Below are 72,089 nucleotides of genomic sequence, written 5' to 3'. Positions count from 1 at the left end.
GGTCTGCGACTGTCCTCCTCGGTGGTGCGTCGGCCATAATCCTATCCCTAACGATGGGTTCAGATAAAGTAGGAGAAGAGAATGTATTACCGACGGATGTAGATGAACTGGAAGACGGTTTTGTACGACGTCTCTCAAGAAGCTCTCTCTCTCTGGTTCGGGAAATCGTTCGACTTCTGGTGGTCCTAGAGATCGAGTACGTCGCATACAACTATTAAAAAAAATAGAAGAAATATTAATTAACTAAACTATTTTAAACTAACAAACAAAACAATCAAGAAAGACAAGTAGTAACAAAGCAAGTCCTAACTTGAGTCGTTCTTAAAACGCTTAAAACCGTGTCCCCGGCAACGGCGCCAAAAACTTGATGTGTGAAAATGTATAATATAAATAAAGAACGAATCACAATTAAGCTTTAAATTTATAAAAACAAAAATCCTATAGAAACCACACAAAACCGGCAAGTGTACCGATCATAAATAGTATAGCATCAAGGAAGTCCGGATGTCGAACTCAAAGACACGTGAAAACGTATAAGATTAAGAAAACTCTAACCAAGACTTACCAAAATAATATTTATTTAATTTTTAAGATTTTATTTAACTACTTAACCTAATTAAAAGAAAACTGTTAACAAAACTCTTTAAGAAAACTTTGATTTAAATTCAATGAATAAAAACGTCTACCTAGGAATGAATCATGTTGAAAGAAATAACAAGATAACGGATTGAAAATATTCAAGACACCGGTTATAAAAGATAACACAACTAAAACTTGTTTAAGAAAGTCAAATTACCTCTCAGTCTCTCTAACAAACTCTAACTTATTTTAGTTGATTTTAAAGAATAAACCGGAAAAACAATCATTAACGTGTTCAAATACCGACTCACCTCTCGGTCTCCTCGACACACTATCCTAATGGAGACGAATACTACGCAACCAAGGATAGAGGAACAATTTAACTTAACCCAAATTAAACCAACTAATTGCACATAAACACTCAAACTTGACAAGACAAAAACCCGCTCTCGCGCGGTCTAAATTCTAACAAGTAAAAGCAATGAGACAATATTACTTCTTATCACCTCTCGGTCTCAAAGAAGGTATATTTTAACTTATTTTAGAAGATATATTACCCACTTATCCCTACGGTTGCACTTCCCACAAATAAACCCAAAACACCAAGTAAAGAGCTTAACAAGCAATCAATTAATCAAAACCGATTCAATTAACTAATGCAAGAGGATTATAAGTAATTACAAATAAAACACAGCCATCACACACAATCTAATGTATGGTTTAGTTAAACTTTACATCAATAATTTAAGTCTTGAACATTAACAATCCATTAAACAAGTTAAAACTACTTAACAATCATCTATCCTAGGTAGAACAAACAAGTTTAGCTACACATAACTTTTGGACAGCCATAAACAATCAAAGTGAACATCAATAACATCATCATAAACATGATAAAACTCATTCAAGATCCAAACTCAATCAATAACAAGTCAATCTATCAAAAAATTGCAAAACAATGTAAAACAAAAGACCAAATTAATCAAAGTTAGGGTTCTTGAAAGATAAATAAAGTTTAAGGATGTATACTAAGTAATATGGCTGAGATTTGTGATGTTTTGAAGCCCCTAGCAGCTGCCCAAAGGTTCCTTCTTCTTCCTCCAGCCGTCCAAGACCCTGGCCGCCTTGCTTTCTTCTTTTTTTCCTTCTTTTTTTCCGCCGGCGGCTGAGTCCGATCGCAACCCTTTAGGGTTTTAAGGTTCTTGGCTGATTTCGGGTTTAGCAGCTGGATAATGGCTGATTACTCTTGATATTAATTAAATATAATAACATAAAAGGCTTTTAAGAAGTGGGCTTAGGTCGGGCCTTGATTAAACTTTGAAACTTTGACACTTAAACCCTCCAAGTTCTCTTTTTCTTGCCTTTTTTTTCCACATCTTTCCATAACCTACACAAAACATTTCAACTTTGTAAAACTTTGCACTTAACCCCCTAAACTTACATAAATTTGATATTAAATCATTAAAACATTATAAAATTGTAAGGAAATATAAGTGTGTTATTCAACACATCATTCGAATATTGATATTTGATTATACTGAATTTTTTTAAAGTTAACATTATTTAATAAACTTATACTTATATTAATGTTAATAAGTTATAAATGTTGGTGCATAATGTTAGTAGTTCAGTATCTCGTGTTTTGTATGTGTCTGTAATCGTGTTTGATAGTTTGTTTTGGTTTGAATATTGTATTACACAAGTTCTCCTGGGATGTAGGCGAACTTGGTGACAAGCGAAGTTATCGAGGTTATTTAAACCTCACTTCGGCTTGGTTTTGGTTAAGTTTTTCAGAACATGTATTGTGATAATTGAGATCACGTGTTGAAGTGTTGCAATACAAACGTGTTTATAAGTATTGTAACGTGTGTTTGTGTATCGTCTCAACGTATTATATATCTTACGCTCGTATCGTATTACGTGGGGATTCCGCACCCTCGTGTTACGAGATACTCCTGTGTATCCGACTGGGAACCTACAATTGGTATCAGAGCTTTTGCTCGTGATTGTGTGGTTCGGGATTATCACACGGGTGTTAAGATCGTTCCGTTCGACTATTCGCGGAATGAGTTTACGTTGAAATACCTAGTTTGTGTGTCTTGCCCATCTCCCACTATCAAATATAACCCATTACACTTTCGCATACCTCGCAATACGTCCAATTAAAACCTGCAAAAACCTTGTGTTCATCAGGCGAAGTTGTCGTCATCGTTTGTAGGGTTTAAGCGAACTTATAAGGGTTAAGCGAAGTTATAGTGCAAGCGAAGTTGAGTATAAGCGAAGTTAGGAAGATCAAGCGAAGTTAAGATCAAGCGAAGGTAAGATCAAGCGAAGTTAATACAACTTCGCTACCTGAGAACTGTTTACAAAAAAAATAAAAAAAATAAAAAAATTAAATACTTTCTTTGTATTTTGAGTCGTGTTTCTTTCAACTATGACTTCTATAAACATTACAGAACTGGTAAAAATGGAGGTTGAAGCCGGTTCAGCAACTAAAGCTCCGAAAATGCTTAAGGGCACCGATTTCGTTGCATGGAAAGATCGGTTTGAACAGTATGTAAAGTATCAAGATGCTAAGATGTGGGTTTGCATTCAAGACGGATACATTCCACCAACATCCCTGTTTGAAGGTCGTGATCAAATTAAGAAGTACAGTAAGATGGAATAGGAGGAAAAGAAAATGTATCAGGCAGAAAGTAAAGCTCATGCAACAATAACAATGGCTCTTCCACAAGAGATTCTTCATACCTTCAAGAAGTACAAAACTACTAGAGAGCTATGGGAAGCACTAGAAAATAGATATGAAGGTAATGTGGGGATACGTGCTTCCAAGACAAAGCTGCTAAAAACTCAATTCTCTGTATTCAAGTATTTGAAAAAAGAATCACTTGACGATATCATCACAAGATATTATCACTTGATGACCGAACTTAGTAATTACTCCATTGAATACAAAGAAGAAGAGATAGTAGAGAAACTTCTTGATGCTCTTCCACCGAAATGGGAAATGTACACAGTTTTGATGAGAGAGGATAAAGACTTTGCCAATATTGATTTGGAAACAGCAGTCAATAAGTTACGAAATTTTGAACTTAACATGGTTCGGAAGGAGACACCAACTGATCAGGTTCAGGATCCGAGAATGTATGGTGCGAAAGTCACTCCAAGTTCAAGTTCAAAATCAGAATCCTCTGCCTACTACTCAAAGGGAGAATCAAACTCAAACTCAACTCGTGATGGTCATGTGATTCTCAATATGGATGGCGACGTATGTTTCGTAGCTGGAGGTAGTAATCCTTCAAAACCTCAAGCCACAGCTGGAAATTTCTCGTCAAATGTTCCGAGCTACAACTACTCACAGATGCCCATGAGTGTTAAATCAGCTGAACAGCAGTTTGCTCTCTATGCATCCTTCATTGCATCTTATGAGAACTACATCAAAGGTAAAATAGTCGACCCTGCAACATTGGATGAAGACTATGATCAGATTGATGCTGATGATTTGGAAGAGATGGACCTACAGTGGCAGATGGCTATGATAGTAAGAAGGGTAAAGAGATTCATGAAGAAAACAGGTAGAAAGTTCGTTGGAGAAAGACCAGGGTTTGATAAATCAAAGGTTCGATGTTACAACTGTCAACAAAATGGTCACTTTGCTAAGGAATTTACAAATGAGAGAGTCGAACGAAGTCAGAACAGGCCTGCACAACAGAATGGGGGTGGTAGTGAGAATAGGGCTATGGTATCTAGACAGAATGGTGGATACAACTGGAATATACACGTTGAGGAAGTTTTCGAACAGGCTAATTTGGTAAACATCGAAATTGGAGGAAGTGAGAGGGAGACGGGAGAAAATCAAGCATATATGGCAGAAGTGAACGATCAGCTCTCTGAGGTAAGTTCTGAACTTCATTGTATACAATGTGAAAATCTGTCTGAACAATTGAAAACTATAACTAATCAGTTTGTTAGTTTGGACGCACAATTTAAAACGTTAAAAGAAGATCATCACTATACTAAAACTAGAGAAAACAGTTACTCGGTAAAAATAAAAGCTAGTGAAAAGGATATCAGAAGTCTTAAAGCCAGTCTAGCTGAAAAATACAAGTAATTGATCTTAGTTATGAAGTGTTAGAAGAAAAAACCAAACTAATTGCTGAAAAAGATAAACAAATAGCTGATTACCAGGTAAAAGTGGTGGAACTAAACAGAAAAATTGAACAATTTAGAAATTCTTCAGCTGTGCTAGATCACATCATAAGTGTTCAAAGTTCCCCAGTTAACAAAGGGGGAATTGGATTTTCTGAAGTTCCACCACCGTATAACAATAACTATACTTATAATCCTAGTAATCAGCAATCTGCGAATGTTGAGATTAGTCAGACAGTTCCTATCAAAATTTCTACTAAAGAACCTGAAGTTATTAAGAGCGAAACGAGTAAGCCAATTTCTATTGTTGAGATTTCTGTTCCTAGCTCTGTCTCATCAAATTCGGACAAGGCATCCGAATCGGGTGAGATAAAAGAAGAGGTAGTGTTACTAAAACGTGGGGAGGAATATAAGCCCAATGAAAAGAATTCTTCCCTAAACCCGTTGTTGGTGCATGTTTTGTGACCGTCGCTATGCAATTCTGTTCAGCGTTGTGGAAGTACGAAGTTAGAGCAACTTCGCCATAGGCGAAGTTATAACAACTTCGCCATAGGCGAAGTTGTAACAACTTCTGCCATAGGCGAAGTTAGAACAACTTCGCCTACAGGCCCAAGCCCGCGAAGTTTATATATATATATGTGTGTCGTGTTTAGGGTTAGTAATCCAGAAAAAGTTAGAGTTTTGTGTTCAGTTTATTTGTCTAGAGAGAAACCGAGAGAGTGAGCCGTGTGGGACGGCCCGAGGTAGAGCTCACCTCGAGTCGGCCGTGTCGTTTGTTTTCATGTTTGGTATGTAAGTGTTATGGTTATTATATAAAGATCTGCAGATGTGTTTATCCATTCGTGTGTTTGTTCGTGTATGTGTTTGTGTGTAATCGTGTTCTTCGTCTACTACACCATAAACGAGTCTAGGAGGATTCCGCACTCCTAGACCTCGTGCGGATCTCGTGTCGATCGGCGACGCCCCGGGGCGGGGGACTTACACCCGTTCGTCCCACCATATGTTAGACAAACGGGTATTAATGCAACCTCAACATCTGCAACAACTGTTGAGACGAAAGTTGAAAACAGAAGTTGTTTCAGATGCAATCAAGTAGGACATATTATTGCTGATTGTCCTCTAAAACAGAGAAAATTTAGAGGTATGAGGCCTCCGAAAACTAAGAATAAAATGAATAGTAATTATGATACTGGTAAGAATGCGAACACACCAAATTTCAGACATTGGACTAATCCAAGATTTCAAAGAAATCGGTCTCATTTTTTCCCAGTTAACCACCAAAATTATAATTCAGTTAATTCACTAAGGTTTGGAATGCCTCATAGCCAATCCTCTAGAAGGTTTCCTTTCAGAACTTACAGAAATTATCCTCAAACTGACTTTAGGCAACCAAAGTACCGGATGCCGGTCAACAGATTTAATTGACCCAAGACCAGCAGGTCTTGGGTCCCCAGATTTTAATCTATTTCTTTAATTGTGCAGGAACAGTCAAACAGAGCTGTAAACAATCTGTGGGTTGTTGACAGTGGTTGTTCACGGAACATGACTGGTAACAAGAAATTGTTACGTGACTGGAAATCTGTTCAAGGAGAAAGGGTTAGTTTCGCTGGAGAGAGTGGAGGTAGAATCAGTGGTATTGGAACTGTGACTAATGGAAGAATGAAGTTAGAGAAGGTGAATTTTTAGGAAGAGTTGAAGCATAACTTGCTGAGTGTGTCTCAGATTTGTGATAAATAATACACGGTGCATTTCACTAAAAACGAGGCAATCGTTCTTTATCCTGGTTTCAAGATACCAAAGGCCTGGGTGGTGATGAAAGCTCCAAGAGAAAAGAACACGTATGTAATAGATATGAGGTCAACTGAGATGACAATAGAAGAGTCATGTCTTCTGTCAAAGGCAACTGAGTCGGAGTCAGAGTTATGGCATCGAAGAATGGGACATATACATCTTCGCAAAATGAATTACATTGTCAAGAATGGGCTGGTGCTTGGAGTTCCCTTGAAGAATTTTAACTTTGAAGATCAATGCTTGTCGTGCAAGAAAGGAAAGCAACACAAAAAACCTCATCACTCGAAGAAGGTTAACTCAATTGTCAGTACCCTAGACCTACTTCACATGGATCTCTTTGGTCCCGTGAATGTAAAGAGTCTAGGTGGAACGTCATACTGCTTGGCTGTAACCGATGATTACTCTCGATACTCTTGGGTATACTTTCTGAAGGCAAAAGATGAGACAGTTCAGTTGGTAATTAACTTGATTACCAAGGTTGAAAATATTGTTGGGAGAAAAGTTAAGTACATCAGGAGTGATAATGGTACAGAATTCAAAAACTACCAGATGGAGATGTTCTGTTTACAGAAAGGAATAGAACATCAGTACAGCGCCCCGTATACTCCGCAACAAAATGGGGTAGCTGAGAGGAAGAATAGAACGCTAATAGAAGGAGCCAGAACCATGCTGGCAGATGCTAAACTTCCCGTGGTGTTCTGGGCTGAAGCTGTTGCCACAGCCTGTTATATCCTTAATCGTGTTTTAACTGTTAAAATATTAAATAAAACCTGTTATGAACTTATGCATGGTAGAAAGCCAAACTTGAATGGTCTTGAACCTTTCGGGTCCCCATGTTCGATACTAAAGACAAACTCAAAATTTGGTGAGAAAGCCGACGAAAGTATCTTAGTCGGATATGTTGTTGGGACACCCAACAGAAGAGTCTTTAATTTATCAAACAGCAAGGTTGAGGTGGTATGTAACACTGACATTACTAGTTACAAATCACCAAAGCCTAGCATGGGACCCGCTGAAGCTTTCGACTATGATAAACTGTTCAAATCTGTTAATATGCCTTACTTGGATTTTGCAGAAGTTGATGAGAAAATTGCTTTACAGATTCTGTATGACGAGGAGGAAAATATTGTGCAACATCCGCGATATGATGAAAGTCAACCTTCCTCGTCAAGTGCAGTTGATACTCCTGCTACCTCTACTGAAGAAGAATTCTACAATCCATTTCACTCTCAACATCAATCACCCATTGATGAACTCTCTTCGAATCTAGAAAATAATCTGGAAGTCGGTCCGGTTCAGACTACTGGAATTCACAAAAATCACCCTTTGTAGAACGTGATAGGTAATCTGTCTGACGGTGTTCAAACAAGAAGGAGTTTGGATGAACAAACATGTGTTTACGCAAGCATTAAAGACACGGGGATCATAAATGAATGCTTGTACACCTGCTTCATCAGCCAGATTGAACCGAAGAATTATCAAATGGCTCTAAAGGATAGCTCGTGGGTCGAAGCCATGCAAGAAGAGTTAGCACAGTTCAAGAAGATGGAAGTATGGAAATTAGTTGAAAAACCAAAGAATGTAAATGCTATTGGTACAAAGTGGGTTTTTAAATGTAAGAGAGATGCGAAAGGGATAATCATACGGAACAAGGCAAGGCTGGTAGTAAAAGGGTTCAATCAGCAAGAAGGAATCGACTACAACGAAGTGTTTGCTCCTGTGGCAAGATTGGAAGCAATTCGACTATTTTTGGCATTTGCTGCACACAAAGAGATGAAAGTGTTCCAGTTAGATGTGAAAAGTGCCTTTCTTAATGGTAAAGTCGATGAGGTGGTGTATGTTGAACAACCTCCAGGATTTCCTGACCCTGATTTTCCTGATCATGTGTACAAACTGAGTAAAGCTTTATATGGGCTACATCAGGCACCTCGTGCCTGGTACACAACCTGTCCGATTACTTGATTGAGAATGGGTTCGAAAGAGGAAAGATCGACAGCACGCTGTTTGTCAAGAGAAAAGGGGGAGATTTTCTACTAGTGCAAGTCTATGTGGACGACATCATTTTTGCTGCATCAAAAGTCGCCATGTGTCAGGAATTTGAAGCAGTCATGAAAAAGAGATTTGAAATGAGCGCCATGGGCGAATTAACTTTCTTTTTGGGATTGCAGGTAGATCAGAAGAAAGATGGGATGTTTATTCATCAAACAAAATATGTCCATGATGTGCTCAAGCGCTTCAAGATGGAAGATAGCACCCCATTTGATACTCCAGTTTGCGTCAACCACAAAATGGGTGCTGATTCGGACAATGATGAAGAAGTGGATCCCACCCAATATCGAGCAATCATAGGTTCTTTAATGTATTTAACTGCATCTAGACCTGATATTATGTTTGCAGTTTGTCTTTGTGCTCGTTTTCAGGCAAGCCCGAAGGAATCTCACATGAAGGGAGTGAAGAGAATATTGCGGTATCTCAAAGGCAAGCCTAAGTTGGGATTGTGGTACACGAAAGGGGGAGAACTGGATTTGGTAGCTTACACAGATTCTGACTATGGAGGTTGCAATCAGAACAGGAAGTCAACAACCGGTGGATGTCAGTTTCTGGGAGGAAGATTGGTGTCGTGGCAGTGCAAGAAGCAGACCTCAGTAGCCATTTCCACCTACGAAGCAGAGTACATGGCAGCATCAAACTGCTGCTCCCAGGTTCTATGGATACAACAGCAATTACGCGACTACGGTCTGAATTTCACTCAAACTCCTATTTGCATAGATAACACTGCTGCAATCTCAGTAACTAACAATCCCGTCAAACACAGCAAAACTAAACATATTGATATTCGTCATCATTTTATACGGGATTGTGCTGAGAAGAAATTGATTGTGCTTGAAAAGGTTGATTCTTTGGATAATTTCGCCGATCTTTTTACTAAAGCGTTTGACCGATCCCATTTTCAAAATCTTGTTGAGCTTAATGGGATGATCAATCCCGAGTAACCTTGTTTTTCTTTATGATTTAAAAAAAAACATCACTATCGCTTAGAATTATGTCGGTTGCTTCAGTTTGATGGACACATCTTCGGATATGTTTGGTCCTTACTTCTACTAGTAGATTATGAGGATAGCCATTAACCAGATGACTGAAAGTGACTGGGGCGGTTTATGATGGGTTTTTATTCTTTCGCTGAAAATCAGTCGTTCATACTTAGTTATAAGGACACATACTCGTATGTGGTCGGTCTAGCTGATCCAGTGGATCTTCAGGATAGCCGTTTACCTGAAGACTTTGACTTGATCGTGGAGATAGAATTTAAAAAAATTTTTTAGGGAGATGATATAATTTTTCAAGTCTATCACTTCATAAGAAGTTTCAATACAATGTATAAAAGAAAATTGATCCAACCTTAGAAAGTGATAGAAAAACTAAATCTGTGTGCTTAACTAGTGAAGTTATTAGGCCTAAAAGACTCTAGAACAGCCATTGTAAGTTATGGTAGCTTTATATGATGCGTAAAAGTAGAAGTGATACAAACTAAATCTCCTCGATTTAATGTGGAGAATCATTCTGAGTTGTGCATGTCTCCATATACATCTTTCCGAATGATAGGCAGAAAAGTGATTACCCAGTCATACACGAGCCCGTGAGTATCCTGATTCCCGAGAAGATGGTGTGTCAAGTACCTGCAGTGATCCAGATTCGGGACTTGCAGTCATCTATTATTTGAAGTTGTATTAATATCTTTATTATTAAAAAAAATATATATGTTGTTAAGCTTTCTGAAGCTTATGTTGTTACAAATATCAATCAAGGGCGACGAGTTGAGAACAAAGAAGAGTCAAGATAGAGACGATGATCCCAATGCATCGAAAGGTGCAGGTGGTGAGTTTCCAAGAACTGACCAAACTCTTGGGACTTCCACATCTCAGGGGGAGTCAACTGGTACAGCAGGTGGATCAGGTGGTGAAGATGTTGTGGTTGTGGATGATGAGGAAATGGTGGATGATGATGATGTGGGTGATGATGATGTGTTACCTATTGAGGAGATTAAAAAGATAGGAGAACAGATTGTGATTGATAGTGAGATAGAAGAATGTGAGATTGTGGATGACAGTGTAGAACATGATATTCCAGATGTTGACAAGGTGAATGTGAGTCAAGATATGGATGTGTCAGATGAGTCTGAGTGGGAAGAACAGCCGAGATGGAAAGAAGGCTACGCTCAGTGGTTTGTTAAGACAAAGAAGCCAACGGTTCCAACGATGTTCAAAAAGAGTTATAATATCAAAGGGTATGCTGAGTCGAAGAAAGGTATTATTTGCTGGCTGTATGATGAGCAGTTGAAGTTATTTGTGATTAAACGCTTTGATGTGATTCAGTATTTTAAGAGGACGTTGAGATCTCTAAATACCTTGCCTGAGTGTGAGGTGAAGGATTTGGCTAAAATGGGATTGATTAATAGGAGTGATGACAATATGGCCAGAATAATTGGGAAGATTGTGTGGAAAGAAAGTGTGAAAGAGAAGAAGTTTGAATTGTTAAAGCCGCAGAAAGGGAAGCTAGTTGAAGATAAGGAAAAGGAAATGCAAGCTGATGGCAAACCTTGGATGGTGATGAAATATAAGCCGATTCGGTGTTTGAAAGAAGTGCCGATGAAGCTAATGCCCAAGGATGTTTTAAAGAGTCTCAAGTGGTGGTACGTTGATAGCCAAACAGCTGAAGCGGTTATGGAAGATGAAGACGAGCAGGAAGTTCTGAGAGTGTATGATCCCATGCACTTGGTAAATTTGTCTCAAGCTGACTTGCAGGTGCTAAACGATAAGAAGATATTCTATATTCCTGCATGGAAAGATGAAGCCAAGAAATACCAGAGGGTGGTCTCTGTCTGTGTAAGACAGGGCGTTCATGCTTGAAGACGGGTGACACGAGATTTTTGGGATTACTAGACACGAGAATGAAGATAGAGATATGAAGCTACTGCCAAGGGGGAGTCTGTTGGTGCATAATGTCAGTAGTTCAGTATCTCGTGTTTTGTATGTGTCTGTAATCGTGTTAGATAGTTTGTTTTGGTTTGAATATTGTATTACACAAGTTCTCCTGGGATGTAGGCGAACTTGGTGACAAGCGAAGTTGTGACAACTTCGCCTAGTATGTTAGGCGAAGTTGTCGAGGTTATTTAAACCTCACTTCGGCTTGGTTTTGGTTAAGTTTTTCAGAATGTGTATTGTGATAATTGAGATCACGTGTTGAAGTGTTGCAATACAAACGTTTTTATTAGTATTGTAACGTGTGTTTGTGTATCGTCTCAACGTATTATATATCTACGCTCGTATCGTATTACGTGGGGATTCCGCACCCTCGTGTTACGAGATACTCCTGTGTAGATCCGGCTGGGAACCTACAATAAAATAAATAAATAAATAAATAAATAAATAAATAAAATAGTAGTATCTTGTACTTATAGGTTCGTGTTGCGTATAAGTATTGTAATAAATATTCTTTGATTTAGTTTCATTTCCTTTCTTGTTATTTGGTAACTAATACATAGTGGTATGGGAAATATATCATTTCCTTTGTATTTTATTGTAACATGTAAACTATACTATTAAAATTTTTTAATAAGGAAAATAATCAACTCAAGAGATTTGTGATGATGATTGTCAGAGATGTAGATGTCCAATATAGGTGTATGATTATTAAAATTGCATGCTGGTAGTACCAATGTATGTAGTAATGCTAGTAGGATCACATTGACAAAGATTCCCTAATTTGAAGTTTAATAAAAATAAGTTATTTTTAAACCAACTTTATAAAGGATGAACATATTAGTTGGTGAAAACTACAATCCAAGTAGAATATAGAATACAAAGGAAAACACAAAATCATTTGTACCCATTTGAAAATAATTGATAAAACAACACATAACATAAGGAAAACACAAATTCATTGATACCCATATAAAGTTCAAATATGACAAATAAAACCAAACTAACAATGTCAAATAAAGGAAAATAAACTCAAAAAAACATCCAAACTAAAAACCAAAAGAAAATAGAATCCAAACATGCATGCAAAATGTTTAATTTATTACGAAAATTCCAAATCCTTCCCTTTTATATCTTTTGCACTCCAACGATATCTCCCTCACCAACATTAGCATCAACAATTTGTTCTTCGTCAACCTTCGTCTTGGTTGCAGATATACCAGTGTCATCATGACCGTCGTAACTGTCATCCAACTTGCGCTTGAGTTTTACATCAGCGATAGGATTAGAATTAACCTTTTCGTCAAGCGATGCAAGACGATCAGGAATCACATCTTCGGAAATTGAATTAGGAGTAAACTGGTTGGATGAAGGCGTACACGTATCCTACATAAAAGTTTAGAAAAATTTTGAGTGTACACATTTATATTTACTAAAATATTTTACTAAATTGAAACGGAAACTTTTTCAATTATTATTTTTATTGTCTTACCTTTTCGGTTGACTTAAGGCCAGAGGTTGAGCCAATTGTTAAAGACTGATTGTCGTTAGGCTGCACGTGAAGTTAAAATTTAATAGATAATAATGTGTTAAATAAACAAATGGATTATGTAGATTTTCACAATATTAGAAATTGAATCAGTTCATAATATCTGTCCCTGACCACGCTGCTTATTAAGGTCATTAAGAACGTCCTCGTCGTCCGTTAACTTGATGACAACGTACACATCATATGAGTTTCTTATATTGTAGTCACTAACCTCTACAACGAAAGCAAACCTTTTTTCTAGTATAATATTGAGTTCTTCCGGAAATGTGTGCATGAGATCAAGCTTCAAGAAAACAGTAGGAAATAAATGTAAGTTAACATAATCAGAAATCATTGAAGGAAGTTAAGATATTATATTTAAAGTAAGTTTATGTTTACTGAAAGAATTGAGAATCATGTGAAAATGTCTATGATGTTTTTTAAAAATGAAACACAAAAGCAATAAAATTAACACAAAAGCAAAATATTAAATGTTGAACAATTTGTATATTACATAAACAAAAGATACAAACGAAACAAAAGACACCAGCAAAATATTAAAGTCAACTGTGTACTCAATTGTGTATATAATTATCATACCTCAACATCAGTGGTCACAAAATGATCTGCAGCCTTATTAAACAACTGTCTTGCATCACGATCAAACAAAGTAAGCGAAACGACACCGGTGGTATCTTGGACACGAATAGGAATACGGAATCTGAAACATAATGAAAATTGTTTCAGAAATTCTATTAAAACAATGTATAACAGTTGTATTAATTAAGCAAAATAAATTATAATATATTTTAAACGTTTAAAATATTACCTTGGTCCAGCGATTACCCCTTGAGAATTACAACTTGCAATCTTACACTCGTAAACCTTCTGTCCATCAACTAAAACCTCAGAAACCTTACGACTACAACGTTTGCAACCGTTGTAGTACCATTCCTTGTTTCCTACTATTGCCTTAACGGTACCAATTATGATGATGTTTTTAGCCTAAAAACAAATAAATAAAGGAGGTTTTTGTAAAAATGATACTTAAGGATGACTTTTTGTAGATAGAAATGGTTATATAGCTCCAAAATGCTACAAATATCACTTATTGAATAGAATTCATAGTTCTTCATAAACTCATCCTTAACAGTTAAGAGCATACACGAACCAACCAGTTTAGGTATTTCGACATGGACTTCAGATGATATCTCAAGCAACCTATTATTAATTCAAAGTAACTCATTAGGTGTTTAACATAAATAAAAATGTTATTAAAGAACAAAATTAAATTATAATTTGATAGTTATAAGAAGATACCTCTTCTTGTAATCAATTACTTCATACACGTAATCATTGATCAGCAACCTTGAAACAGCATTACCATAAGAGTTGTTGACGTACACATTTTCTGCCAATAACATATTTAGATATGTTAGTTTAAAATTATTAAGTCTAAAGAATTTATTGGGTAAAATATGGAATATTTAATTGTTAATACCTCCATATTACTTGACTCTTGCGAATTGGAGAATGATTATGAGATAGTCCTCATCTGGGTTGTTAGCAACATATTTGGTAAGTTGCTTCAGATAGTCATCCCATAAAGTGAGATAATCTTATTGCCCCTGGTCAACAAATTCATAAGTTAAGAAAAATGATTAAGTTGATTAGAAATGATTATTTATATTATTAATAATACTTCAAGTCAGCAAACTCCATGGTTCTTCGATTCTGATGTTGTGCCTCTCGGAAGAATGAGTTCTTTTTGGTTAAAAACCCGCTGACATGCCCGATTACATCTGTAACAAAATTCAAAAATAATGAAACATATATTAAACTTTCCTGTTATATGTAAGGATTGAATGTAAAGAATGTAAAATTAAATTGTTAATAAAGAATGGAGGTAACCTATTGTTCCGTTTTGAGGTATGTTCTTCGCTTTAATATCATCAAAGGTAGCTAACGACAATCCATAAAGCTGTCCTTTAAACTCATCGGTAATACAAAGACAAGTTTCTGATGTGAAACAAAGCTTGTGTGGGCTATCAACATAACGGTATGTTGACAGATTTGCACCAAGTGAAGGTTTTCGAACAATCAATGACTGATTCTTACCTAGCCAAACATTATGTTTCGGTATGCAAGCTTTCCTTACATATGCTTGCATCCTGTCACCCTGTTACATTATTAATACGAAAAACAATGTTTAGAATTAAATTTACAAAAGAACGAACAAAAAAATGTAGTAAAAACAATTGTATTTCTATAGAATATTACCATCTCATCTTGTAAAATCATTTCTATGGACCAATCCTCTCCAGTTTTATTGTTTTCCTTCAAACACCATAGTCTGAGAATACAAACCTTCAGTACACAGTCGGTGTTGGAAACATCCAAATCCTTGAACATGGTAATCTTTGATGCCTCCATGTTGTTGTGTTAGAAATAATAAGATTAAAGCAAAGGTTAAAGATTCAATAAGTAATATTTATAATTTGAAGAAAATTAAAAAACCTTGAGAATGACACAAATATGAATGTTCAGTAAGGAAATGAGAAATGTGAGATAGTCAAGTATACGGGTTTGTAGTATTTATAGATGAACATATTCTGTTACAAAATTTGAATTGTTAGATTAAAAGGAAAGTGTAAATATAGTAAATTTAGGGAAAAAAATTAGGAATTTTAAATATGTAAATGATAATTGATATTTACTTAATTTGGTAGTAATAACCGAATGTAAATAGGGATTGCTTAATTAATAACACAATAAAAATAATAACAATAATAAGTCATAACTCATAACTCATAAATTATATTAGAATTCATACTAACCATTGATGTGAAGATACTAACCTAAGAATGTAAAATACTAACCATCGATGTGAAGATCTTATTATCAATAGTCATGGATCTTCTGAAATCGTTTCCCGGAAAGAATGAAATCAATCGTTATTATCAACTAACGGACGGTTCGTTTTACCGTGGATGGCCCGATTTATAATCTGATATCCGGTGGCAAATTTATATGAAGAACTGAATTAAATCATTATTCAATTTATATCCAACAATGGCCGATTGAATGGAGGGTTTGGTTGATTAGGTTAAGGGTTTAGTATGAAAGAGAGAAAATTGGAGAACAAAATAGAATTGACTTGAAGAAGAAAGAAAATAAAACTGGAAACCGGGTTTTAGGGATTGATGGTAACAATAAATATGTTAATTAAGTATTTTAAATATTATTATTTTTGATTTATTTTATTGGTAAGAAAAATAGAAAAGCGGTAGTTATATTTGGAAAATAATGAAATCGTCCAATAGGAAGGGGACATGTGGCGGCAAAGTAATTTATTTTAATAGTATAGTAGGATTATTTAATTTAAAATTCATAAAACTAAATTTAGTCATAATTACAAATTTTGTTCTTTAAACATAGTTAATTTACGAATCAGGTCCTTTAAAAGGTTTACCTTCGGGCGGTATCCTTTACAAGACATCTTTATTTGATTTTCGTCTTTTTGCCTAACGCCCATCCAAAAATCACGTTAAGTCATGGCACGGGAGGACATTTTAGTCTTATTACCACTACTTATTTATAATTGAAAGGTAAATTAAATATATTAAAGAAATACACACTCTCTCTATCTCTATTCACGTCTTCTCTCTCTCTCTCTCTCTCTCTCTCTACACCACCATCACTACCAACCCCCATTCTCTCTTTCTCTCTCTCTCTCTCTCTCAGCCGTGACCACCACCAAATCAACCCCTTCTGCCGTCATTGTCTATTTAGATTGAACTTGAAGACACAACCTTTGTTTTTTATCGCCGCTCTAGCAAAAACCAAAACAACCATATTTGATGGCCAGGAGATGGATTTTGTTGAACACCACCATGTCCAGTCGTCTTCTCCGACGAGACTGTAATGAATCGATGTTTTATAACAACCACCACCATCTCCACAAACTAAAACTTTAACTAATAGCCGCCACCCACCGTCTCAGCGTCTTCCTCTCTTCGTGTCTGACTCTCGAATTTCAGGCATGGATTATATCCAAATTAGTTTGAATGAAATCTGTTACGAATTTAGGGTTAAAAGAGGAAAAATGGAGGTCAATCTGGAAGGAAATTGAACGAGATGTGATATAAACCCTAAATTAGTGTGCAGATGTATGATTTGATGATATGTGGGTTCGCTGGAAAATCAATGGTGGTTTGAGATTTGCCCGGAGCTTACCGGAAAAGGTGTTGGTAGCTAGCAATGATGATGAATCTAACTAGAAAAGAAGAATATATAGAGTTTTGGTGGTTATGATAGTGATTCAATGGTGGATTTTGGTGTGATAAAAGGATGAAGACGAAGATGATAGGTCTGTGTTTAGTTATTAAAATTATTATTCATTAATAATAAAGGATGGAAATTACTCTTTTGCCCTCACATGCTTGGCATGTGCCATGACTTAACGGGTTTTTTGGATGGTCGTTAAGTTAAAGGACAAAAAGCGAGGCATATTGTTATATAAATGTCACCGCCTGAAAGTAAACTTTTTAAAGGACCTAGTCCGTAAATAGACTATGTTTAAAGGACAAAATTTGTAATTTAGTCTTTATAAAAATATGAAACTAATATATAAAATAAAGTAACATAAAAATATTGAAAATTAAAATTAGATAATGAAATGAATAATTGAACCGGGTATTGGCGATACCCAGGACGGGTTCGGGTTCGGGTTCGGGTTCGGGTCCGAGTCGGGGTATTGTCTCTAAAAACTATACCCTATGCACTGGGTTCGGGTCGGGTATAGAACCGAACCGCATATTTAAATACTCTATTTTCGCGTATTGAAAAAACCTATTTTCGGGGTTTTTCGAGTATAAATTGGGTTTTTTAAGGGGCTGCACTTTTTTGAGGTATTTTTCAAGTAATTTCAAGTATATATCAGGTATTTGAAAATCTCAGTTTCGGGTATTTGAAAAACCCAGTTCTAGGCATGGAACCTTTTCCAATTACGAGTATTATCGGGTACAAATCGGGTCCGATTCTGAGTTCAGGTTCGAGTAGTAAAAATCCGGGTTAAAAAATTTTTAGAGCTAAGGTGTTGTTTGTAGCTTTTGTCTTCCGGCAATTTAGGCCCAGCTCAATAAACTAGTGAAGGGGCAGTGAATATTCTTTGCTTTGGGACTACCGTTGGAGACCAGTTAAAATCTTAAATGCAAGTGCTTAGTTATATTAAATGGATGGCGGAGATGGATCGATTGAAACCTCGGATGCTTACATAAATGCGGGTTGGTCACAGAGACCAAATGGTGCCGTGATGTGGGAACTCGCTTGATTCGCTGGACAACATTCCAACATCATGTAATATAGCCTCGGTTATATGGCATTGTATTAGTAGTTGGTTTGATATACCTCCGATCTATGCATTTGAGGTGAAGGATTTGTTAACTCTACAACTACCATAAACGAGCATGAAGTTAAGAGATGAACTTCAATCGGTTATTCTCACGTCATGTGAGAATAACCAGATAAATGAAACGAGCATGAAGTAGTTGGTTTCATTTATCGTCTTTGGAAAGCGATAAATGAAACCATTTTCAATAATACAACAGTTTTAATCATGAGGTTCAAATAAAATGTTAAACGTCTGTCGTTTCTTTGGGTGAAAAATAAGGGAAATTGCTCGACCTAGAAATAGAGGTATGGTGTTCTTTTTCTTTTTAATTAACTAGCATAAGTGTCTGCGCGTTGCTGCGGGTTCACGCATGTTATCTTCTCGTATTGGTTTGTAGTGTTTGGTGTTGTGTGTAATGGGTTATAAGTGCGAGCAAGCTGCAACGTGTGCATATGGTTTGGTGGATTTTGTTTTGGGAGGGGTTGCGCACTAAAATATTAATATATCCATATAAAATACATTGGATACATCGTGCATTGTGAAATATTTATTAATAAATTAGGTTTGTATCGGTTTTGTGAATTTTAATCAACATAAAGGATTGAATGTGTGTTAATTGGTGAGTAGTTAGAGTTGAAATTTAATCGGCAGATCAAGAAAAGCTCAAATTAAGACCACTAAGTTGGCGGTCAACGAATTGTAAAAAGCGTAAAGTGGTGGTCATACGTGATTTTACTGTGCACATGCATACTGGCATATGCATATATATTAGATCAATGATGTTATAAATTACCTGGTACTTAAGTTCTTGAAACAAAAACTTTTATTAAGACAATGCGTTCAATATATATATTATGACAATAAGAGACCACCAACATGAGCTGTTGACAACAAGAAATTCAACGTAAATTTTGACCTAAAAATTCAAAATTGACAAAAACCAGTTTTGACCATAAAAAGTCAAATTTGATACTAAAATGACCCTTTCTAAAGTGACACATTTTGACCCACCAATCCAAGTCTACTCTTTTAAGATGACTCGTTTCGGCCAGAACCAAACCGACACTTTTTCATCGTGACTCGTCACAAAGAAAAAAATGACATCGAAATTTTTTTGTTTAACATATACCCATATTGTACTTCCAAAAATATATATTGGTGAAACATATAAAGAAAATTAGTGCTCATAGAAACAACCAAAGTGATAATATTTGTGTGAAGATGAATGAGAGCGTTAAAATTATAAAATTGAAAATTGTATATTTACTTTTAAAAGTCATATGGCACAATGTTAAACATATGACCCGTAATGTAAAGTATCAAACCAAATATGACACAATTGAAACTTAGATACTAACAAACTGAGCATCATACTCATCTCACCAGCTTCTCTTCTCTGATTCAATCTAACTCTCTGATTGTTCCATATAAACAATTTTAAGACTTTTTAACTTTTTTAAAAATCATCTCTGATTCAATCTAACATCAACAATATAGTTATACATATTTTTTAACTGTCTAGCAGGAAAGTCATATACGTTTATAGAACCATGTGAAATCACATCTGAGTCAATTAAATTAAACCTTACCCTAAATTTCACAAATGGCCTATAAAATTTCTTTTTCCAATCTTTTTAAAATGACAATAATACATTTTTCTTCAAAAACAGTCCAGCTCTATGTACTTTTCAGAAACAATATCATACTCCTGATTATGATCACTTGAAGTATGGGATTCCATCATAAATAATTTACATACCCCCGATTATGGGTGTCCAAAATACCCGTAAGGCCCCGTTACCGGTGCCTCACATATGGGCGTCGGATTTACTCATCAACATATTTCAATTCATTAGAGTTAATAGGAACATACGCGGAATATAAAAACTTTCATAAAACATAAATAATAATCCTTAACTTGTCTTAATAAACATGATGTCTTTAAAACATAACTAAATAAACGTCTTCAGTCTTGCGATGCCAGCCTCTTATTCAATGTCAAGTGTTCCCCTCAAGCGAACTGTCTCATCCGACTCACCTGCGTGCATACTAAAAGTCCGCTACGCTGAGTGAGTTCTAGTTAATCAAATAACACACATTACATACATACATACATACTTACATAATTTCATTCGTAGCATATATATATATATTTACCTTCATACTTTATTCAAATATCTTCTTTACATTATTCTATTCTGCCTCGGATATTATTAGGGTCCAGTCCCTTTTCTGCCTTGGATATTATTAGGGTCCAGTCTCTTTTCTGCCTCAAGATTATTAAAGGGCTCGGTCCCTTTTCTGCCTTGGATATTATTAGGTTTCAGTCCCTTTTCTACCTTTTGATCTCTTACATTCAATCATAACATACATACATATCATTCATAGTTCATACATAACATTATAACTTGATAGTGCGTGCAATATCCGAAGATCGTTCACGTACCGACAAGCAATCATTCTTACCTTTCACATAATCACATAAGACATACACTTAACACTTAGGATAAATGTATTAACAATCACATCGAGTATGCACACGGCCCCGAAAACGTAACACAGAAGTGAGGCTAGAAACTCACATGTATCCTGTTGCGTTCACCGTTAATTGTTATCCCCTTCTTTAATTGTGCATGGCTCACTGTTAAATATATATATATGTCATTTAACCGTATAATTAATTTAGTCGGTATTTTAATTAACCAATGTATTTTTTAAGTTGGGCTTTGTTATGCTTAAGATAATGGGCTGGCTTGTTAAATTAGATATGGGCTTAGCATGATGTAGGCTTAGTTATTTCAGGTCCAACTGTTCACTGTCTAGGCCCAAAGTCCATCTGGGCCCAACTAGATTCAGCCCAAAACTCAACAGAGGACATGGTCAGCCGAGAACCCTTGGTAGAGAACCATGTGGAACGAGAACCCGTCCAGGCTGGGAACTCTGGTCTAACCGAGAACCCGTCCAGGCCGAGAACTCTGGTCTGACCGAGAACTCGAGTTTGACCGAAGTCTCGTGTTGACCGAAATCCAAACATGGCCGAAAACACAGGTTGGCCGAGAACTCCATAAGGTGGCCGAGAACCCCAGTTCAGCGCATCATTCCATTTTTTTTATGTTTCCTACCTTGCTCAGTTACTGTTCTAAGGTTCAAATCATGAACTTTTAACCCCTTTTACCATCACTCATAATTATTTTACACCCATTACCATCACGGCTTCGAGATCTAACCTGTTTTAGATATAAAGCTTAAACCTTTATAAGGTTAAAACGCTCTAGGCTAGATCTATGGTTTCCTTTATGAACCGTTTATACCTTTGAGTCCATTTCGTCCATTTTAATCATCAAGTTTGTATTTTTATGAAACATCTAGACCCGATCGACTCTAGGGTCAAGTTTCATGGAAAACCGTTCATAAAAACGTAACCTTTAAGGTTAAAGCACATACCTTTATGTGTTCTTAGGCTACGGCTTGACTTGTTCGTAAACCTTGATCTTGTATTAAGCTTGGGTAATCGGTAACTATTGATATTAGACTTGGGTTTGGTCTTGGACCTCTTTCTTTCTCACGGCCGAAAAGGGTAAGATGTGTGTGTGTTTTAAGGTGAAGGCAAAGTGTAGAATGGATGGAAATGGAAAGGATTAGGGTTTAAGGGGGTATTTATACTCCCTTAAGACCATGGACCTAAGGCCCATCTTTCCTTTTTAGTCCATGATTTATCCATCTAATTAGCCTACTTCTCCTTCCTCTTTTATTATTTTATTTACTAACCCAAGTAAACTTTTCCATTAAGAATAATATACAAAATATTATTATTTGAGATTTTGGGATGTTGCAAGTCTTCCCTCCTTAAAGAGGTTTCGTCCCCGAAACCTAACTATTACATGAACAGATTAGGGTAAAACTTGCGCATTTCCTCCTCGACTTCCAAAGTCGCATCCGATCCCTTGCGGTGCTTCCATATCACTTTCATTAAGGGTATAATCTTATGAAGAAGTTGCTTTTCTTTGCGGTTCACTTTTTCGATCAGTTGCTCAATATAGTTTAATTATTCATCAACCTCAATGTCCATCAATGGCACGTGCGATGTGTCATCAGCCAGACATTTCCTTAAATGAGAAACATGGAAGGTTGAATGAATTCCTTTTAACTCTTCTGGCAAATTCAGCTTATATGCCACTTCTCCTACACTGTGACAACTGCCCAAATCCGACCCGACCCAGGTACCCGTTTTCGAATCCGATTCTTTTTATGATTTAAAATTTGATTATTAATCTTTGTAAATTTAACATTAAATAAATTATATATATATATACGTTTTTATATTACTTACTAATAATAATAATTTCTTTTCCGCCGTCCCGCCCTTTTGTCTCTCTTGTCGCCGTCCCGCCCTTTTGTCTCTCTTGTCGCCGTCCCGCCCCTTTGCTTAAACCCTTGAGCCTTGAACCCCCTTTTCTCTTAACTCTTTGCTTGTCCTTTGGTTCTTCCCGCCTAAGGATGTCTGCGCAGCTCCACGCGCCAGACTCCTTACAAGGAAGCCTGCGCGAAGACCATCTGTTCCTGCGATACGCGAGGCGAACTGTTCCCGCGACGCGCTAAGAATGGTAGTTCTTCCCGCGGCGCGCTAAGAATGGTAGTTCTTCCCGCGGCGCGCTAAGAATGGTAGTTCTTCCCGCGGCGCGCTAAGAATGATAGTTCTTCCCGCGGCGCGCTAAGGATTATAGTTCTTCCCGCGACGCGCTAAGGATTATAGTTCTTCCCGCGGCGCGCTAAGGATTGTTCTCTGTCTGCCTTCGCCCTCGCGCGCGCGCGCTCAAGTCTTCTCGCGCTAGACCTTAAGTCTTTTCTTCAGTTTAGGTCAGCCTGTATTCTTTTGAAATATCTTATCTTTTGTATGAGCACTGTAGGTCAGTTCCGACATCTGTCCGAAGAGCCACTTTCGGCGCAGCATGCGCACCAATCCTATTGGTTGACAGAAAAAGTGACTGACATAATCTTTTGAAATCTTCTTTTGCATGTCTTGAACAGTGTTTTATCTGACACCTCCCATGCTTTGATCTGTAACCTGCCAGCTTTTCCCCATCCCCTGCAGCTGCCGGCATATCTTTTGATATCTTTTGCTTTTGTTTTCTTGTGCTTTATAATATCTTTTGCTTGATTTGATAAGATCTTTTCCCCTTTTCAAGGGATTGTGTTCCCTTGGGTTTTCCCTATAAATTAAGCTAATTTCTTGTTTATTAACACTACACACACTACACTTAAACACTCCCCAAAAATCTCTCTCCCTTTGCTCTCTGCCGTAGTTCCTCTGCAACTCCACTCCTCTCTTTGCCTCCGTCTTCTCTTCTGTTCTGCCCAGAATCTCGGTAAATATGAATATATATATTTTGTTTTAATTTATTTAACTAACAAAAATCGATACTTACTGCATATATTCAAGACATAAAAACCAATCGTTAAACCAATAACCTCTTATTTATAGGTTAACTTGTGCTTGTTTAAAAGTTGGTTCTTGCATTATCTTTCAACATACCTTTTTCAGGTGAGTAATCTCGTACTTAATCCCCTTTTATTTTTAACGTTTTGGGATGTTCATGTGTTCGTACAACTTGAGTCTTAAACTTGTTTATGAAATTTATGTGCGCAAAACCCCATGTGTTATGGACGTTTACTTGGCTGTTTATTTGTATGTGTGAATCATTAACCGCTTTGTTCGGCCTATTCCGAAGTTTTCATGGATCCATTAGATGAACACGGGAGACCTATCGTTTACGGTTTTCTTGTTTTGTTTACACATGCACGTATGATTAATTGTTTTTGTGCTCGATTGGGAGCACGGATTGAACTATGAGCTATGATCTATTTAGGCTTGATCACAATCTGATTACACCCTATGTTAAACCCCAGTTAAGCACATGTTGCGCGTAGTGTTTGTCATTATCTATTTATATCTATTAAACTTGATTTCTCACCGACACGCAAGTGTTGACGTTTTATTTTAACACATGTTCAGGTTTGCTGTAGCTGCTTTTGGGAATCTCAAGGACACGTAGGATGTATTCTTTTTGTTTGGACCTAGATTAAAATGTAACAAGACAAATTATGTTATTTGAATATTTTAAGTTATGATATGATTTATGTTACTTTACGATTCGTGTTCTGCGCGTGCGCAATGAAAATGTATTTATTAAATATTGACACCCAAATAGTGTCACGGGTAATGAAACAATACGTGGCGCCCCGATGTATAATCCGCCATCGGTCGGGGTGTTACATACACGATCCACGATCTTAAACGGTCCAATGTACCTCGGACTCAACTTTCCTCTTTTCCTGAAACGAATAATTCTTTTCCAAGGCGAGACCTTGAGCATCACATTGTCACCAACGTCAAACTCGATCGGTCGATTCCGCTTATCAGCATACGACTTCTGTCTGTCTTGAGAAGCCTTCATTCTTGCTTTGATCTGATCGAATTTTGAAGAAGTTTCTTGCACAACTTCTAAACTTCCCATCTCTTTCTCACCAATCTCTCCCCAACACACGGGAGTTCTACATCTCTACCATAAAGCATTCGAATGGCGGCATTCCAATACTTGAATGATAACTGTTGTTATAGGAGAACTCTACCAGATGCATATGATCATCCTAACTCCCACCAAAATCTAAAACACAAGCACGTAGCATATCCTCAAGGGTTTGGATCGTCCTCTCGGACTGTCCATCGGTTTGAGGATGATACGCCGTACTGATGTTCAATCTCGTTCTCATAGCTTCATGGGACTTCTTCCAAAATATCAAAGTAAACCGTGTATCTCTATCAGACAAGATTGATAACGGTACTCCATGTTTAGATACAACCTCTTTTATGAACAAGCTTGCTAACGTTTCTGACGAGATAGCCTCTCGTATGGGCAGAAAGTGATCACTCTTGGTCAAACGGTCCACAATCACCCAAATGGTATCATGATACTTAGCTGTACGAGGTAGCTTAGTACGAAATCCATGGTGATGTGTTCCCATTTCCATTCAGGTATTTCAAGCGGTTGCATCTTCCCATAAGGCTTTTGATGTTCGGCTTTGACTTGTAAACAAGTTAAGCACTTACTAACATAATCCACCACATCATTTTTCATTCCTGGCCACCAGTAATCTCTCTTCAAGTCTTGGTACATCTTTGTAGCTCCTGGATGGATTGAGTACCTTGACTTATGAGCTTCATCTAAGATTCGACCTCTGAGATCTCCATGGCGTGGGATACACATAAGGTCAAACGTAGTCTTAACACCCTGAGTGTTTTCCATCAACTCGTCTTGCTGGCCATAAATCCTTTATTTCTTTACTAGCCCTTCATCTACCAGTACCTCTGACTGCACTTTGATAATTTCTTCAAAAAGACTTGAATTCATAATCAACTGGTATGACTTCACTGTTGCAAGGACTTCCTCATTCTTACGACTTAGCGCGTCAGCGACCACATTAGCTTTACCAGGATAGTATTTACTGTCGCAGTCGTAATCCTTAATCAACTCCAACCACCTCCTATGTATCATGTTCAACTCCTTTTGCTCAAAGAAGTACCTTAGACTCTTATGATCGGTGTAAATGGTACACTTAGTACCATACAGATAATGCCTCCATATCTTGAGAGCATGCACTGCTGCTGCTAGCTCTAAATAATGTGTCGGATAAGTACTCTCATGGACTTTCAGCTGTCTAGACGCGTAAGCTATCACCTTTTCTCGTTGCATCAACATGCAACCTAACCCACGATGCGAAGCATCAGTGCAAACAACCAGGTCCTCGTCACCATCGGGTAAAGCAAGGATTGGAGCTTGCGTGAGTCTCTTCTTTAACTCCTAAAAAGCTTCTTCTTGGAACTTTCCCCAACTGAATACTATCATCTTTCGGGTCATACCGGTCAACGGTGCGGCTATCTTGGAGAAACCTTCGATGAATCTCCTATAGTAGCCAGCTAACCCTACAAAGCTTCATATATCGGTCGGATTCTATGGAGTCTTCCAATTAGTTATCGCTTCAATCTTAGCTGGGTCCACGGTAATCTTTTCAGGGTTAATCACATGACCTAGAAATTGCACTTCACGCAACCAAAACACGCATTTCAAAAACTTAGCGTACAGCTTCTCTTTCTTCAAGGTCTCCAATACCTCTTTCAGATGCTCAGCATGATCAGACTCGCACTTCGAATAAATCAATATATCGTCGATGAAGACGATAACTGACTTATCCAACATTGGCCGACACACCATATTCATCATGTCCATAAATGCTGTGGGAGCATTTGTTAGACCGAATGACATTACAAGGAACTCGTAGTGTCCATACCACGTCTGAAACTCTATCTCAGGGATGTCTGCCTCTTTCACTTTCAATTGATGGTAGCCTGATCTAAGATCTATTCGTGAGAACAAACTTGAACCTTGTAGTTGGTCAAACAAATCATCAATCCTTGGCAAAGGATATCTGTTCTTTACTGTAAGCTTGTTCAATTCGCGATAGTCTATGCACATTCTCATACTTCCATCCTTCTTCTTAACGAATAATACGGGTGCGCCCCACGGGGACACACTCGGTCTTATGAAACCTTTGTCGAGGAGTTCTTGCAGTTGGTACATCAGTTCTTTCATCTCGGACGATGCTAGATGGTAAGGCGCTTTCGCGATGGGCTGGGCTCCTGGTACTAAATATATCTAGAATTCTATCTCTCGCTCCGGTGGCAACCCCGGAAGATCCTCAGGGAATACTTCTGGGTAGTCGCGCACGATGGGAACATCTTTCATTTCTTTCGTCTCGGCCGTAGCGTTGACAACATACGCCAGTAGGCACCGCACCCTCGCCTTAACAATCCCTCGGCTTTTATAATCGAAATGACATTAAGCCCCGAACTTTCCTTATCACCATAAACCGTCATCGCACTACCATCCAAGGACTTCAACCTTATGATCCTACTCTTACACACTATCAGAGCTTCGTACTCAGACATCCAATCCATTCCCAAAACCACATCGAACCTTCCTAAGGTCATAATGTACAAGGTAACAGGGAACTCATGTCCCTCTAACTCTATCTTACAGTCCTTAACCATTTTCATTATTTTAACCGAAGTGTCACTAGCGGTTTCTACTATAAAAGTTTCGGGCACTCGGCAACATTTCATTTTAGCTAATTTACTAAAGGGCGTAGTTACAAAACTGTTTTTTGCACCCGAATCAAACAATACTGAAGCGGTAATACCATTTACTAGGAACGTACCTGTCACGACATCTGGGATCTGTTTGGCTTGCCCCTGGGTCAGCATGTAGGCCATGGTTCTTGGCCTAGCTTGTTCAATATCCTTCTTCCCACTTTCTCCAGCTTCATTCTCAGTACATTCTCTTGCAAAGTGACCCGTCTTACCGCATTTGTAACATGCGGACTTTGCAGTATAATCTGGAGCGTAATGCCCCACCTTTCTGCACTTGTAGCAAGCATTCGTACCGAACTAGCATTCACCAGCATGACTCTTCCCACACTTATAACAAACATCAGAACCCTTCCCCCACCTACACACACCAACGTGAGCTTTGCCACAAGTCTTGCACGACCTGTTCTCCCACACCTTCGGTTTCTTATCTTTTGAGTTCCATAACTGAGTACCGGGTCGTTTAACAGGATTGACCCACTTTTTATCCATCTTTCTTCTTCCACCGCATCATCATCCTCAGCCAGGTCTGCATAAACCATCTCTGCGAGTTCGACAGCAGAGTCAAAGGTAGCAGGTTTACTCGTCCTGACTAACATGCGGACTTTTTGTGGCAACCCCCTCACATAGCACTTGATTCCCTTAGCTTCGGTGTTAACCATATCGGGTACCAACCTAGACATTCGGTTGAACTCGGTGGTATACTCATGATGAGTCATTGTCCCAGCTTTCAAGTTTAGGAACCTCATCTCCGCCCTCTCAACCTCGGCGTCAGCACAGAATTTCTTCATAACCAGTTCTTTCAGGTCCTCCCACCTCATAGCCTTGATTTCCTCTTTACTCTTTCTCTGCTCAATCGATTCCCACCAATACATCGCCTCATCTTCAAACTATTGGGTGGCATAACCGACAGCTTGATCGGGACGGCACTCGCTAATGCGGATAACCTTGTCCATAGAGGTTATCCATTGAAGGGTAGCGATTGCGTCACCCAACCCAGACAGCTTCGGCGGGTCACACCCCTTGAAGGACTTATGGTTGCACCCAACGCGGCCTCTTTTCTTGTTATCAACCTTCACAGATCGAACTTCACTCGAGTCACCCTTCTTTCCTTCATCATCTTTCTTACTCTTCTCCCAAGACTTTTCAGGATTCGGGTTCTTCACAGTAGTGGCTACACCTTGAACAATAGCTGCTTGAATTTCAGGATCCAGTTGAACCCCTTCGTTATTGTTCGGGTCTCTTCCAGTTGCGCTTCCTTCGTCTCCGGTGTTGGAAGCGGTCTCAACCGAAGGTTGTTGTGCACGACGAGGCCTACCACGACGTCCAGTGCGACCCCCAGCTCTCACAATTCCTCCATCTCCCACGTTTCCTCCCGTTCCAGCCATCGTATTCTAAAAAGGAAAACACAAACGCCATCACTCAAGGAACTATTTAGTACAAGGATAGTAAGGCTAACAGGTAATAACAGTGGCCAGCTGTGATAAGCTGATCACGTTACTTTCTGTGTCCTATACACTTCCCTTCATGAGTCTATTTGTCTTTAAAACATAACTAAATAAACGTCTTGGGTCTTGCGATGCCAGCCTCTTATTCAATGCCAAGTGTTCCCCTCAAGAGAGCTGTCTCATCCTACTCACATGCGTGCATACTAAAAGTCAGCTACGCTGAGTGAGTTCTAGTTAATCACATAACATACATTACATACATACTTACATACTTTCATACTTTCATTCGTAGCATATATATATATATACTTACCTTCATACTTTATTCAAATATCTACTTTACATTATTCTATTCTGCCTCGGATATTATTAGGGTCCGATCCCTTTTTCTGCCTTGGATATTATTAGGGTCCAGTCCCTTTTCTGCCTTGGATATTATTAGGGTCCAGTCCCTTTTCTGCCTCGAGATTATTAAAGGACTCGTCCCTTTTCTGCCTTGGATATTATTAGGGTCCAGTCCCTTTTCTACCTTTCTATCTTTTACATTCATTCATAACATACATACATATCATTCATAGTTCATACATAACATTATAACTTGACAATGCGTGCAATATCCGAAGATCGTTCACATACCGACAAGCAATCATTATTACCTTTCACATAATCACATAAGACATACACTTATCACTTAGGATAAATGTATTAACAATCACATCGAGTATGCACACAGCCCCGAAAACGTAACACAGAAGTGGGGCTAGAAACTCACATGTATCCTGTTGCGTTCACCGTTAATTGTTATCCCCTTCTTTAATTGTGCATGCTCACTGTTAAATATATATATAGAGAGAGAGAGAGAGAAATCTGCATTTTGTCTCCCTGGTATATGGACCAATTCGACAGGTTAACCACTGAAAAAGATTTTGCGAATTATGGACCACTGTGAAATTTCGGCGGGTCAATCTATACCCAACCGTTAAATATTTTCGTTAAAGGCTGTTAAGATTGAGGGTGTTTTAGTCTTTTTACAAATGAAAATTTGGTGATAAAAATGTGCCATTCTGTTTTTAATTTTTTTTTAAAGCTTGGAAAACCACCGGGTATTTTTTTCTTCCCTGCTTCCACCGTAAGATTATTCCCACCTTCCTCTTCTTTTCCTTTCTTCCTTACCCACATCTTCTTCCTTACCTACATCAACTTCTCCTTCTTCCTCAACACTCCTTCTTTATATATATATATACCCACCCACCGTCGCCATCTTCCATCCTCAACACAACACATCACATCTTCATCCAAGACCCGAATCCGTAGCCCCTCCACCGTGTCTCTGGCTCACCGTCGCCGGCTCCCCGTCTCCGGCTCCCGTGTCTCCGGCTCCCACCGTCTCCGGCTCCCCGTCTCTGGCTCCCGTGTCTCCGGCTCCCATCGTCTCCGGCTCCCCGTCTACGGCTCCGTCAAGATGGTTCTAATAGTGAACGTGAACTTCAATAGGGCTCTTTTAGGAGTCCCAATCGAACTCAATCTCCGGATTGAGTTCCGTATCCGAGAGATCACGGGTTGGTTTGTGGTCGACTTAGCCGGCCATAACCAAATTAACTTCCACCGAACTTGGAATTTAGGGTCGCGTCTCCGGATGCTACCCTTATAAAATCCCGAAGCTTATAATTCGGGTGAATAATTAATTATTAGGTATGTTATGTATGTGAAATCCCGAAGTTTATAATTCGGGTGTTTTGATATATGTATTTTGTATTCGTGTTATATATATAAAAAATGTTTGTTTTAATTGTGTTCGGGTTGGGTTCGGGTGGTTGGGTTCGAGCGGTTGGGTTCGGGTGGTTGGGTTCGGGCGGTTGGGTTCGGATGGTTGGGTTCGGGTGGTTGGGTTCGGGTGGTTGGGTTCGGGTGGTCGGGTTCGGACGAAAAGTTTACTAAAAAACGGTCCGTTTCGTCGTTTTTGGACGAAAAGTTTACTAAAAAACGAGCCATTTTGTCGTATTCGGACGAAAAGTTTACTAAAAACGGCCCGTTTCGTCGTTTTTGAACGAAAAGTTTACTAAAAAACGAGCCGTTTCGTCGTTTTTGAGCTAAAATTACACTAACAAAACGGGCCGTTTCGTCGTATTCGGACGAAAAGTTTACTAAAAACACGGCCCGTTTCATCGTTTTTGAGCTAAAATTACACTAAAAAACGGGCCGTTTCGTCGTATTCGGACGAAAAGTTTACTAAAAAACGGGCCGTTTCGTCGTTTTTGAGCTAAAATTACACTAAAAAACGGGCCATTTCGTCGTATTCGGACGAAAAGTTTACTAAAAAACGGCCCGTTTCGTCGTTTTTGAGCTAAAATTACACTAAAAAACGGGTCGTTTCATCGTATTCAGACGAAAAGTTTACTAAAAAGGGCCGTTTCATCGTTTTTGAGCTAAAATTACACTAAAAAACGAGCCGTTTCGTCGTATTCGGACGAAAAGTTTACTAAAAACGAGCCGTTTAAAAAAACCCGATCCGTATATATATATACGGCATATATATATACAGAGTATATACACAGAGTATATATACGGAATATATATATACAGCATATATACAGCATATATATACAGCGTATATATACAGAGTATATATACGGAATATATATATACAGCATATATACAGAATATATAGGAAACTATTTCAAATGCTTAATATATATTACATATTGTGTAGTATTATTAAATGTTAGTTCAGTTCAGCTGGTTGGTGTTGTTTGTTGTTAAACCGGGGGTCGAGTGTTCGAACACCACCCACTACACGAAATTTGGATATTTAGTTTTAGGTTTAATTATAGACTCAGGGGTAAAAGGGTAATTTCACCGTTTTTTGGTCAGTCAACTCACGGTCAACTGACGGCAAGGAGTCAGATTGACCCGCCGAAATTCCACAGTGGTCCATAATTCACAAAATCATTTTCAGTGTCTAACCTGTCAAATTGGTCCATATACCAGGGAGACAAAATGCAGATCTCTCATATATATATATATATATATGTCATTTAACCGTATAATTAATTTAGTCGGTATTTTAATTAACCAATGTATTTTCTAAGTTGGGCTTTGTTATGCTTAAGATAATGGGCTGGCTTGTTTAAATTAGATATGGGCTTAGCATGATGTGGGCTTAGTTGTTTCAGGTCCAACTATTCACTGTTTGGGCCCAACTGTCCATCTGGAACCAACTAGATTCAGCCCAAAACTCAACAGAGGACATGGTCAGCCGAGAACCCTTGGCAGAGAATCATGTGGATCGAGAACCCGTTTAGGCCGGGAACTCAGGTCTGACCGAGAACCCGTCCAGGCCGAGAACTCTGGTCTGACCGAGAACTCAGGTTTGACCGAGAACTCGAGTCTGACCGAAGTCTCGTGTTGACCGAAATCCAAACCTGGCCGAGAACTCCATAAGGTGGCCGAGAACCCCCAGTTCAGCTCATCATTCCATTTTTTTTATGTTTTCTACCTTGCTCAGTTACTGTTCTAAGGTTCAAATCATAAACTTTTAACCCCTTTTACCATCACTCATAACTGTTTTACACCCATTACCATCACGGCTTAAAGAGCTAACATGTTTTAGACATAAAGCTTAAACCTTTATAGGGTTAAAACGTTCTAGGCTAGATATAGGGTTTCCTTTATGAACCTGTTTATACCTATGAGTCCATTTCATCCATTTTAATCATCAAGTTTGTATTTTTATGAAACATCTAGACCCGATCGACTCTAAGGTCAAGTTTCATGGAAAACCGTTCATAAAAACGTAACCTTTAAGGTTAAAGCACATACCTTTACGTGTTCTTAGGCTACGGCTTGACTTGTTCGTAAACCTTGATCTTGTATTAAGCTTGGGTAATCGGTAACTATTGATATTAGACTTGGGTTTGGTCTTGGACCTCTTTCTTTCTCACGGCCGAAAAGGGTAAGATGTGTGTGTGTTTTAAGGTGAAGGCAAAGTGTAGAATGGATGGAAATGGAAAGGATTAGGGTTTAAGGGGGTATTTATACTCCCTTAAGACCATGGACCTAAGGCCCATCTTTCCTTTTTAGTCCATGATTTATCCATCTAATTAGCCTACTTCTCCTTCCTCTTTTATTATTTTATTTACTAACCCAAGTAAACTTTTCCATTAAGAATAATATAAAAAATATTATTATTTGAGATTTTGGGATGTTACAAGTCTTCCCTCCTTAAAGCGTTTCGTCCCCGAAACCTAACAATTACATGAACAAATTAGGGTAAAACTTGCGCATTTCCTCCTGTGAGCCGTGCACAATTAAAGAAGGGGATAACAATTAACGGTGAACGCAACAGGATACAGGTGAGTTTCTAGCCCACTTCTGTGTTACGTTTTCGGGGCTGTGTGCATACTCGATGTGATTGTTAATACATTTATCCTAAGTGATAAGTGTATGTCTTATGTGATTATGTGAAAGGTAAGAATGATTACTTGTCGGTACATGAACGATCTTCGGATATCGCACGCACTGTCAAGTTATAATGTTATGTATGAACTATGAATGATATATATGTATGTTATGAATGAATGTAAGAGATAGAAAGGTAGAAAATGGGCTGGACCCTAATAATATCCAGGCAGAAAAGGGACCGAGCCCTTTAATAATCTCGAGGCAGAAAAGGGACTGGACCCTAATAATATCCAAGGCAGAAAAGGGACTGGACCCTAATAATATCTAAGGCAGAAAAAGGGACCGGACCCTAATAATATCTGAGGCAGAATAGAATAATGTAAAGTAGATATTTGAATAAAGTATGAAGGTGAGTATATATACATATATATATATATATGCTACGAATGAAAGTATGAAAGTATGAATGAAAGTATGTAAGTATGTATGTAATGTATGTTATGTGATTAACTAGAACTCACTCAGCGTAGCTGACTTTTAGTATGCACGCAGGTGAGTAGGATGAGGCAGCTCACTTGAGGGGAACACTTGGCATTGAATAAGAGGCTGGCATCGTAAGACCCAAGACGTTTATTTAGTTATGTTTTAAAGACAGTATGTTTATTAAGACAAGTTAAGGATTATTATGTATGTTTTATGAAAGATTTTATATTCCGCGTATGTTCCTATTAACTTTGATGAATTGAACTATGTTGGTGAGTAAATCCAACGCCCAGATGTGAGGCACCGGTAACGGGGCCTTACAATAGTTGGGCCCGATTAACCCGACCCGAACCCAAATAAGCTAATTAGGGTCGGGTTAAATATGATCAAAAATTATAATCGGGTCATTCAGGTTAGCCCGGTTAACCCATATTATTATTAACGCCGGGTAACGGGTTCGTGTTCAATAAAAATCACCATATCAGTTTGTAAACGAGCCAAGACCGAGGCTTGCTCCAAGAAACCTTGTTTTAAATGAGCCGAGCAATCCAACTTGGTTTGTAAGCGAGCCAAACCAGATTAGGTTGTAAAAAAGCCAAGACCGAGGCCTTCTCGAAATCAGATTGTTTTCAAATGAGCCAAGCGGAGTCTGCTTGGTTTGTAAGCCAGCCAAACTGGATCAAGTTGTAAACAATCCAAGATCAAGGCTCGCTCAAAATCGGCTTCTCTTAAATGAACCAAGCTAAGTGTGCTTGGTTCTTAAGCAAGCCGAACTGGGTCGGTTTATAAACGAGCCAATACCGACCTAAGGTAAGCTTAGCTTGTTGGCTCTCACCTGCTGGTATCGTTTAGTTGGCTCGTTGGCTTGATTGGCGGCTCGTTTAAAATTAAAGCCCAATATATAAAAATTATAACTTTTATAGTTTAACTATGATTTTTTGAAATAGTAGCATACACTCTATCATTAAATAGAAAGAACCTTCAGCAGGAAGATGGAGGTGTTCGACAATATACAAATCAAAACACCAGATGACAGATTACAACAGATCAGATACAAAAACAGCCCCTATAGAAAATTTAAACCGACACACAAAATTAACGCTACTTAACCCGGTCAAGCCATACAATATCGTTGTGATAAGATTTGTACTTTAACCATCTGGAAAGGTTTGTCATATCTCGTACTGCACAGAGAGAGTCCCATTGTTGAATCTCTTCGCATTCATCTATTTCCAAACATGCCACATTGAAGAGAAAATAATCAAACCAATATACGCCTACCCAATTTTTCATCCAGCTCATTCTCCACATCCAAAAAAAATGCTCTAATGAATCCAGGCCCATTAACCCGATTAATAGTTAACTTAAGCAACCCAACTAAAATATTCTTTAGCTTATGTATATATTCAAACTATATTTTGGAAATATATGTTAGCTTCTGTATATATTATATATTTGTTATTTTGTGTATATTAAAGATTGATTATGCTTATGTATTCTACCCTAGTCTTGTATAATTTGAAACATTAGATGTTCAGACTATTTGATGTTTCTCCAATCTATTTATGTTGTTCTTTGAGTAAAAGATAAGGAGGAATATTATCGATTGACATGACTTTTCTTATATGGGGAAACCACTGCAAGAATTTTAGTAAAATAAAAACCTTTTTTGGGTTTAGTTAAATTTGTTGGCAAATTTTTATAGTTTCTTTTAAGGATAATTGTTTGGTGATATGATTACAAAAATATACATCTTTGCAGCCCATTATTTAAAAAAAACAAAAAAACTAAGCAAAACAGTGTAGGTTTGTTACAACCTGACTAAACCGAAACCCGATTAACCCGAACCCGAACCGTAATAGGGTGGGTTGTGGGTTAGTTTTCCATTTTAAAAACCTGAATAACCCGACCCGATTAACCCAAAACCCGATTGGGTTAACCTGATTAACACCCCTACCCCCAATGCAATTTCAGAAGGTTTGGAAGTGCAATTAGATCCCCACATAACACCATATGTTCTTTCCAAATTTATCTTCCATAAAAAAAGTCAACTTTAATTGTAACGTAGCTCATCATCCTACTTATTAGCTATAGCAAAATGGCGGCAAAGAAAAATCCAAGAAAGAGACAAAGATAATGGACTAACAATATAATAAAATTTCTAATATCGTCTTTGGTTGGTCCATAGGAACTAACAAGGTCATTTAAGTGTTTTGATGGCGTGCACTAAAGAAGTATAAACTAAGACACATAATGTCTTAAACGAAATTTAGATATGAATTAAATCTGCAAATCTATCTTATGGGTATTAAAAGATAGTCACCAACATTTTTAGATATTAAAAAGAAAGAAAAATTATTTACCATGTTTGCATTAATTTATAATAAATATTTCTTTTATTACATAAATAAACATCAGTGCCCCAAGATTTGAATGAAAAGTAAACACCTCTGCCCCAAGATATGAATGAAAATCAGTCAAATAAAAAATATATATAAATGTGATAAGTCTACTATAAAAGTAACCTCCCTATAGTCATAGTATTACATTAGAATGCTAATGAACAAACATAAGTGAACAAACACATATTCATTTTTTTAACAAACGAACATTAGTAAGAAAATCCCCTAAAGTAACAAAAGTCACACATCACAACCAACAACCCTATAAGCTCTGCTGTGAATCATACACAATCACACAGCAAACCCATTTCAGTTCCTCGCCAACTCCATCCCTTGAGGAATAACCACAAAAAACTACTTCTATGTGGGTGTGAGTTAACCAATCATAGTTGTCAATAACGAGTAGTTGTTGACAGCAACAAGCTGCTACCCAACGATAGGGAGTAAATAGCACCCGATATTTCATGTTTAGAAATTATCTATGTGTATGATATGCGGCTGCTATAGCGCCTGCTATGGATGCTATTGAAAACTATGTAATCAATACTGTTTACATTCATATTAAGGTAATCGCTGATTAAATATTAAATAAATGTAAACTTGCAAATTTTTAAACATCTCACTTGTAAACTCAAAATATACTACCAATTATAACAAAAGCACAGGAACTGAAACTTAAACGACTTTGTAATGCATAGGGTGATAAAGACATATATCTACAAGGAGGAGAATGACATAGACATAATGCATGCTAACATCCAACTTAATATAGAAAGAAATTAAATAATTAATTCAAATAAAATAAAAAAGAATAAACAAACACATGTAACATAATGAATTCCCACCCTCAAAAGAAATGCAAAACATACACTTGAACGGGCTTCCATAAGTCATCATGAAGAAACAACTGATTTATCTCGTCGACCTCGTTAAGTTCAGATCTTGAAGGATCTTCTCCAGGGAGAATATTAATAATCCTCGACACTGGTAAATTGATTTCCTCATCTCCATACATCCGCTTGAAAACCTGGCCCCCATTGTCGAGTGCTTCTTTCACCGCTGCAAATGGTGGTTAACTTATTTTCCTGGCTGTAGAGAATGCTTTCAAGATCATTAAGAGATTTTTAGCTTCTGATGCACAATCTTTTTCAACCTAGCCATCAAACAAATATAAGTATTTACATAGTACATACAAATTTATTTTGAAACAACATTTATCATCTGTTAAACCTCCAATTTCTCTAATACTCTTTGTAAACACAATGCCTTTCTTTTATCATAATTCTTACCTTTTAGACGCTCCCGATCTTCGCGATCGTTATCGATGCTCTACAACTCCTCCAATTCCATGCTAATTCTTCCGCAACACCATTTCCATCTTCTTCCCTTCACAAAGCTTCTTTCGTCCCTGTAAACAATTAATTCTAATAATAAAATTCAGAAGTATATATGAGACCTATGACTGTAATGCTCATACTTATAACATAGCAGAAGGGTGGTAATGGAATATGAAACCATTCAATTGATGGGGAACTAATTGCACCATTTAATGGATTGATGGCATAACCTTTCAGTTCATGGCACCATCATTAAGATCGCATTCAACACATCTTAATTATATATTATTAATTGAATGAATTGGTGGATCATAAAGAATAAGTCATAAAGGATACAAGAGTAAATATACAAAACATGACACTTTATAAACTTGTACGGTACACTTGAAGAATGAATCGATGGACTGGTAAATTACTTTTCTTGCCCAATTATGAAATGACTCTTTTATCCTTGTCATGTAATTATGAAATTACTTTGTTGCCCATCACTCTTCCTTTATATATAATATAGATATATGTTCTATAAGGTGTATTGATTGTAATTGGGTGCTTTTTGTTATACTTCTCGACTAGTTACTTGCCCGCCTTCAATTTTGTGAATTTGGACGTACAAAAAAAAGTTATATTAAATGCAAGTACTTTTTTTAACGATTAACGAATCTTTTAAATTGGTTACTTGCTAACTTACCACATCGGGATACATGCTTTTCGATCTGGGAAAAACTTTGCCGACGGCCAACGCCGGTCGTTGGGATAAACTCTTTCAGTTCAAGAATCTAACTAGTAAACGTCACTAAGTCTTCCATCATCACCTGGTGCAACTGAAACTAAATGATAGGGGCATGAATTGAAGTCGAGTCACATAAAACACCAAGTTTATTCTTGACTACTCCACCACCAATCCATTCACATTAAAAATGTATCAAGAAACTTTTTTTATGTAAAAATGAGAAAACATGTTATTTTTTAAAAAAAATATATTACTTAATATAAACAAGATGAGGAATATAATATTATAATCTTAAATAAGTAATATATGTAAAAAAAATTTCCATTCAAAGTATTTTAAATGAGTTACTTAAATTTATTGTTTTTTTAAGAAATTAATGTTTCCAATATCATTGCTGTCCTTATTCATATAAACTTTCACTTTACACTCAGTGCAAAACAAGGAAAAAAAATAGTGTAATAAAAATAAAATAGAAGGTTACTTATATGCTACCTCTTTTTCTAACGGCACTTATATTGTTATATCAATCAACATGGCAATAACTATATCGAGTGTTAGAGGAAGGTTTGAGTTTTCCAATGAAGACCCAAGTTTAAATTTCGTTTGTCACTTTAAGTGGATATAGACAATAAAGAATTTGAGTCATGCCTTGTACAAGGTTGTTAGTTTGGATTCTGAGTTCACCTGGGTTTTCGTCCCGCCGTGTGTTACGCCAGAGTTATGCTTTTGTGGCGGCACAATGACTATCAAGTGGCAGCCAGCAATATGGTTTCGCGGGGAACTCCCATGCCAGACTCTAAAGCCAATGTGGGCTCAGTTAAGAAAACATAGTCTGACCAAAGTGAATCATTGTGGCTTTCAAATTTTAGAGAGTACATAGCTTAAATACAAGATAGTCGTTGATTTAAAAAAACAAGACAATAACTATAATAATTATAAATTTTAATATCGATTTTTCTAAATACGTGTTTAGAGCCAGGTTGAAAAGACATGATTTCATAGTTTATTAACTGATAAAGCGTATTGCGTTTGGTCTAAAGATTTTGAAATGAATTTAAATAATCAAGTAAAGATTTGACGGAAGTTAAAAACCGCATCTAATCTGTAAAATCCCCTCTCACCCTCCTTCCCGTTTTCTGCCTTACATATATTAACTTGAAAGTAATCTTTAAGGGTAAAGTTAAAATACAAAAGAAGACAGAAATGAAAAGTGTGAGAAGAATTTATGGCCACATAAAAAACCCCTTAAAAATAAATTCAAAAATAATAATAAAAAAATCATAACTCAAAATATAAATAAAAATTTAAAAATTAAAAAAAAACTAAAATGTTTCCGGCATCATTCCCGTTCAAAAATAATAATAAAAAATTGATGAAAAGACACAATGCCGAGATCAAAGACACAATGACGAAAATGAACAAAAGACACAATTATAACTAAAAAAAAACACAATAGATCGAAAAATTTAACAAAATGGCGAACAAAATATAGCACAATGTAATATAACACAATATAAAGAAAAAAAGACACAATGTCAAAGAAAAAAGACATAATCAATGACGAAAATAAAAACAAAACACAATGATAAACAAAAAGACACGACTTTTTTCATTCACCATTGTGTTTTGTTTTATTTTTTTTTATTTTTTTTTAGAACGAGAAAGGCGGTGAAAACCATTTTTGCCTTTTTACTTTTTACGTTTTTTATTACATTTTGAGTTATGCTCTTTTTATTATATGTTTTTTTAAATTTTTAAGGGTTTTTTTTTGTGACTATAAATTCTTCTCATTTTTGCTCTCATTTGTAGAATAACTTGACCCAATCTTTAAATTTCCTCTTTTAAACCTGCATATCCAAAGTAACAAACTTAATTAGAAAGAAAAAAGAAGAAAAAACTATAAAAAAAAAACAAATATACATGTATCTGTAACGAACTAACCTCGATATTGGAACATTCCTATGAAATTTGGGGGTCTCCAAGCTACAACAGTATGTATAATTGGTTAGTAATTAGAAAGGTAAAACCAAATGTCATCCATTTAAGGTGGATTGAAAGCATGTAAGCAAGATGAAAAAAGTTGGTGCCAAAATCAACGAAACAACATTCAAAGCCTAACCCGTAACCAAAAGTAATCAACACTTACTTCCACCACCAGTTTTGAAATCGAACCCGGCTGCGATAGCAAATCATGGGAAAGCACGACGACCAAGATAAGGTTTTATACCAGAAACCGTTGACAGCGAAATCAGAAGCAAATAGAAGTCAAACATCTAAGTCCATCGTTGACTACAGAACCCGCCCCACCCAACCACTGCCACCAACGCTACCTAGAGTTCCCCCGGAAACGGTGGCGAACAATGACAGTTGTTGTAGTCCGTTTGTGACAAATCGGTGAGACTTAAGGTTTTCCGGAGATGGAACGAAGATGATGAAGAAGTCGACGGCGATCTCAAACGGCTGAACAGAAAAATCTTTTTGAGAAGATGATAAAAAAAATCTGCCACAGAAGAAAATAAGTGGAAGAAGAAGCGGTGATGGAGACATGGAGACGTAGAGTGGGTATACAAGTTTAATTGCAGAAGGTACAACTCGGTATGCAATAAAAAGTTTGCAACTGTTATATATATAATAATTTTTTTTTCTTAACTTCTTTCATTATATAGAAACATAGATATTACATCAACATAGCAGGTAGGCGGGCAACAAGCTGCGCCGCCACCCCTTTCTGAATTGCAAACCATAACCTGCTAAAGACATACCCCTGCCCCTTTGGAGTCGACACATTGCTATGCACAACCCGTTGGACCCTGGTTAGGAAACAGATAGCTTCCGGTGCCAAGGAGCCAAAGGTATCAAAAGCTAAAGGGACAAAAACATGTTGGTTCTCTTCGCAGGCTTTAGCATGTTTCTCCACCTTCTTCGTTTCAGCCCTTTTCATTGCTTGCCCAGCTACAAACCCATTATCCCTCAAACCAGCTAATGGAGATACCCCTGTGAGGTCAACACAAGTGTGTTTCCCCCGGCCCAACCAAAGACTAGCAAATCTGCCGGTCGTAGAGTGGATCTCCCTTCCGTGGGGTCTGTAAGGAAGTTTACGGGGGCTTCCTTTTTAGCTGATATCCCAGCTCGCCTTAAGATGTCCCAAAGAACGTCCCGCACCCAATCATGTCGGTATTTGAACCCAGGCATCTCCTTGCAATGAACCGCATGCTCTCCGAATTTATCCAGGCAAGCCTTACGGCAGATCGGACATGTTTCGTCTTCTGGGTACATTGGGACCATCAAACGGTACTTAAGAATGGCCCTATACTCGACCGCAGACATGCTTTGGCCCAAGCCATCAATCGGGATAACGATCAGAATATCTTGGGCATGAGGACCTTGTAAGCATTCAATAACCGCCTTCTGTCGGGGGGACAATCCAAAAACTTCTCCCAGGCTCTGAGCGATTTTGCCAAAAAGGGCATTCGCCAAAGTTTTTTGAGGCTTTGGTGGGGCGGTGTCCATATTAGAAAAACCGCCAATGTCAAAGTCTGGGAGAGTGCCATTTAGGCGTTCCAGGGCCTACACGTAGTCTGAGTCCAGGTCGACAACTCCGCTATTCCTTAAGATGTGATTCTGTAGCTTCCAAGACTGAGCCCTCGACGCTACAAAAGCGTAAACCCCAACATCATGAGCCGAAAGAAGGCCTAAACCCCCTAAGCGCATCGGTAAAGATGCAAGTCGCCACTGAAGATCACCAAAGAACGGGCCTCCACATACAACTATGTCTTCGATGGCTTCTCGAAGCCCCTTATCAAAACAGGATACCGCATCATCCATCATATGGGGGTGGCATGTTCGTAACCCAAAAAGCAACTTAGCAACCCCCATGCAAGACCTAAGCAGGAGGAGTTCGCTCTGGGGATCCCTAAGGCAAGGTAAGAGTTTCATAAGATCAACCGCACGAGATGCTCTCCGCCTCGCCAACTCCTTAATAAAGTAGGGATCTCGACTAACAGCCCCTCCAAGGAGCTTTACCCCTCTCTCTGGTCTACCAATCCCACTAGGGAAGAGCCCATCTTTGACTTTCACCCCATTACACGCTGGCTAAAAAACCTCGGTTTTCTTAATATTAAGTTGCAGCCCCAATGATGGCCCTTCCGAGCTGATAATGTCTAGAGCTTTAGCGACTTCGTTGGCACCACCAATAATAGTCCCATCATCCAAGTACCAAGCATAAAATGGGAGGTTACAGTCATTTTGTACCCGAAGAACAAGAGGGTGTAATGCTAAGGCAAAGAGGAGGGGCCCAAGGGGGTCTCCCTGCTGAACCCCAGTAGTAGCCCCTATACAGTCATCACCAACGTACAACCTAGCCGGCTGGGCATAAAGGAACTGGACACATAGATAGATATACGGGCAATGATGATGAACCTCCCGGAGAAGGGCTGCGCGGTCGACCATATTGAAGGCGTTGGAGAAGTCCACAGTAAGCATAGCTAAAGAACCGTCCGCGTGAAAGGAGTTAACAAACCGGTTCGCGCTGTGAAGCACCGCCTCTGCCCCATTAGGGGTTCCCACCCCAAACTAAAAGTCCCCTAAATACTGAGTCATTTCCTTCCCAACCATCTTCATAGCCACTTTAGAAACCAACCTACGCCAGATAGCCCCCACAGCAATGGGCCGAATTCCATTATCCGGCTTTAATAAAGGGGTAAGGGGGCTGAAGCAATAAACTCAGCGAGCACCTTGGGGCACAGACCCCCTAGCCATAAGTTGACGACTTCAGTGATGGCTGAGAGCAGACCCATGGAAGTCACTGATCCCTCACCACTAAGAGCATCCAACAAGTGTTGCGCCCGCATCCCGTCTCTCCCGCATGAGGTCCCTTTAGGAAATGATCGGATACATCTAAGCACACAGTCCCCATCCACAGAGAGAGTAGGTAGGGCGACAAAGCTAGAAGGCAAGGACGGAGGCGGCACCACTGGGTGTTTATCAATGAGGGCTTTCATGGTTGAATCTCCGAGGGAGGCAACCCCACTTGAGCATAATACCTTGACTGCAGCTGTGAAATGACCATCCCTGACTTTCCTGAGACATTGTTTAATATTGAGGCTGTTTTCAGAACCCTCCTCCCCTCCCACCTCTCTTTTAGAAAAAGTGCTTCCCCCCACGTTATCAAAGAGAGAAAGAACCAAGTCAGCAAAACCAGATCCATCTTTCCACACCGCAAGTGCTTGCTGAATGCTACTACATTGCAAAGACTTTCGATTCCCTGACCTGCGTTCCTGCCTAGTGGAAGGTTTTCACCACCCTTAAAGTACAACGCGGCAACAATAGTAATTTGACCCAATTCTCAATCGAGCCTGGTGAATCCACTACCTTGCGTAAAGCACATGCCAAAGTCTGAACAAACGCCAAACGACAACTTGGGGGGATGCTATTAACCGTTTGAATGGGAAGGGAGAAAACCCGTTCCAAAAGGGATACATCCCCAAACACTCCTACAGATGGACCTGGGTCCCTATCCACAGACACACGATTAGGTTTCTGGATCCCAACGATGAATTCTCCAGCATCTCCAGAATCCACAGAAAAAGAATAGACACCATCAGCATGCTTGCACCCCCTGCTTAGGGCATGCAACGTCATGCACCTCCCACATAACCATTTATCTCCCGCCCGAAGGGCTTCCCCAACATCTATAAAAAGGTCCAAATCCTTGGAGATAGCATCTTTTAAAAGGTTCTTCCGAGTATCCGTTTTGAAATGGGTACTTTGCATGTGCTCAAGTAGGTGGAAAAACCCCGAGGACCCAGGTCTACCATCCTTACACTCGTGGAAATGCTTAAAGGGGCATGGCCTTAAACCGTAAGTGGAGCTAGGACCAAGCCCTCCTGTATTTACGTTTCGAATTCTTTTTATGGTAGCCATGTACACACGAGAACAGAAAACAAACAAATCACAAAAGACACCGGACCCCTAAAGACCCCGACTCGAGATGAGTTAGAGCAAGAATCAAAGACCAAACCCCTCACACTCGAAGGAGGGGAGCAACTACGGGTTGCTCACCCCCCATCTAGCACCCCACAACAACCGCTAAGGCATAAGAGGAGTAAGGTATAACTCCAAAATAAAGCAAAATGGGTAGAACTCCAACTCAAAATACCCCCTTAAGCACCCAAATGCAAGTAAACAACCTTTAACTTATCCGAACGTAAGTCGTAATTTCGTCGAACACCTCAGCCATGGTTTCAAACACCATCAAAAATCCTTCAACACCTAAAAACACGATTCCACCGGCGAGAAAAAACAATTTCCGGTGACCGGAGATAGGAGGCGATCAAGAGAGAGAGAGAGTAATAAGAGGAGGAGTTGAGAGTATTTGTTTGTGTTTTCCTAGGGAGAGGGTAAGTTACTAAAAAACCTATTTTAAATAGACAATTATGAGTAGGGGTGTCCATTTGGTTTGGTTTGGTTATGACCGGAGTTGTGGGGCTTTAAGGGGGCGCCAAAGCTAACGTGGCCCGACCTTAATGCCGCACACACCATGTCGGGGGCATTAAGGCTTGGGCGATAAAGGGGGCACATTAATGAGCCGGTAAAGGAGAAAAAGGCGTGGGCTCAAATGCGTTAATAAGGAAATGATGGAGATAACGTGGGTTTAAACCACAGCCGCAGTGTCAAAAGGGTGTGTTATTTAAAGTCTCACTATCTACATGGCAATGACGTGACGCTTTAAACTTGACGTTGTATGCCCCCACAACAAAATATGAGATATAAAATTAGGATAAACACATACATATAAGATTGAGTTCAGTTTGGTTTGAATTTGGTTAAAGTCGATTAACGAAGACATACCAGCCGACAGCTGTAACCATGTCAGAATGATCGGTCAGCTAGATTCATTTATGAGAGGGTTGAAGAGTGTTTAGTGCAATTCAAGCCAACATCCAAAACACACCAACTTATCAACGTCTAACATTAGTGCATTCCCACCAACTTTCAAAAACCATAGCCCTTAACCTCCTCATCATCCAGGAGTATGGGAGGATGGCGGTTGGGGATTAGCAGGTGGTGTGGATGAGCCTGCCATGGTGACTGAGGAGTGAACAGGGTGGGATTGCGGCACTGCTGCAGTGTCACCCGGAGGTACGTTGGATTAGGATATACATTTTCGCAGTATTGGTTATTGTTTATTGAAAATGTGTAAGTGGTTATGGTTATGGACTTATGGTGTGAATTGAACTAAAAGCGGAAATGCAGTTTTTGAGATTTTGGAAACAGATAATCGAACCCATATAACTGAACCTCGCGTAAACCCGATGGGTCAATTTAGACTTCTTTTTTTTCTCAAAACCGAAGTTAGTGATCGGTTATGGTTAGTCATATTTCCATTCCCGAAAAAACCAACCAACCCGAGATTTAGTAAAACCATGGTAACACTTTTGTATAGATTTATTGCGCCATTTTCTTTTTAATACTTGCGGGGTGGAAGATGTAATGGAGGAAGAAATAAAAGTGATCACATCGGTGGTGTGCCCAGATGATTGCATTATATGTGCATTATCCGGTGGTGTAGATCCACTCTTGTTCACAAAGCCATTGGTGATAGACTGCACTCTACTTTGTCAATAACGGTTTGTTAACGCAAGATTGACTTTGACTTTTGATAGCATTTGTTTGACAATGTAAATATGATGAATGGGTTTTGTTAACTGTTACAGATACAAAGAGCAAGAATGACTGATGAGAACGTTTGAATGGGTTCTTCATCTTCCGGTTACGTGTGTTGATGCAACAGTGCAGTTTCTTAACGAGTTGAAAGGTGTAACCGATCCCGAGAGAAAGAGGAAGATTATTGGGAAGGAGTTTATATTGGTTTTTGATGCGTTTTCTCATGATTTGGAGAAAAAGCTGGGAAAGAAACCGCCTTATTTGGTTCAAGGAACTTTGTAACCGGATGTAATCGAATCGTGCCATCCACCTGGAAGTGGTAGAATGCATCATAATGTCGGTGGCTTCCTAAAGATATGAAGCTGAAGCTTATTGAACCACTTAAGCTTCTATTCAAGGACGGGATTCGTGTAACAATGAAACTTTAATAAAAATTCTTTCATACTTTTAGACATATACAACGCTTAACAAACATTTTCTTTTGTTAGTATCGTAAAGGTACGCAAGCTTGGGAAGATATTAGATGTTCCGGTGGCGTTTTTGAAGCGACATCCGTTCCCGGGCCCGGGCTTGCGGTGAGAATTCCGGGTGATGTGACACAAGAATATGACTAGGTTTTAATTTTAGTTTTTATATGTTTTCTTATTAGTTTTGTTTTGTGGTGAATTAGGTGGATGAAATATTTATTGAAGCGATAAAGGAGGCTGGGATTTATGATGAAACATGGTAGGCTTTTGCAGTGTTTTCACCGATAAAAACGACTGGTGTTCAAGGAGATCGGAGGACTAATTCTAATGCTGTTGCACCTGGAGCTGTCTCGAGCATGACTGCTGACTGGTGAGCACATGTTTTTGTATCTGTTTTATTCATGGACTGGTTCAGCTAGTTTGCATCACTGCCACTGATTAGGTTGAAATTTTATTTAGGTATATAACATTTTGAATTTCAAGTGACAAGCATCACTGATCACATTCTGAATATGCTGGTGTTAATTTGACATATAACAACATTTTGAATTGTCAGGTACCATTTTGAACATAAGTTTTTGGATGATGTGTCAAGAAAAATTTGCAACAGTGTTCGCGGGGTGAACCGAGTTTGTCTGGACATTACATCCAAGCCACCATCGACGATCGAATGGGAATGATTCTTAGCGTATTATATGATTGGCTTTACATAAAGTCAACATCTTGGCATGTGAAATTAGAAAGGTTTTTGGTGCAGATCATGAATTTTGTCATGAGGTATATCGTAACATTTTATGGTTGAGTTTTCTTTTATATAATCACAATCATTTTCTTCCTATTTTGATACTAAAAGGTTTGATTGCTAGGGCTTTTTCTTAAACATAAAACACAAAACAAGAAACATAAATGCTGTTACAAAACCACTGGTACGAAAACATGTCAGTTTTAAACAGATTAGATCAATACAAGCATCACCTTAATCACTAAAGATAAATACATTAAACAAGTGAACATTAATGCAGGCGTATGAGGCTATTCACAGCGGTATAAAAAGCATCAATACAAGCCTCGCCTTATCACTAAAGATGAATACATTAATGAAGGCGAACAAGGCTATTCACAGCAGTATCCAAAGCATCAACGTTTCTGCGCAAAACTTTTCTGTACAAGGGTCAAGAAAAATCTAGTTCATGATATTGTGAATAGCATTCATTCAGACACATGTAAACTTGAGACAAAAAGGATACAGTCGCATAGCTAGGGTATCAATGCCTTTCATTTCCTCATTCAATCTGCAACAGTCGCGTTTCATAAAATCAAGAGCTATATGAATGACTAATTAACTATCAAAAACCATCATAATGGCTTTTTTGTTTCATAGAAAACGTTACACTTTGCAGGAAATAATATCCAGGACCAAAGTGTATACGTTTGTCCAAAATTGGGCGTTGTTACAGAACTGTGGTTCCATTTGCAATAATCATGGTTTGTTTTCAAATAAAAAACCAAGTATGATGACTCATGAAGATAGTCTTTAAAGCATAAAATGAGAGAACCATAAAAATGGACTACATACCTGAGACACGAGTTTATATATAGATTCCCCTTTGTTGCAGTATCCAGTGCTGCAAGGTATTGTAATTTTTTTTTCCATCACAATCGAATTTTTATATAATTTACTATAAAACGATTACAATAAAGTGGTAGGCAAACGGGCAACAAGCTGCGCCGCAACCCCCTTTTGAACAGCAAAGCCAATCCTGCTAAAAACGAAGCTTTGGGACCTAGAAGCTGAAGAGGTTCCGTGTACGACGCGCTGAACCCTACTCAAAAATTTCACAGCCTCTGGAGCCAGAAAACCAAATGTATCAAAGGCAAATGGTAGAAAGACATGTTGATTATCTAAACAAGCTTTCTCGTGTTTAACAACTTTGCCCGATTCAGCCTTCAACGCAGCCTGACCCACGACAAACCCACAGTCCCTGAGCCCAACAAGAGGAGACACTCCTGTAAGATCCACACAGTCGTGTTTCCCCCCTGCCCACCCGAACACAAGAATATCAGCTGGTCGTAAAGTAGACCTCCCTTCAATAGGATCCGTGAGAAAGTTAACAGGGGCCTCCTTTTTAGCAGAAATTCCTGCCCGTTTAAGAACATCACACAGAACATCCCTAACCAGATCATGTCTGTATTTAAAGCCAGGCAATTCTTTGCAATGCACCGCATGGTCACCAAAAGAATCCAAACAGACCTTGCGACAAATTGGGCAAGGTTCATCCGTCGGGAACATAGGGATCATTAACCGGTACTTAAGGATAGCCCGATACTCCAAACCCGACATACGTTGGCCTAATCCTTCAATGGAGATGGCCGTTAGAAAATCCTGAGCCCGAGGAGCCAGAAGGCATTCAAACACCTCCTTTTGGCGAGGGGATAGATCAAACTTCACTTCTAAACTCTTGACGATTCCACTAAATAAGGCACTCGCCACAACATGTTGGGCTTTAGGGGGGGCGGTGTCCTTATTAGAGAACCCGCTAAGATCAAAATCTGGAAGTGAAGTACGTAAACGATCCATCGCACACCCATAATCAGAGTCCAACCCATAAATATCACAACCCCGAAGAATATGGTCTTACAAACACCACGACTGTGCTCTCGAAGCCATAAAAGCATATGTAGATACATCCTTGGCCGAACAGAGACCCAACCCCCCATAACGGATCGGAAGTGATGCCAACCTCCATTGGAGATCCCCAAAGAACGGACCTCCACAAACCACGATGTCCTCAATCGCCCTTCGAAGACCATTGTCAAATATAGAAACAGCTTCCCCCACATACATAGGTTGGCATGTTCTCAAACCGAACAAAAGCTTGGCGACTCCCATACATGAGCGAAGCAAAAGAAGCTCGCATTGAGGATCCCGAAGTCTTGGGAGACAGCTCATCAGTTCCACAGCGCTAGATGCCCTTTTCATAGCCAAACTGCTGATAAACCCCGCATCCTGGCTTACAGCACCACCAAGGAGTTTCACGCCAAGCACCGGCCTTCCAATCCCGCAAGGGAACAACCCCTCCTGTGCCTTCACCCCATTGCATGTTGGCCAAAATAACTCTGTTTTCTTAACGTTTAATTCAAGACCCAAACGAGGCCCCTCAGACCTGATAATATCTAATGCTTTGGCTACCTCTCTAGTATCCCCGATAATCGTGCCATCATCCAAGTACCAAGCATGAAAGAGAAGCTTGCACCGATCTCTGATTTGGTGAACAAGTGGGTGCAAAGCTAAGGCAAAAAGGAGAGGCCCAAGAGGGTCCCCCTGTTGAACCCCAGTGGTGGATTTAATGAAAGTATCACCCACATATAACCTAGCCGACTGCCCATATAAAAAATCCACCCAAAGAGAAATGGAAGGACATCGACTCCGAACCTCATGTAGAAGGGTCGTCCTATCTACTAAGTTGAAGGCATTGGAGAAATCAACAGTAAGCATAGCCAATGACCCATCCGAATGAAACTGATTTAGAAACCTGTTCGCGCTATGAAGCACGGCCTCTGCCCCACTGGGGACTCCCACCCCAAATTGAAAGTCACCGAGGTATTTAACCATCTCCTTCCCGACACCCCTCATAGCCACCTTAGAGACCAACCGCCTCCAAATGGCCCCAACGGCAATAGGTCTAATCCCATTGTCCGGTTTAAGCAACGGCGTAAGTGGGGCAGACGCAACAAACTCTGCCAACACCTTAGGACACCTTCCCCCCAAAAATAAATTAACCACCGCAGAGATAGCCTTGAGCAAACCATCCGCAATCGGAGACCCCTCTCCACACAACGCATCTAAAATGTGTTGGGCTCGCAAACCGTCCCGCCCACACGAAGTCCCTTTAGGGAAAGACTTAATGCACCCAAGCACACTATCAACGTCCACGACAAGGGGAGACTCAGAAAGCAAGGAAGCAGGCATAATCGGAGGTGCCATGATGGGATGCTTAGACAACAAAGCGTTCAAAGTATCCTTACCGAAAGGTGCAACCCCTGAAGAGCATAATACCTTGACCGCAGCAGTGAAATGCCCGTCCGCAACTTTTCGCAAACATTGTTTAACATTGGCGCCCAACCCGGCATTGTCAGACTCGGGTACAAACGCATCACCACCCGGGGCATCTCCTAGGGTTTGGTTAAAAAGCGATATAAGAAGCTCAAAGAAACCGTCACGGTCACCCCAAGCGGATAGCGACCGTTGAATAATTCGGCATTGCTCAGACTTTCTATTGCCAGACCTGCGTTGCTGACGATTAGAAGGTCTGAAAACTCGTAAGGTGCAACGTGGTAACAACAACAGTTTCACCCACGCCTCAACAGACTCTGGCATAGCCGCCACCTTACCCAGAGCACCCACTAAGGCTTGGGAAAAAGCCATACGACAACTATGAGGAATGTTTTTAACAGTCGTAATAGGAAGAGTGAAGACACGCTCAAGGAGAGCTACATCCACCTCCACCCTTCCCACCGCGACAACTTCCCTCCCAACATGTGGCTTCGCAATCCCCACTATATATTCCTCCACATCTCCCGTGACACACTTGTACCAGACCGACCCATCATCATGATGGCACCCCCGACGGAGAGCATGTGACTCCATATACGCTCCACACATCCACCTACGCGAGACCTTTAAAGCCTCACCAACCAAAATAAACAAATCCAAATTTGTCGAGATCGCCTCCCGTAAGGTCTTTTTCTTGTCATCCGATGACAAATGAAGCCGCTTAATATGTGCGGCCAATCGAACCCCCTTGGACCCCGGTAATCCATCCGGGCAACAGTGGAAGCCTCTAAACGGACACGGCCAAACAACCTCCTTAATAGCCCCGGTCATACCACCCCCGACCCACAAAACACCCCGGTAGCCAAGTACCACACCAAGAAAAATAATAATAAAACAAAACTCGAGTTGAGTTTGAGGAATGAACACCCGAACCAAAGAGGAAGGAGGAGAGCAACCACCCGTTGCCCTCCCCTCCTCAAAACACCAAAAACAAAGATTATTTCATTGAGGCGTTTTGTCAAACACCTGGCGGGCAAACTATTTTCTTCAAAATTTTAGTTGATGATGATTCCTTTTTAAATGTACAAAGTGAAAATGGGATTTGGGTTATTTTAGTTGAATAAACTCTTCCTGTTAAAGATTTAACAGTCAATAGCTCAAGAGCTCTGTATATCATATAACATTTACGCACACAAGTTTCGCATGGATGCGATTGATGATCTAGGGTTCGAATTTGGGGCAAATTCAGGAGAGAAATGATTGGGGGTGAAATGGAGAAGGATGTTGAATCAAAGGCAAATAATATTCAGGATGATGATAACAATAATAATAAAGCTAAGAGCTTCAAATTTAGGGCTCCACAGGAGAATTTTACCATTCAGGATTTTGAATTGGGAAAGATCTATGGTGTTGGTTCTTATTCTAAGGTTTGTTTCACTCAATTTATGGTATTGAGTGAAAGATCTATGGTATTGTAATATAGTGATTAACAGTAATCTAGTATCAAGTTTGTATATCGAAGTGAATGCAAAAATATGTGAATTACTAGTACCAGCTTCTTGAAGACGACCAGCAGCATCATTAAAGCACTGCACGTGATCAACCGAACGGCTGGTGGCCTACAACATACACAAACAAACTCAGTAAATCAATAGGTATCTATCCTGTAAGCAATCTAATAAATCTAACCGCACTACACTTGTTCAGCTTTCATCATTTATAGATATAACAACCAGTAAACCAAAACCCAAGATTCACAATTAGCCCCAAATTTCAGTTAAATATAACTTCAACTCAATTGAATTGATAGGAATTACAGCCTGCAGATTCTACATACAATATAATAATTATTCGTAGAGTAGAGTAGTAGTAGTAGTAGTAGTACCTGGTGGAGAGCATGGCGGAGGGATGCGAATAGAGATATGAAGCTTTGGGAGATAGTAGTAGTAGTACCTGGTAATTGAACCACGCAATTTATTTAATGGATTACTTTAAAAGTTGTTTTAAAGTTGTTTCTAATCACTCGTAATTGAACCAAGCAATTTATTTTAACCAACTTTAAAAGTTGTTTTAATCGGGATTACTCCAGTAATCAACTTTGAAAGTTGTTTCAATCACTTTCGTTTTTTTTTAAACCTATATATTTTACTTGAATGGCAGGTAATTTAGTTTTTTTTTTAAAAGCCCTCAAAAAAAATTAAAAAAAATTAATATAAAAAACCATAATTCAAATATAAAACAAAAACAAAAAAGTAAAAAAAAAAAAAACTAAAACGTTTCGCCCGTTGTCCTCCTTCAACAAACAAAAAAAAACTTACCCGAAACTCATTTTGACCTTTCCGGACTGGACCCATTCCGACCCGGACCCGTTCTAACCCGAACTTGTTGACCCTAACCCGTTCCGACCCTAACCCGTTCCGACCTAAACCAAAACTACCCATTTTAGTCAAAACGTGCTGAAACAAACTGTTAATTGCTGAAACGAACTGAAAAATCGCTTAAACGAGCTGTTAGGTGCTGAAAGGAACTGAAAAATCGCTTAAACAAGCTGTTAGGTGCTGAAACGAACTGAAAAATCGCTTAAATGAGCTGTTAGGTGCTGAATCGAACTAAAAATTGCTTAAACGAGCTGTTAAGTGCTTAAACGAACTGAAAAAATCCCTTAAACGAGTTTTTGCTGTTAAAACGAGCTGTAACGTGTTGAAAACGCACTGATTCGTTTCTCCAAAAAAAAACTGACCCGAAACCTGTTTTGACTCGTTCCAACCTTGACCCGTTCAAACGCGAACCTGTTGACCCTAACTCGTTCCGACCTGAACCAAAACAACCATTTTTTTAAGTGACCTGTTCCGACCCATGACTCGTTTCGACCCAACCCAACCCATTTGCCACCTCTAAATTAACAATATAACTAAAAGGATTATAATTTATTGCAATTTTCCAAAAAAAATGAACATTTTTTATTTTTTTTTTCAATTTTTGCATTCTTTTTCAATTTTTGCAATTTATTGCAATTTTCCGAATTTTTTTGCAAATTTTCAAAATTTTAAAATTATATTTCGCATTTTTACTAATTTTCTCAACCTTTAAAAGTTATTATGTAAAGTAAAAACACTGAAAAATTAAAAAAACCTAGATTACCTACTATCCAGGTAAAATATCTAGGATTGAAACAAAAATGAAAGTTTAATGACCTAATTAGAATAAAAGTTTTTATCGGTGACCTGATTGGAACAACTTTCAAAATTGGTTACTATTTTATGGAGTAATCTCTTTATTTAAAAGGCAACTTCATAAAATAGTAACCAAGATTTATTTAAATGTGGCTTGGATTTTAGTCTCTCTATATGGAAGGTTATCTTTTTTCCTCTAAAATGTTCTTTGTTATAGATAATGGGATGGAGTGATTTTTTCGATGAGTTCTTTAAATTATTTTCTAAAATCTAGAGATAGGTAGTATATAGACGGTGGGATGTGAATGTTTTTAGGTATGATTGTAACAACCCAACTAGACGTTGATTAATCGCTAGTCTACATCCCATCGCCCGACTAGCAACAATCGATTACTACAAAGTGTGCACCTAGAGAATGAAAACAGAAAAAGTACTAAAACTACTAGCAATAAGATACCGATAACCGAATATAATGAGAAATTTATAGTAGTAACAAAAAAAAATAAGTGTAAACCTAACGTATTGTTTGGATTCATAAAATTAAATAATATACACTTCATTGCATAATAAAAGCAATCGACCCACAACACTGTCTCTTTAACTTTTATATTGCTTGGATTTTATAAAAACTCGGTGGGTCTTATTTAGGGGGGTTAAACTAGTCGTGTTAATAGGTTGATGGATTGAACCCAATACCTAATGAAAAATTTATTTTAATCTTAACTATCATCCAAGTCACAAAAGTGTATTAGTGAGTTAATATGAATATGGTTCGTTTAGGTTAAAAAAGCTCTCTCATAATTGGCTTATTGCCCTAAAATCACAACTTTATAGCAAAGACACAAATGTTGTTAAACATTTAACTTTAAAGTTTAAACTATAGAACCCGACACTAGTTTATTTTTTTTATTTTTAAGTTTTGAGATAATATATCAACATTTTTAAGTTAAAAAATAAAACATCCTCTCATAAACTTAATAAAAAATAAATGTAGCAACTCGCTAACCTGATATGATGATGTGGACCCGACCAATTTATCTAGATGTATACACATGTTTGTCTAAAAAGTAACAAGAACACGTTAAACCTAAACCCGACCTACTATTATGTGGTTTTCATGTAATTGACCATGTTTTCAAGTAATACGTTATATTTATTGATAAGTAATATGATTAATAAAAACTGCAAATTGTCATGATTTTACAAATTTCCTTTGTACGTTACTCAAAGATCATTTGAGTAAAATGTAAGTATACCCAATATCATTTGACAACTATCATCATCATTATCGCTTTATACATGTACCAAAACTTACAGACATACTCAAAATTACCATCATAAAACAAAAACAAATAAAAGGTTTTCTAAGTGGGAAGTGGATGATACATTTGCATGATTTTGCTAGACTACCCAAAACTTTACGGGCATGATGGTAATGATTCAAAATCAAAATATGTTTTATATTTAAAAGTATTTATAGATAAAAACATTTAACTAAAAAGCTGTAAATAACCCTTTATGGCTGAAAGAAAAATAAGGGATGAAAACGAATTATAAGAAAAAGAAAACGAATGCAGAGGTAGGGTACCAAAAAGACCCAAATACCCTTAGGTACCACCCGCGGGCCACAGAGAATCCTCTTATAAACCACCCGCGGGGCACATGGACCACCCGCATATCACGAATGAGGAGGAACGTCCTCACAACATGCGCGGAAACATCCTAGCATCCTCAAAAGTCGTCCGCAGGACGGGACGTCTGTCTGCCTAAACATCCGGAAGACAATGCCAGCGGGACAGCTGTCATCACTCAAATACTCTCTAGAAGAAGGTTCATGATTCTTACTTGGGGAATACGTGACTGAACAGCCAATAAATAAAGGACACCTGGTCAGTTTGTTATAACCGTGCACATGGCCAAGGTGCAATCCATCCTATCATTAGACGACGCGTGTCCAGGTTGTTATACCCATGCACATGGGACGTATAGCTCAACCTATCGCAAGAAGACACGTGTCCAGGCAGTTATCAAAGATCTTCTAGAAGAAGACAGCTGGCCCAATCATCTTCATACACCATTCGGCTATAAATACCTTGTCAAACGGTATGAGGTATTCATTCACTCATCTACATTCTGACTACACTTAATCTATTTACTTCGGTACATTCTCCCTTACGAACGATACTGATTCTCACGCCGGAGGGTGGTTACAGGAAGACCCCCCCTCTTGTCCTTCCTGTAACGAGACTCACGGTGTTTGTTTTGCAGGTTCCGGTCATTGGACTTTGGGAAGCTATACTCATATCTTAGTTGTAATTATCGTACTTTACCCCGTAGACTAATTGGATCCAGGACCCATACCCGGGGAACGGATCCGTGTTTCTTCAACGAACTTTTTCAGTCAAACAAAATCATTGAACATTGATCAAGACAACAAAATTATTTTCTAGAACATTTAAGTGTCACTCTATTTGTAATTCAGGACACCAAAGGTGCAAATCGACGAACTTAAGAGACGATATCGACAAATAGGTTGTGGTTGGTTATGTTTCATAATTACAATATGTATTCTATTGCATAAAATAGGTAATGTCTTAATGATCAAGTTAGCGTTCATTAGGATTTCTTGTTAGGCTTGTGGTTTAATAAGAGTTGGAAAAAAGAGACACAAGTTACGTGTAATAGGGGTTATTGAGTTATATCTAACCATACTATTAAAACAATAGAGTTTAACTCAAAATGACATCTTTCTATTGATGTATTCTTAATCTTTCCATGTATATCTAGCACTTCTCTAATTTTCATGTGAATAAAATAATTCTAAAATAAATTAAAATACTATACAATCAATTCTATTAAATTTTATTCAATGATTATTAATTTCTATAAATTAATTTATATTCTTATGTATACATATTCATAAGTAATTTAGTTTATTTTACATTAGTAAACATTACTTTTGTATATAAGCATAATTACCTGAATTGTGTATTAAATCAAATATTTAGAGATTGAAGATATGGTATAACATAATAAAATATATTGTATACCTTAAACTAAAAGTCTTATAATTCTTTTTGTTTATTGTTATCTTATATTATACAAGAATATTATATTATCCCGTCTTTAGTAAATATCATTTTAAAGACCATAAGGGCAAAGTATATAATGAATACAACCTAAAGAGATTATAAGATAACATATTTGCGCCAATAAAATTGTATAATAAATTATCGATAATGAGAACATTCCTTTACAATGACTGTAATATTGGATGATTGTATAATAAATTATCGATAACCATTATTTCTTAAAATTGTATAATAAAATATTGATAATTATCAATAAATTTAACATATATATCTTACAAATAAATTAAGTCAAAAATTAAAATAATTATCAACTTTTGTCACGGATGTTTCAAATTTTAACCCTAATTTTTAGCCATTTCTCTCCCTCTGAATTTATTTATGCATTTGTGAAATACCAATAGATATTACGGAGTACTACATTATCAAACATGATTAAACATTCCATAAATTTTAAACTTTTAAATTAACCATCAAGATTGATTATATACTAAATATACCATGATTAAAAATTCATTATTTCTAAAAGGATTTTAAAATTTAAAATATAGAATAACTTAAATATTTTTAAAATATGATCAAACATTCCATAATTATATATAATTGAAAGGCAAGTGGACGGTGTCTCACATAAAATACTGTAGCTAAGAAGTACAATTAGTTAGGCAGGCTGTACAAGCACAAGATGCTACATGATCTCAACTGTCACCGACAAAGCATCCCATGGGGGCTTTACATCTGCATATCCTTTTCACCACATGTGCACCTTCCTTTTCACAAAGAAATTAAGAGAGAGAAAAACACGATGCCACTCCATGGCTCCATCCACAAAGCATAGCTGGAGACAACAATTACCTTAAAACTGACATAGTGACATGTTAGGTTTTGTATATGTGCGTGTGAAATTGAAGTATTGAATCGTGGTCATATAGTCGGCTTGCTTTTCGATTTAGGGTTTTTGGGATTGCGAAATAATCACCACAATCTTCACCGGAACGTCATGTAAATAAATAATCGGCACGTTTCCGGAATGCCTACTAGGTGTTTACCAAAATGTTTCTATGAATTTAGGCTATGTAGCCATTATATCTCTTTAAAAATTTGTTATCTCAAATGCGAGTAATTGACTAGAGTATGTTTCTTACATTATTCAAATGTTAATTTGTTATCTGAATTTCTTAAGCTATGAAGATGTAACCTGAGATTCTTGAATATGTTGGGCTTGATTACGCTTTTTATTTCAAGATTTACATCCTTGGGTACTTTAATTCTTCTTTTTCTCATATGAAATTATCACACTTAATGTTATTTTGCCTTTAAATTGTTACTTTAATTATTTATTGTTGCATACATGTGTAACCCCTCATATATGTAACTCTGATTAGCTTCCTGCTGCCTTTTGTGATATGCAGTTTTTGGGAACTCGAAACATCTAGCAGTTGGGGCTGTAACTTTAAGCTCTTATATTATAGTTGGAACCATTGAAAGAAAGTGCAACAAGCGAGTGATCAGGTATGCTCTTTGAAAACCCTAACAATAATTGGGCTTTCATATTATCCGGTTGAAAACCCTAACAATCCTCTGTTCGTTGAGAATAACATATTGTTTGTATCTACTTTTTTAAAATGGTCTCCACATGTTGCACTAAGACAAAAAAAAATTATTGACAACTCAAAGGTACGTTCTCTTGAAGGTTGTAATAAAATTCTAATCGTTTGAAGGAAGCTTGAGTCATCTTTGCATTTTGAGTTTATAACAAGTTTCTGGTGATGATATTTATAGCTAGCCTCATAAATTTTCTGGTTCAACATGAAAAAGGTTATCTTTGCATTTGATGATGATGATGATGATGAATTGATGAAGCAATTAGTTGTTTGTGTTCTGCTATTAATGCATGCTGAAAAAGAAGGTGTATATATATATATACTTAATTAGATTAGAAACAAATATTATCAATGTTGTAGTTTTCTTCTATTTAATATGAAGTAATTTGGATTCTTTTTAACATTGAGTTTTCTTTAGTTTGCACCATTTATTTGCATTTTCTGATACTTAACAATTTTTGATACAAAATGGATTGTATCTCTTTTTTATACAATGGGATGGACTGAAGAGACCTATCCATGTGTTTGGAATTTCATGTTATTTTGCTTTATATATTCAAGATGACAGGCTGAAAGCTTTCGCATATCTTTCTGTTAAGGTATTTAGTTTTTTAATGCTATGAACAAACATTATCTACAAGTTTGACGATAGTTATTTAATACATAACAAGGTGTGAATGTTGAAGTTGAATAATTATTAGCTTGCTAAAGTAGTTTCTTGGGGGAATATAACCACAGTTGAAAATACTCAGAGGTAACAATTTCATACTTTGTATTCAGTTGACACTTATCTCTCCATATCTCAAATACATAAATATTGCAGGTACGCTAATACGAAGCGATGTCATTTTTATGGTAGATTATGCAAGGGTCAATTAGGTGGATAGAGAGATGAAAAATGTGGCATTATTTCATAGAAGGATAGAAGAGGTTTGAGATGAAAAGTTGGATTGAAGAGTTGAAGCAATGACTAGCATGCTAAGATACGATAAGCAAGATCTCTGTTTCTATTTCAAAATTTAATATTTTGTTATTGGAATACAATAGTTTGGCTCATAAATTTTAAGTCAAAGATTCGGCATTTTTGTTTTCAGCGGTTTCAAAATGATGTTTGTTAGTGTTGATTTTAAAACTTCTATACATGTTGCACGCATAAGTATGTTGATGTGCCTCAACATGACAAACGCTTATAAGTGCCTTGATGCGCCGCAACGCTGCGGCGGGTCGAATTACTAGTTCAAATTTAAAATAACTTGAATATTTCCTATCTTATAACGTAAGTATTTTAGTTTAATTGACATTAGTAAACATTTCTTTAATATATATGCTTAATTACTTGAATTGTCTATTAAATCAAATATTCGGAGATTCAAAAATAAAAATACGGTACAACATAAATTTAAAAATTAATATTTTTAATATCTGGTCATACATTTCATAATTAACCTCTTCAAATTTAAAATAACTTAATTTCAAAATCCCTAATTATATGATGTAAATAAATTATTTCAAAATCTCTTTTTTTATTAGTATTGTTTAATTGATATTTGATCCATCAGATTTAATATAAAACAACCTAACCAGTCATTACGGATTTAAATCTATCATAACTGGCTCTAATTTTAGATTTATAAGATTTGACCAATTGACTAATTAAAAATATAACAAATGGAGTATAACTTGAAATCCGTAATCAATTGCAAGTAAATTTGTCTATATTAGGAATCAAATCAATCATATGATTGAGGAGGTACAAACACACACACACACACACACACATATATATATATATATCATAACTGATTTTTTGATTACGGATTTTCAAAATTTGAATCAGTTATGATATATATAACATCATATCATGTAAACACGGATTTTAAAATACGGTGTAGATTTAAACATATCAATTTAAATTATATAATTATAATATCATTTAAAAACATTGAATTCAACTATTTCTAAATTTCAAAATCCGTAACGTAGACCTCCTAATTTTCGTCCATATTTTAAACAATTTCAAAATCCCTAATTTTATGATATTAATTAATTACATTTATACACTCACACAATTATTCTTACACCATCACACCGGATTTAGCAAAATCGAATTTGTTTGTTTGTAAGGTATATATTTTTGGTTGTGCTTATATAATTCATTTTGGTGTTTAGTTGTTCGGTTCAAAGTATAATTGTTCAAAAATTAATAGTTTGTTTATTTTTAATTTTTCACCACCCGGAAGATGGAGCCAACAAACATTACAATGTTGAAGCAATTGGATGTGCTTAACAACGATTGTGTCCTCAAGGTTCGTATTTTGAAACTATGGCGTCTCAAGGACAATAACAAGCCCAGAGAAGATTAGTCGATGGAGATGATTTTGCAAGACGAAATGGTATTGTTACATAAAAATAAATAGCTTACCATAATCCGGACTTTTACTTTTATTCCAAATTACACATTCATAAATTTTAGTATATTATTCACACAATTTTGTACTAATTATTAGATGGTGAATGTTTTTATATTTATTGGTTAGGTTTTCACCGATTTTGTACTAATACACATTTATATGTGTTTCCGGTAAGGTTATATCGTTTTCCGGTAATGTTTACATTTGTTCACATAATTCAAATATTCCATAATTGATCATTTATTTATTATGTGATATTATATTAATATTTAATTTTATCATTTCACGTTATTGTCCCCAACTTGATATAATGGATTGAGAATTTTTTGACAAGATGTCTTATTTTTTGTTTAATGTTAATGTATAGTTTCGTTATAATGTATTTATTTATTTTTCATAATTCATGTAATTTAATTGATTATTATATAATCTGAAAATGAAATTTAATTGATCATTCTATAAGACATTAAATTAGTTATAGTAAGATAATCAATCTTAATTGTTGTTGGCCAAATTCCAATTAAATCACTAATGTCAACTAAATTTAAAACATTATTATATTTTTCAATATTATCGTATTTAACATTTTAAAATAATACACATTTAATATGACATTTTAGAAACCGATTTTCACTATTCAAATTCAGATTTTCACTATTTATATGAAGTTTACAAAAATGTGTTATATAGTTTGACTTTCACCGGCTAATCAAAAACTTAAATTTAACGAATTTGACCATTTCATAAATTTTCAATATTAATGCCTTAAATAAAAAAAATATTTCTTAATAACCATTTCTAAATATTTCAAGTTATTATGATTTTAATGTCAATTTCAGCTAAATCTATTAATATATTTATTCCTAAACATTAAAAATCAAATATAATAAAATGTACATTTATTTAATTCGGTTTTTATATAATACCTTTAATTATGGTTAATATTCATAACATATTTAAACCCTTATTTGTGTTTTTTATATTTGACCATTTTTTAATTATGTCTAAATTTCATGATTCATACCTTTAGTAAAACGCACATTTTTCTATAACCGATTAAATACGGAATTTTAAAAATTAAATACAAATTGAATGTCAAAATTAATGTATAAAACAAACCCCCATTTTAATGTTACAAAAATAAAAAAAAAAACATTTTTTTTTACATATTAATGTCAAAAGTTGACTAATTAACGAATTTGATATTAAATGTAATTATGTCGAAATTATTTATTACAATACAACTGTACTAAATATTTTTTTGAAGTTTACTAATAATTTTTTTTATTCATAAAAGTGAACGCTAGCATTAGATTTAATAGATCTAACAAAAAGTTATTGAATGTTTCTTATACAAAAGTTAAAATAAAAATTCTTTTATAAAAATTTGTATATTTATTGATTACAATTTTTATATAAGTATATGTTTTTCTTCATGTACAAAGCATGCATTTTTTTCTTCATTCCAAATCTTATTAACAAACACTACAGTTATAATTTGTCAAATTCTAGCAATATAATCTATTTGTAGTCGTATCTCAAACTCAGTAAACATTATTTGACCAAGTCTATAAGGATATTGTTTGCCATAGCCGCATATTATGACTATGAGATATGACAAATGGATGTCAAAACTGTTTTTCTAAATGGGCATCTTGAGGGAGATGTCTATATGGTTCAGCCCGAAGGTTTTGTCGATCCACAACATCCTAATAAAGTATGCAAGTTAAAGAAATCAATCTATGGATTGAAACAAGCATCTAGAAGTTGGAATCACCGTTTTGATAATGAAGTTAAGAAACTTGGATTCATCAAAAACGCTGATGAAGCTTGTGTGTATAAGAAAGCTAGTGGGAGCATCATTACCTTTCTGGTATTATATGTCGATGACACACTATTATTTGGAAATGACATTCCAACCATGGAGGGCGTAAAAGCATGGCTTGGAAATTGCTTTTCCATCAAGGATCTTAGTGAAGCCGCATATATTCTGGGAATAAGGATCTATAAGGATAGATCAAGGCGGTTGATAGGTTTGAATCAAAGTGCATACATTGACAAAATCTTGAAAAGGTTCAAGATGGAAAACTCTAAAAAAGGTTTGGTACCTATTCAAAGAGGAACAATATTGAGTGCATCTCAATGTCCAAGCTCAAAGGATGAGCAAGACAAAATGAATGGAATCCCATATGCATCTGCTATAGGATCCATCATGTATGCCATGATATGCATTAGACCGGATGTGTCATGCGCTTTGAGCATGACAAGTAGATATCAACAAAATCCGGGTTCTAGCCATTGGAGGGCGGTTAAGAACATATTGAAATACCTTAGGAGGACTAAGGATATGTTTCTAATATATGGCTCTGGTGAGGAGGAACTCATTATAAAGGGTTACACGAATGCGAGTTTCCAAACAGATCGAGATGATTCTCGATCACAATCGGGATATGTCTTCGTTCTAAATGGTGGTGATGTCTCTTGGAAGAGCGCAAAACAAGACGTGGTAGCCTTGTCCACCACTGAATCGGAATACATCGGCGCCTCCTTGGCAACTCAAGAAGCTGCGTGGATTATAAAGTTCATTGCCGACCTAGGGGTAGTTCGTACCATTCAGGACCCTCTAGAAATCTTTTGTGACAACGAGGGTGCGATTGCTCAAATCAAGGAACCCCGTGCACATCAAAAGACTAGGCACATTGAGCGGAGATTCAACTACATAAGGGATGAAGTTGAAAAAGGAAAAATATGTATTCGCAAAGTTCACACTGATCAAAACATTGAGGATCCACTCACGAAACTCCTTGAAAGGCCGAAGCATGAGGGTCATACTTGTGCCTTAGGACTTCAATATTCTAGTGATTGGATTTGATCAAAATTTTGTATTTGGATATCGGAACAACTTTATTTTGACTCAATCATATGGTTTTGGTTATGTTTTTGAGTTATGTTCCATTTTAGCATGCTTAAATCCATGAATAATTTGATTATTCTAAATGTCCGTAGTCGATCATAGTTGTGGGAACAAATATAAAGGTAAGACTATTATGAACTTGGATTGGTAGATATTCATGAAGTATGAATTTAGCAAGGGTTACTGCCAAGGTTCATAGATATTTATGTGATAAATATTGGACTGACCCGCCCTCAATTTTACTGCATGGAATCCTTGTGATTTGTGATCATAAGTAAATTTGAGTAAAGGCGAACATCATAGTATCCTCTGACCTGAGATACATATTGGGTCTTGATAGTCACAAACTATTATACTTTGATTTAGTTATTCGCTGCTTTGAAATATGTTAGTACATAAGGCTAAGCTCAAGTGTAGTAAAAGGTGATAGTGAGAGACGTATGTAGTCAATAGGGGATTTGTCCCTCTTATTCTTTGAGAGTTAAATGTCTAAGGCCTGATAAATTAAATCAACAGAGGATGATCACTCTGTGTCTCTGGATTTAACATGACATTTGTGGCAAAAAGATAAATGATAGTTTCACCTAAATCATTTCAAGTGAGGGACTTGAAGGGGATGATGTTATTGAATGGCACTTCGTCATGCGTATTAGGGATAGTAAACCGTTGTTAGGCGGTATTTGCTATTTGCATCAATATTCTATGTATCTTGTGCAAGTGGGAGATTGTTAGAATCGATTTGCCCAAGACACATATTTGAGTTGATGTGGCTAGTACGTTATGATCCAAGTCGGATCATACCCAATAACAAGCTAGACAAACGCCATGATATTTATTATTAGATATGATCTAAGTAAGAAATATCAACACTTATAATATTTGGAAATGGGTTTTCTAAATATTTGCATTTGTGTGTTAAATAAGTTATGTGGATAATTTATATTTGAGAGATGCTATTTATTTGGATAAATAACAAATTGGATAAATAACAAATATGTTTTAAAGGAAAATAATGCAAAAAATGGTTTTTGAGTTTTGGGGGGAAAACCCCATGGGGGCCGGCCCCTCCTCACTCTCTCCCCTTTTCTATTACTTCCAAGACATGCAAAGCCATGGGTTGGTAGATGATTTTCTTGGGTGAATTCATTTTACACCTTCTCTCCCACACACATTTTTCTCTCTTCTCTCGGCCGAAAACCCAAAGAAGAACAAGAGAGTGATTTGCAAGAAGTGTAAGGATCCTAGCAACCTTGGTGTTTTGTTGGAGCTTGTTCGGGTATACAAGCTTGAGGATTTCTCCTTTGGAATCTAGCCATTCATATCTTCATCTTCTTCGATTTCTGGACTTGAAGGTATGTTCTTGAAACACCCTATGGTTGTTCTTGATAGCATGTGAATTGTACATGGATCATGGATTGGGTTTAACATAAACGGGTTTATGTGTAATGACAAAACAAGATTTAAAACTCTAATTTCCGTTGCGTTTTCCTAATAAATTGGTTTATTTGGACTTTGATAATCTTCCTAAAACCCAACACAAACTGCATATCAGAATCTGCAACCATTCTATGATTATGGCCTTCAACAAAAGCATATACTTCAAAAATTACACCGTCAACAGATTTTAACTATAGATGTGCTCTACAACCACATCTAATTGTCGGCCTCTTCCTCCTTTTATAATATGGCTTGCTTGATTCATTACAATAACCTTTTGAATCATACATTTTAGCTGACTTTTGACCTTCTTTACAACATGTAAAATACTTGGTCTTTAGTACACCATCATGCAAGTAAGATCCACCTTTACGAACCCCAAATCTAGCTTTTTTAGCATATTCACTATAAAAATCAAATGCCTGATCAATTGACGAAAAGATCATTCCTTTAACAGGTGTGTAAGAAGAAGCAACTTCAGGAATGATATCAACCTCTTGACCTTCAACCAAACACTTGAATCATCTACACAAAATATCAAATAAAACTTCATATTATAATCAACCATTTTAACAATCCTAATAATAACACGCTCATATTATAAAACGTGTTAACACCAAAAACACCTCATAAAGTAATCCAAACACGCTCATATTATAATCAACCATTTTAACCATCCTAATAGTAAAACGCTCATAACACGCTCATATTATATAACATTATAATCATTCATAGTAACACGCTCATGATACGCTCATAGTATGAACATAAAAAATCAAACATGTTAATACACTCCTAATATGAACACGCTCGCAAACTAAACTAATCAATTATCATGTGATTCTCATATAAACTAACATACAGGTTACTGCCACGATTATAAACATAGTATACATCTACTGTTGATTAGTTCAAACAGAGCAAAAACTTACATTCACGATCGTCTTCTATTTCAAAACCCTAAATCACAAAAATCGATTGAAAACTGGTTCGTGTACTCAAGAGAGCTCAATTGATAGTTTTCGGTACAAAAATTGTTTTGTAAATAAGAAATTGATTTTGATTAAGCTAAATATCAGGATCGTAACCGTTTATACGCACATTACCAAATTTAAATTACTAATCAAAAAGACAATTGTACCCTTCTTGCTTAAAATACACCGAATCTTCTCAACCGTTCTCAACTGAATGGAAAGTGTAGATCGACGCTCCAAAATGTCTCGTACGATTTTGTACGATAATGATTTGCGTATTTCATCTTTTCTCTTATAGTTTAAAATTTTATCATACGTTATTCCAATTACAAAAACATTTGTTGCGAAGAAAAATGTCACACTCTTAAGTCTTATGGTGCTTATAAACATTTATAATTCTTAAGTTTGCAAAGGTTATAAATTGTTAGAAAAATAGACATAACTCATTTTTAAGATAAAAGTAAATTGTAAATAAGAAAAAAAATTCTCTGTGTCTTATAAATACAAACTCAACACTCAAGTATCAATCCATTAATTGTTTATCATCTCATCCAACATAGGCTTACTCTCACGATCAAGATTGGACATGAAAACACTCAACATCATGACAAGGCTAACACCGTCTTACCTTTTTTGCAAGATCAAGGTTCTAAGTAGGAGCCGAGCCGAGCCCGAGCCAGGCCAGCTCGAGCTCGATAATTATTCGAGCTGGCTCGGCTCGAGCTCGAATCTTAATCGAGCCAATAATATGAGCTCAAGCTCGGCTCGGTTTTAAATCGAGCCGGCTCGGCTCGGATCGATAACTGGTCTCGAAACATTATCTGTAGTTCTGTACCCGAACTTGGAACAACGATTTTTGAAAGTAAAGGAAGATTGATTGATTGATAACAATAACAATAAAGATGAATTAATTAATTGCCGGCTGTTGAGCGGTGGTGGTGACTGTCTGGTGAGCGGGTGCCGGCTGGTAGTGGTGAGCGGCTGTTTAACGTTGTTGTTGTTGAGCGGCTGTGGCTGGTAGTGGTGAGCGGCTGCGGCTGCGGCTGTTTAAAGTGGTGAGCGGCTGTGGCTGTGGCTGTGGCTGTGGCTGGTAGTGGTGAAGACGTGAAGTGGTGAAAGTGATATTAGGGTTAGAAACTTAGGATAATAACTGGTCATGTTTTGAGGCTGGTTATTTTAAATTTATTTGTATTGGGCTACATGGATATTCAATTGAGAAATGAAGCCCATATATTATATATTTGGATTTTGGACTAGATAACTATATGCATGTATACATATATATAATAAATTAAAATAAAATAGTTCGAGCCTATCGAGCGAGCTTGAGTCGAGCTGGGGCTAGCTCAGGCTCGGCTCGTTTAGAAATCGAGTCGAGCTAGGCTCGGCTTGTTTACAATCGAGCCGATTTCGAGCGAGCTTTCTCCGAGCTTTTTTCAAGCGAGTTTCGAGCGAACTTCGAGTCGTGAGCTTTTTGAACAACCCTAGTTCTAAGTCCATCCGTTTTAGATGTATATCCATGACACGAATTACAGGCCAAGAATCACATATCAACTATACACATTAAGTTTTTCTAATATCAAACTAATATTACAAAATTTTATAGCATGACAAAGCGGGGATAGATAATCAAACTTTAAATCATTTATCAATTTAAGCTACATGACACCATTTATAAGTAACAATCCATTAATCTATTGTCACATGTCATAATTCTACGAGTCTAACCTACCTTTTTCCACTTCTCTTATTTACATTTTATCACTTCGTAACATCAAATGTTGTATACATATTTATAAAAAATAATTAATTTTTGTTACTTTCAACATTATTATTTTTTACTTAAGCACTTATTAACACATAACTTCAATCATATCTTATCTCAAAATATCACAGATCTTCACTCCAAACTATTAAATATTTCGTTTATTCTACCCGTATTTGTGTTTTGAAAAAGTAAAAGCAACAAGACATCCAAAATAACCGGCAGTCCACCTCCATGACTATCTTCTTTTCCATGTCACGTGTCTAAAGATTTCAAATTCCAAACCCTCTTTCTTTCCTTCATCACATTTTTCACCAAATCTTACCATTTTCTCTTCAAGATTCTTGCCACAGATCTTATTCAGGTATCATATACCTTCAATCTTGTGTTAATTATTTAAATTTCTTTTTTTCCCATCTGGGTTTAACTGGATCTGTCATAAAGTAGTTTAATTTGTGTTTAATTTCACATTTGGTTGAATTCATAATTTGGGGAAAAATACTAATTTTTGGGTGCATATGAAAACCCACCTCTGATTTTACCAGCATTTTGGTAAATGTGTTTTAGGGTTTTAGTTGGAATGTTATAACTTGGCTGGATTAAAACATTGCATCATGATAAATATATATATATTTTTTTTCTCTAGAAATTAGCTGAATTCAAGAACTAGAGGTTGATATTTAAAGAATTTTTTTATTTACAAATTTTGTGAAAATGAGCTGGAAATCGACTTCTTTCGAGAAATTGTATACTTAATTTGTTAATTTTTTTACATGTTTGGTTATTTAAAAAGTAGTTCTAAGTTCTAACAAATATTTCTACTTTAGGCACATTTGAAGTCACCAAGTGGTCAGCTAGTTTATCATAAAGATGGAACCGGATGGGCAATTAAACGGTTTTAAGAATGTTAATGGTGATATTCGTGAAGGTAACATACGTTTTGTGCATCATTTTGACATCTCCTTCATTAAGAAATAATATGTAAATGACCTGAACTGTTCGGCGGGGAGTTTGTTTGTGGTCTTTTGTTTAATAAACGAATGAGCATGAACAAAAAAAATTGTTTCTTAAGTTAAACGAACGACTATGAACACTTGTCTCGTTTGTTCATTTATTTTCGTTAGTTTACGTCTGTTAATATATTTATTTAAAGTTTTGGCCCATTACAACTCAGTATAGCTAGTTTAAAATTGTTCTTCACATTGCTTTTAACTAGCTTTAGCTCAGTTATGTTCGTTCATTTATACTGTTAACGAACAAAATAAATGGACACGAACAAGAAAAGCCCATTCGTTGAATTGTTCATATTTGATCGCTTCATTAGCAAGCCTATGAAAAATTTAATTTAGGGTTCGGGACTCTTGTATAATATTAAATATTTTTTCACAGGCAATCTTCCTGCTGCTAGAGTACCAGAAATGACAAGTATACACGATTTACAGGTTACCGTTCTGTTATCTTTCTGATAAGTTGTAAAATGTTTGCGTTGCTCTTTTCTTTATCTTACTTGATTTCAATGAAACATTAATTTACAGAACGCATCTTCACGGTCACTCTTTCATATTGTACATAAGATTCTTGATGACAGCATTGAGAACAGGAAAGTGGATGTGCCAGATGTAAGCGAATAATTGGTTCTTTCATAATTAGTCATGGCCTGTGTTACATAACTTAATAGTTTATATTTTGTTGTGTAGAGAGTTGCCTGCTTATTGAAAAAACTCTTTCAAATGATTGAGCAACGATGTGCTAAACAAGCAGAAGATTTTAAGAAGGTAAAGTTTAAACCTTTTATAGTGTAGAAATTTTTGCTTAGTTCTAATAAAGGATGATTTTTTGTGGATTTAGCAAAACGATTTGTACAAGACTCGTGAAGAGAAGTATAATATTAAAGTGAGAGTGTTTAAAACGCTAGTAACCGGGGCCATGGAAGAAAATGAGGTAACTTAAGTCTGTTACTTGTTACAAAGGTGGCATACTGTTTCTGATATTAATTAATTTTTTAAAATTATTTCTGCTAGGTCCTTATGAATCAGCTCCACAATATAAAGGTGCGTTTCTGATGTTGGAGTTAATTTAACTGTTTTGTAGTTGCTTTAGGTAACGTGCCAAAATAGGTTAGGTTTTGAAACAGGCCATTTTTGTATAGGTCTAAACGAACTGGTTGAGTTGGTTGACCTGCAAATGCTTATTTGTTTCTCAATATGCTATTTTTCACTTAGATTAGTGTGCTAATAATTTAAAGTTTCGAATAAAAAGATTTAGTAGGTTATATGCTTAAAAAGTAGACTTTGGACTAGGGCTGTAAACGAGTTGAGCCGAGCCAGGTTAGGCTCGGGCTCGGCTCAGATTCGTTACCTTAACGAGCTGAGATGTTGAACTCGAGCTCGACTCATAAAAGCTCAAGCCAGCCCATGGCTTGTTAAGCTAAATCGTTTAATTATTTATTTATTTTTTTGTATTTTTACACATACTGATAATTTAATATATATGTATATATAAAGGAAAAATATTACTTTCACAATACACGTAATGCATAATTTACAAACAAAATTTATAGTTTGTGTATTTAAAATTTTGGGGTATACTTTTGGGTTATAGTTTATATATATTAAAATTTTGGGCTTTAATTAAAAGGAGCCGGTGTGTGAGTCAACGGCCCGCTAAACGAGCCTAATGAGCTGAAGTCACCTGACCTGGGCTCGGCTCGGTTTGTGTGCAAACAAGGTGATTTCGAGTTAGCTGTAAGCTTTCTGAACAACCCTACTTTGGACAACTTTCAAATCATTTGACTCGTTCCCATATTATTTTGGCCTGTTCGAGACAACGCAGCCCACATCGACCTGTTCGTAAGCAAACAGGTTCAGATGGCCACCTGTAAGATCCCAAGTCAGCCCATTGACAAGTTAACTTGTATTCGCAGACTGAGAAGACTATGGTAGAGGAGAAGAAAATGCTTGAAGATGCAGAGTTAGTTAAACTAAGAAAAGAAAATGACAACAACAGTTTAGAAATTTCAAAATTAAATCAGCAATTAGAAGTCACAAAAAACACATATGAGACCCGTTGTCTACAGCTTGAAACACATGCAATGGAAATTAAATCTGACCTAGAAGACAAGATTTCAAATCTTGAAAATCTTCTCACTGATTCAAGAAAAAAGGTTAAAGAACTTGAAAAATTTACCGAATTCAAGTTTCAAAGATGGAAAAAGAAAGAGCGCGGTTATAAAAAGTTTATCGATTTTCAACACGGATCACTTAAGGTTTGTATAAAAAGTCACACCTTTATTGTATAATATAAAAAAAATGTTATAATACTATATAATCGTATGAGAACTCTAGGAACTGAGGATGGGTTCTGAGTCGATTAAGCAAGAAGTTTTGATGACGCGGCAGATATACTCTGAGGAAATTAATCAATTTGGTAAATTTCCAGATTTTAAATCTTATTTATTTGTTGATAAAATAAAAGATTAAAACATGTTTGTATATTATTTTGTACAGGAATTAAGATTCAGGGGCTTGTTGATGCTGCACAAAACTACCATGTAGTTTTAACAGAAAACCGCAAATTATACAATGAAGTCCAAGATTTAAAAGGTATAATAAAATCATAATTCAGAAGACAAAATGTTTAACATTGTTAAAATATATTGATTTTAAGAAAATAGTATATTGTTTGAGCAGGGAATATAAGAGTTTATTGTCGTATACGACCATTTCTTAAAGGCCAAAGTCAAAGACAGACGACCATAGAGTATATTGGTGACAATGGTGAACTGGTTGTCACAAATCCCTCAAAGGCAGCCAAAGAAAGTCACCGATTATTCAAATTTAATAAAGTCTTTAGCCCAGCCGCAACACAAGGTTTGTAATATCGCGTACGAACATATGTATTTTACTATTTTTTAAGAAATTTTTAAATTTGGGTGATTGCAGAGGAAGTGTTTGTTGATACACAACCGCTAATTCGGTCTGTACTGGACGGGTATAACGTGTGCATATTTGCGTATGGTCAAACGGGCTCTGGGAAGACATATACCATGGTCCATAACTGAATTTTATTAAATTATATATATGTTAAATCATGGTTTGCAAATTATGATTTTTCTT

General features: G+C 36.9%; 2 protein-coding genes and 1 pseudogene across 2 annotated transcripts; 2 read left to right on the top strand and 1 right to left on the bottom strand.

Moving 5' to 3' along the window:
• Window positions 1–12,626: 12,626 nt before the first annotated feature.
• LOC143593069 (uncharacterized) lies at window positions 12,627–15,459 on the bottom strand. Its single transcript, XM_077072813.1, has 8 exons — window positions 15,307–15,459; window positions 14,938–15,205; window positions 14,347–14,437; window positions 14,202–14,247; window positions 13,856–14,031; window positions 13,627–13,747; window positions 12,991–13,050; window positions 12,627–12,884 (listed from the first exon to the last, which is right to left on the bottom strand). The coding sequence occupies exons 1-8, from the start codon at window positions 15,457–15,459 to the stop codon at window positions 12,627–12,629; spliced, it is 1,173 nt and encodes a 390-aa protein (XP_076928928.1).
• A 15,071-nt stretch (window positions 15,460–30,530) lies between these two features.
• LOC143593068 (uncharacterized) lies at window positions 30,531–47,233 on the top strand (annotated as a pseudogene).
• A 21,022-nt stretch (window positions 47,234–68,255) lies between these two features.
• On the top strand, window positions 68,256–72,022 carry LOC143593067 (kinesin-like protein KIN-14J; the record flags this gene model as incomplete). The annotated part of the gene is made up of 12 exons (XM_077072812.1): window positions 68,256–68,338; window positions 68,802–68,902; window positions 69,364–69,416; window positions 69,510–69,593; window positions 69,672–69,749; window positions 69,823–69,915; window positions 69,996–70,025; window positions 70,898–71,239; window positions 71,319–71,400; window positions 71,481–71,576; window positions 71,664–71,843; window positions 71,916–72,022. Coding segments are annotated over exons 2-12 (1,203 nt in total), but the record flags the coding sequence as incomplete, so codon positions are not given.
• Between the last annotated feature and the right edge of the window lie 67 nt (window positions 72,023–72,089).

Source organism: Bidens hawaiensis, unplaced genomic scaffold, assembly GCF_021521415.1.
Source record: "Bidens hawaiensis isolate Kalapana, Puna unplaced genomic scaffold, B.hawaiensis_p1.1 tig00041647_1, whole genome shotgun sequence".
In the NCBI taxonomy this organism is placed as follows: Eukaryota; Viridiplantae; Streptophyta; class Magnoliopsida; order Asterales; family Asteraceae; genus Bidens; species Bidens hawaiensis.
This window is presented reverse-complemented; position numbering and strand designations above follow the sequence as displayed.

Bases quoted from the DNA above. Each gene is read 5' to 3' on its own strand.
- LOC143593069 (XM_077072813.1), bottom strand. From the start codon at position 15,459: ATGGAGGCATCAAAGATTACCATGTTCAAGGATTTGGATGTTTCCAAC. The intron at 14,438-14,937 runs GTTACCTCCATT...TGTTATTGGCAG, and splicing joins ACCTCAAAACGGAACAATAG to AAAATGTGTACGTCAACAAC. The intron at 12,885-12,990 runs GTAAGACAATAA...ACTTTTATGTAG, and splicing joins GCCTTAAGTCAACCGAAAAG to GATACGTGTACGCCTTCATC.